Source organism: Vigna umbellata, chromosome 4, assembly GCF_029865625.1.
Source record: "Vigna umbellata cultivar VRB3 chromosome 4, Vumbellata_1.0, whole genome shotgun sequence".
Classification (NCBI taxonomy): Eukaryota; Viridiplantae; Streptophyta; class Magnoliopsida; order Fabales; family Fabaceae; genus Vigna; species Vigna umbellata.
The window spans coordinates 40,477,553-40,549,326 of NC_142168.1; the positions used below are offsets into that span (position 1 = coordinate 40,477,553).

General features: G+C 33.6%; 5 protein-coding genes, 2 long non-coding RNA genes and 1 pseudogene across 29 annotated transcripts; 2 read left to right on the forward strand and 6 right to left on the reverse strand.

The window, feature by feature from the left end:
• Nucleotides 1-19,446: 19,446 nt before the first annotated feature.
• LOC148200178 (uncharacterized) lies at nt 19,447-21,056 on the reverse strand. The gene has a single exon (XM_088114727.1). It carries the CDS (start codon nt 20,905-20,907, stop codon nt 19,774-19,776), a length of 1,134 nt encoding a protein of 377 aa, XP_087970853.1. The 5' UTR covers nt 20,908-21,056; the 3' UTR covers nt 19,447-19,773.
• A 5,141-nt stretch (nt 21,057-26,197) lies between these two features.
• Nucleotides 26,198-30,934, reverse strand: LOC124823585 (WPP domain-interacting tail-anchored protein 1-like). Its single transcript, XM_088111842.1, has 4 exons — nt 30,080-30,934; nt 28,270-29,348; nt 27,322-27,429; nt 26,198-26,522 (listed from the first exon to the last, which is right to left on the reverse strand). The coding sequence occupies exons 1-3, from the start codon at nt 30,603-30,605 to the stop codon at nt 27,370-27,372; spliced, it is 1,665 nt and encodes a 554-aa protein (XP_087967968.1). The 5' UTR covers nt 30,606-30,934; the 3' UTR covers nt 26,198-26,522; nt 27,322-27,369.
• Nucleotides 30,935-31,646: 712 nt separating this feature from the next.
• On the reverse strand, nt 31,647-34,567 carry LOC148200179 (uncharacterized protein At3g27210-like). The gene is made up of 3 exons (XM_088111875.1): nt 34,213-34,567; nt 32,571-32,651; nt 31,647-32,178 (listed from the first exon to the last, which is right to left on the reverse strand). The coding sequence occupies exons 1-3, from the start codon at nt 34,373-34,375 to the stop codon at nt 31,763-31,765; spliced, it is 660 nt and encodes a 219-aa protein (XP_087968001.1). The 5' UTR covers nt 34,376-34,567; the 3' UTR covers nt 31,647-31,762.
• A 2,430-nt stretch (nt 34,568-36,997) lies between these two features.
• LOC148200180 (mitochondrial import inner membrane translocase subunit TIM23-2-like) lies at nt 36,998-43,342 on the forward strand (annotated as a pseudogene). The gene is made up of 5 exons (XR_015785916.1): nt 36,998-37,043; nt 39,089-39,645; nt 39,797-39,804; nt 41,716-41,806; nt 43,241-43,342. The product of XR_015785916.1 is annotated as a mitochondrial import inner membrane translocase subunit TIM23-2-like (transcript).
• Nucleotides 43,343-44,633: 1,291 nt separating this feature from the next.
• On the reverse strand, nt 44,634-49,319 carry LOC148200181 (alpha,alpha-trehalose-phosphate synthase [UDP-forming] 1-like). Of its 7 annotated transcripts, none has more exons than XM_088111784.1 (8): nt 48,896-49,316; nt 48,718-48,790; nt 48,333-48,393; nt 47,407-47,507; nt 46,731-46,918; nt 46,185-46,302; nt 45,067-45,234; nt 44,634-44,997 (listed from the first exon to the last, which is right to left on the reverse strand). In XM_088111784.1, the coding sequence occupies exons 2-8, from the start codon at nt 48,742-48,744 to the stop codon at nt 44,863-44,865; spliced, it is 798 nt and encodes a 265-aa protein (XP_087967910.1). In that variant the 5' UTR covers nt 48,745-48,790; nt 48,896-49,316; the 3' UTR covers nt 44,634-44,862. The 7 variants fall into 7 exon arrangements, with proteins under 7 accessions (XP_087967910.1, XP_087967911.1, XP_087967913.1 ...); XM_088111785.1 differs by having other exon boundaries at nt 48,333-48,461; nt 48,896-49,315; XM_088111787.1 differs by having other exon boundaries at nt 45,087-45,234; nt 48,718-49,319.
• Nucleotides 49,320-49,767: 448 nt separating this feature from the next.
• LOC148200182 (uncharacterized) lies at nt 49,768-52,531 on the forward strand. 2 transcript variants are annotated; one of them, XR_015785657.1, is made up of 3 exons: nt 49,768-50,568; nt 50,890-51,028; nt 52,019-52,531. It is a non-coding gene; the product is annotated as an uncharacterized LOC148200182 (long non-coding RNA). The 2 variants fall into 2 exon arrangements; XR_015785656.1 differs by having other exon boundaries at nt 49,768-50,002.
• A 2,383-nt stretch (nt 52,532-54,914) lies between these two features.
• On the reverse strand, nt 54,915-60,416 carry LOC148200183 (uncharacterized). 5 transcript variants are annotated; one of them, XR_015785526.1, is made up of 5 exons: nt 60,227-60,416; nt 60,039-60,113; nt 58,692-59,954; nt 56,268-56,414; nt 54,915-55,602 (listed from the first exon to the last, which is right to left on the reverse strand). It is a non-coding gene; the product is annotated as an uncharacterized LOC148200183 (long non-coding RNA). The 5 variants fall into 5 exon arrangements; XR_015785524.1 differs by having other exon boundaries at nt 54,915-56,128; XR_015785523.1 differs by having other exon boundaries at nt 54,915-56,414; nt 58,692-58,756.
• Nucleotides 60,417-63,543: 3,127 nt separating this feature from the next.
• On the reverse strand, nt 63,544-71,394 carry LOC148200184 (CLP protease regulatory subunit CLPX1, mitochondrial-like). 11 transcript variants are annotated; one of them, XR_015785486.1, is made up of 8 exons: nt 71,085-71,394; nt 69,265-69,359; nt 69,101-69,150; nt 68,938-69,015; nt 66,687-67,355; nt 65,761-66,585; nt 65,563-65,656; nt 63,544-63,813 (listed from the first exon to the last, which is right to left on the reverse strand). XR_015785486.1 is itself a non-coding variant. In XM_088111344.1 (6 exons), coding segments are annotated over exons 2-6 (240 nt in total). In that variant the 5' UTR covers nt 69,284-69,359; nt 71,085-71,394; the 3' UTR covers nt 63,544-63,812. The 11 variants fall into 11 exon arrangements, 1 of the variants encoding a protein (XP_087967470.1); XR_015785485.1 differs by having other exon boundaries at nt 65,563-66,585; XR_015785487.1 differs by lacking the exons at nt 63,544-63,813; nt 65,563-65,656 and having other exon boundaries at nt 66,247-66,585; nt 66,687-66,951; nt 67,264-67,355.
• Nucleotides 71,395-71,774: the final 380 nt, after the last annotated feature.

The window sequence follows — 71,774 nt, forward strand, 5'->3', positions numbered from 1 at the left end:
CAGTATGCCTCTGTTACCTCAGGTAAATATTAACCCGAGGCAGTATACTCATACATATTACCCTTCTCACTCTTCCTCTTCTTCTCTCTCGCTCACGCTCAGATCTCCTTCACTCTTCCTCTTCTTCTCTCTCGCTCACGCTCAGATCTTCTTCTCACCTTCTTCTCTCTTCTCTCTCGCTCAAATCTCAAAGCCACCACTCCGCCGCTCCGCCTCTCCGTCGCCACCACTCCGTTGCTCTGTCGCCATCACTCCGATGCTCCACCGTCGCCACATCTCCTTCAACGCCGCCGCTCCGTTATCGCTGCCGAAAGCCATGGCTGCATCCCACCCCGCAACCCCAACCCCACCACCAATCGCCACCCAACCGGACGCGATCTCACTCCACCAGCGGACGCGATCTCAGATCTAGTGTTGTTCGTGGACCGCTTGGTGCGGCCCTTGCCAGTGGTGGAGCCGCTGTCATAGCACCCGGTCCAGCCCCCTTCCGAGCCCTCAACCACCGTGGATGAAGCTGTTGTGGGACCGTCCGGCTCCGCTTCGAAGGCCGAGGATGGCAGCGTCAATGAGGATGACGGTTGGGTTCTACCAATTGAAAAAGGTGACTTCTTTGTACTGGGAAATGGGGGAGAAGGAAGGAGCTATCTTGAACTATTATGCTGGGAAATGGGGACCGAGGATGGCAGCGTCAATGAGGATTTTCTTTCATTTTTTTCCATTTGTTATGCTGGTTTTATCTGCTCTGTGATGTATCCTTACTCTGATTTTCTGATTTTTGGTTTTATCTGCTCTGTGATGTATCCTTATTCTGATTTTTGGAGTTGGTTTGTGTTTTGGAATTATAACTGAAAATGCTTGAGTTCGAATTCTACATTGAAACATGGCTGCTGTATTAAAGGATTGAGGAAAAGACCCAGAAAATGGTTCAGCAGTTTTCTGAAAAAAAAATTTATTGAATTTTCTAAGATACTGACTCGGTTCAGAAGAGAACCGAGGCGAAAACCGGTCCCTTTTTGACCCGGTTCAGAACCGAGGCATTAAACTTATCCTTTTTACCTCGCCTCTATATGCTTCGGTTGTAAAACCGGTGCGTATAAGCGAAACTAACCGATGCCATTTCCGTTCATTGCACATATAACTATATAGATTAAAACTTTAATTTTTATTTAGTCTTTATAATATTATTTTCTAAATATGATTAATATTTAGTAAAATAAGTTAACACTTAATTCATTAAGTCATAATAAATCAATCCCAACTACAAAAATTTAAAAGTAGCTAAAAAAGTAAATTAAATTATATTAAATTGATTTATTTGTACCTAAGAACAAAATTAGTTCATTTTCATAATGTTACCTCTTCAATTTTAATTAAATGGTATTAAATATTATAAGATAGAAAATGTGCTTTTGGATTATTAGAAACACGTAAGTAAGTAATGTCAAGTTTAACGGTGTGTTTGGATTGTAGAAGTGAGCCAAAAACCAGGGCAAGTTTGCATTTGTTGAAGTCTTTATATGGACTCAAGCAGGCCTCTAGACAATGGAATTACAAGTTGACAACTACTTTACTTTATTTGGGCTACATACAATCAAAATCAGATCATTCACTTTTTGTCAAAAGTGATTCTGCTCATATCACCATCTTACTTGTTTATGTAGATGATATAGTCTTGGCAGGTGATGACATCCAGGAAATCCAAACTGTGAAGGCTCTATTGAATGCAAAGTTCAAGATTAAATACCTAGGCCAACTTAAGTATTTTTTGGGCTTAGAAATTGCAAGATCTCAACACGGCATTAATTTATCACAAAGGAAGTATGCTCTAGAGTTACTAGAAGATGCAGGACTGTTGGGATGTCAACCTATTTCTACTCCCATACAGCCAGGCACAAAATTTTCCAAGACAGAGGGAAACCCTATTCAGATGTGCATGCCTATAGAAGACTTCTTGGCAGGTTATTATATCTAACTAACACGAGACCAGATTTATCTTTTGTTGTTAGTACTCTCAGTCAATTTATTTCCAATCCTTTGGAAGAACACAATGCAACAACAATAAGGATCCTGAGATATATCAAGAACAATCCAGGACAAGGGTTATTCTTTCCCTTCAACACAGAGCATGCTCTCAAGGCTTTTAGTGATTTTGATTGAGCTGCTTGTCCTGACACTAGAAGGTCTGTTACTGGTTTTAATGTGTTCTATGGTGCATCCTTAATCAGCTGGAAATCCAAGAAGCAAGGTACTATATCTAGATCATCAATCGAAGCAGAATATAGAGTCTTAGCTTCCACAACATGTGAAATTCAATGGCTTTTGTATTTGCTCCATGATTTGAAATAACCTCTACCACAACCAGTTCCTCTGTTTTGTGACAATCAATCTGCTATAAAAATTGCACATAATCCAGCCATGCATGAAAGGACAAAGCATATTGAAATTGATTGTCATCTCATAAGGGATAAAGTTCAAGATGATGTAATTAAGTTCCTGCCCATTTCTACTTCAACCCAACTTGCAGAGATTCATATTAAAGCTTTGCATCCAGCACAATTTCAATCTTTGTTGTCCAAGCTGAGCATTAAGGATATATATGCTGCAGCTTGAGGGAAGATATTGGATTTAATTTATTTTCCTTTCATATATGTGCATTTATGTTCATATATTTATATTCTGTTTTTATATTTATATTCCATTTTTATATTGTTTTAAATAACTATATATATATCAATTGTACTTTCTCCTTATCATTGAATAAGATACACATTTTTCATCCTTTTTTTTTTCTAACAATTGGTCTGTTAAAATGAATTAATTACAAGTTACCACATAAATAAAATAATTATAAAAAAAGTGATAAATAAATATTTTCCTAGTAGGATACGCTTATAGCAATGATATGGAAGTTGTGGAATATCTTGCAAGCATGGCTTCCATCCTTTGTGTGTCTCTCAGTGCAGACGGTCTAAATGACCACTTTCCGGTGACTTCAAAATTTCCTTCTTTTGTGTAGCTACAACTACACAGACTATATTTACATTTTTTATTGTTGCATCAATATTTATGAATGTGTGTAGGGATAGCGAGAGGTGGAGGATTTCAGTAAATAGGGGCTTACGTGAACTTGGGAGCCTACTATCTTGTGGGAATTCCTATGGGTTTGCTTTTGGGTTTTCATCTACAACTAAATGCTAAAGGGCTTTGGATGGGACCTGTATTAGGGTCTATTCTACCAGTAATTATTCTTGTTATCGTAGCAACGCTAACAGATTAGCAAGAAGAGGTTATTTTTAATTTTTTTTACATGTATAAATCTATGCTCTTCCATTATTAGACTTTTTGCATGGGCAATGCATGCTGCGAATGATGGTGAGAAAGTGGAAGAGAACTCAAGTAAAACTCACATTGCTTTTGTTTGAGATATTCAAGGCAAGCACTAGTACAGTAAAAAGATACGGCTTCGGTTGTTTTTACCTATAGATAGCGGTTCTGGAACCGAAGCATATACGAACGAGGTAAAAAAGTCTGCTTCTTTTGCCTCGGTTATAGACCGAAACCGAAAATAATAGGATTTTGCCTCGGTTCTCTTTTGAACCGGGGTAATATACTGGAAAATTCAATAAAAAAAAATGTTATTGTGAGTCCTTCTTTCAGTGCTTTACTGTAATCTAAAATTTGGCAGTACAAATGCTTCATCTTCACAAAGATGTCCATCAGCTTCCTTACCCACAAGCTTCATCTCCAAAGCTTCATCTCCATCAACTGTTTCTCTGCCTCAATTCCATGACCAGTACAAATGTACATACCAAGGAGTCTTTCATGAATCACTCCATATAGTGATGGGCTGCCATCCTGTATTAGCCAATTGGACAACCGCACTCCATGGACCAATAGCAAAACTCTGAAAAAAAAATTGAACAATATTTTCAATGGTGTTGGTGATGCCTACAACCACAAAACAACAATTATCAAACCCAAAACAATTGATAAAGAAAGAACCCGGCCCAGGTGGGTCTCCTCTTGGGCACGAGCCCAGGCCAGAGGTGCGGCGGAACAAACTTGTCGAGCTTGGGGGGCGGAGACGAGAGCAAGGAAGCGGCGCCAGTTCGACGATGAGAGAGATCGCGTCCGTGGCGGAGCCAGATCGCGTTCGGTGGAGGAGAGAGATCGCGTCCGTGGCGGAGCCAGATCGCGTCTGGTGGCGGAGCCAGATCGTGTCCAGATTGCGTCCGGTGGCGTTGCGAGATCGGGTCCAGATCTCGTCCGGTGGCGGAGCAAGATCGTGTCCGATGGCGGAGAAAGATCGCGTCCAGATCGCGTCCAAATCGCGTTCGGTGCCGGAGCGAAAACGCGTCCAGATCGCTTCCCGTGGCGGAGCGAGATCGCGTCCGGTGGCGGTTCTGATTGGTGGTGGGGTTAGGGTTGCGGGGGTGGGAGGCGTGACAGGTTTGGGGGTGGGACAACGACGATGCGGCCATGGGCTTTCGGAGCAGAGACGGAGGAAGAACTGCGGGGGAGAAGAGGAAGAAGAACTGTGCGCGGAGAAGAGGAAGTGGCCTTTGGGAGCAGAGATGGACTGTGGGGGAGAAGAGGAAGAATAACTGTGCGCGGAGAAGAGGAAGAGGATCTGGAGATTTTAGGGTTCTGCACTTTTGAAGATAAAAAAGTAATACTGACTCGGTTATTTTAAAAACCCAATGTCTATAGTGCGTTTACTGTCTCGGTCCAATTCAACCGATGCCGTAGATCAATTTGAAAAAGACTTTCGCCTCGTTTTAACCATTGCCCGAGGTAATTTGACATTTATGCCTCGGTTTTAAGAGAACCGAGGCCTATAAATTCACTTAAATTGCAAAAATGCCACCGCCTTTACATATACCTCGGTTCTCTGAAAACCGGGACCTATTGGCCGCCTTCTTTACCGTATTTTGTACTAGTGAAGTGATCAATATAAGAGTGGAAGAGTTGATAATACATTGTACTTGTCATTTTAGTTTTTGAGTTGATTGTAACGACCATATGTTATTATTTTATTAGTCCGTTTGAATTAAGAATTACGTGTACATTGTAAAAATATTGTAAAAAAAATGATAAAAAACATTTTTTAGTAAAGAAAGTCGTAAAGGATAAGTGTGTCAGCTTTATCAATGGTTGTGTTTTGCTTTTAAAATTTTGTTTTTGTTTTGTGTCTGTTAACACATGTGATACGCTCTCGTTGAAGCTATCAAATTAATACTACTTTTCAAGACAACTTCAGTATTGCCAAGTCAGTAGTCAATAAAGTAGACAGAGTTAAAGTAACCCTGAGTCGTCTCCCAACGAATACGGAATCGCTTTTCAATATTTTAATCTTATGAATGCAATGCTCAAGAATAAAAGTGATGTTTGGAAAATGTTTAAAGACAAATAAGAAACTTAAAAACAGTTATGATTAAATAGGCTAATTCCATTTCTTTTCCAATATAGATTCATCATCGATTATTCACAGATAATTGTTCAATTGATTATTATTTAGGTTTCAAATTAATTAAAGTACATTCTTAATTAATTTGAGGGCGATCATGCATTTAACCAAAGTAAATTCTCAATCAAATGCAAAACCTTTCTAGATTATTCACAATAAATTCAACCAAAGTACATTCTCAATCAAATTTTATTGTGTTTAATCATGTCTATTCTTAAATCTCCTAACCAAGTTAAAAGCTAATCAATCAAAGTAAATTCTCAATTGATTATAATTGAAATTATTACTACCAACCAAAGTACATTTTCAATTGATAGTAAAAACCATTTAATCATATGAAAGTTCCTAAATTAAATCAAAGTAGATTCTCAATTAAACATAGAAACCCTAGAACTCATATAATCAATATGCATGTAGATTCAAACACATTATGATGCAAAAATCTTTGCTTTTAATTTGATAGAGATGAAAGACATAGAGAGAGAACAACTTAAATCAATAATCAAAATAAAAAATTTTATTAACTCAATCTAACCTCAGAATCCATAATGGAATTACAGCAAAATAGACCTAGATGCTTAACTCTCCATGAATGGAGTTGAATACAAGATGAAATAAAAGTGAGAGGAGTATGAGAGAATGAATGAAGTCCCCTGGGTCTCTTTATATAGGCTTGATTGGGCTTGGACTTTGAATATTCAGTTGATAAAATCTTTTATCTTATATCTTCCAAATAACTAAAAGATTTAAATAATTATTTGGAAGATATTTTCTGTTGATATTCCCAAATAAAAGATTTAGATAATTATTTGGAAGATATTTTCTGTTGATATTCCCAAATTAAATTATTTCAACACTGAATTTTATCTTTTAATTTTTTTGACTTTTCAAAATTACACAAATGCCCTGAAATTTTCTCTATCTGCACTTTAGCCCCTTTAGCATTTTCCAAAATTGCAACAAAATCTTATTTTGGGCCTTGAATTGTCATTTGGACTAATAAAACTTATATTCTCAGCTGCACAAATAACGTAAGAATTTCCAAAAATAATTTATACAACTAAAAATCACCTTTTAAGTCCCTTTTTATTCTCAAACCCAACGATTTCAATCATCACAGCTTCACTTAAAATCAACCATTTAAGCACAATTATCTCATCAAAAATTGTAATTTTAAAGCATAAATATGGGCATAAATATGCACTCATCACACCCCCACACTTATCCTTTTGCACTCCTGGGCAAAATTGATTAATTCTGAGACTTTGTTTTGAGTCATTTTATTCCATATTTGCATTTGAATCAAAAGAATGAGCAGCACCAGACATAGATCAATCATTTAGGCATTACTTATGGACATGCAAATGAAATCACTTTATTCTTCACACATGAGTTGACCTTTTTGAATTTCCAAGAAAATTAAATATGAAAGATAACACTTAAGTCAACATATTTCTCCTCAACTCTCTCAAGTGTTTTTGGCTTGTGTTTACACTCAAAATACCCATGTAAGTAGACACCATTGATATTAACAAGACTCTATCATTCACATACTTCAGAAAACATGTAATTATTGATCATGAGTGCTTTTTAAAGGTTGTATTGAGGCCAAGGCAAAGGTAGGAAATTTTCTTGGAATTTCTGAGCTTTTAATATAGAAAGAGTAATGACACTTGATTTCAAAAACAACTTTATTTCTTGCTATTTTAAGGAAGATTTTGTTTTTCTTTTTTTAAAACTTCAACTTTTCATCTTCCTTTTTACCCTTTTTATTGTTTTATGGGTGAGGTACTCACTCACACACTTATTCATCACTTTACTTCTAACAGAATCCATTACTCCTTCTTTTTTCCTAAGGTAAGGAATATATGATTTTTCTTCTTTTCTCATTTGACAATGACTGAAAACAAGAAAAATAGGCTTAAGGCTCAAAGGGGGTTCCAATGGATTAATGTTAGGACAAGTTTATTTGTCCAAGTAACTAAAATAAGAAATGCCTCAATCATATCAAATCATTCATATTTACCTCAGTTGCACAACACAGAATCAAGCTAACTATTAGAGTATCAACAAAACATGGGCAATTCACACAAGAAAAATAGGTATGGCGCATGGTGGTTCATCCTTAACATTGAGCTCAAAACTCACATGATTCAAATTTCTTTCACAAAAGATTTAATCAGGAAATTCTTTAGTCAACTCAATCAGCAAATCATAGAAGCAATCCACTCATATCAACATGACTCATTTTTTTTTTCTTGAATTCATGATCATTCCAGTTACTGATTCAAACTTTCAAATCCAATGCAAACATTTATTTAAAAACAAACAAAATAGGAAACAAATTTAATTGTTTCCCACACCCCCACACTTAAACTATGCATATTGCACAATGTATACCTTATATATGGAATGCACAGAAAAAGTATGAGGGAACTTACCTCCTTCATGGTGGAAGTAATGCTAGTAGGACTTCGTTGGAAAAGTCATCCTCGATAGGAATGTTATCTTTTCCCTTTTCAATCCTACTAAGATGGTCAACTACTAAATTATGTGACCCACTTCTATCTTGAATAGGAGTCAATTTGTCCTTCTCGTTCTTGACCATTGTGATTCCATATTTCTCGGGAACCACATGTATATTATTCTGTTTATTCGAATGGTTGGGGTCTGGGACTACTGCCAAGTTTATTCGAATGGCAAATAGGTGCGCTCTAGACTGTTTAGGGAGTCTGAGCCATTGCTTGGGGCTCTCACATAACGATTTGGGGCGTTATGCGAGGGGTTTGGGGTCTGATACAATTAGGAGTTTATTCGCATATCGAGTTTAACCGTTGTGCGAATGGCTTTGGGGATGGGTCTCTGTCTGAGGATTCGCATAGCGACCCAACTCGCTGTGTGAGAAACGTATGGATTCGCCTGCGAATGTGTGCGCTATGTGAATGGTCCAGATTGAGCTCACTCTTTTCTTTTAGTCCTAAGTTGTTTTAAATGAACTATTGAGTGCCTTATGAAGTATGTTTGAGTTTGTATTATATTACATCATTGATTATTGTTATGAGTTATGTTCTAAAGTGAAAGTTGGTGCATTCAAAGTATGTGGTTTTTCAAGTATGATTGATGGATGTAATTCCATGAACCTCACGGAGAGGTTACATGGTGGTGCCCTATGTTGTGATCCAAAGTTAATTCTCTTGTTAAGATTCAAGTATGTTTAGAATGAATGCAGGAGCTCAGTCTTGGGGGTTATCCTGAAACTCCAACGGTCTTTCATTCTCAAGTAGAGAGGATTAATCCATGTCGTGAGGAATAGTAGGAGGTCTTAGTCTTGGGGGCTTCCAATATGCTCCAAGGCGTGGTACAGACTAACCTCGTGAGTGTGGTAGGGTGAAACCCATTGACAATGGCTTTGCAAAGCAGTAGAAGCCACCATGAGTGCACGACCCGCCATAGCTCGACAATCATTCTAAGTTCGGATAGTCAAAGTCAATGTGGTGTCATGTATGAAGAGTTTATGTGATGTGAATGAATAAGTATGATTGTATGAAACTTAGTAAATGAATATATGATTAATCTTTGTTTAAACTAGCTTATCCTGTTGTGTGCTTGTGTTTTGTATGTATTGGTGTTCTTTCTTCTGCAATGATCATCCTTTGGGTGGGAGCAGAGAGAGATGAGGTGTCTCTAGAGCAGGCATTGGATGGAGGTGATGCTGCGGAGTAGTTAGTTTAGTTTAATCTTGTAGATAGTTTTGAGTATCCTACTGTATATATATAAAGTTTTAAATTTATAGTTGTTTTTGGATGACTGTAAAGAGAATACTTTATATTAGCTGGATAATTCTTCTACCTTATCATGTATGTGATGACTTTTTTCTATAGTTTATACTATATTTTGGGATGTTACATTTTAACCCTAAAAACTAATTAATCTAATTAACTCTTTGGTGTGGGTAAAAATATTATTATTTCAACTCATTTCACTATATATTTATAGGTCAAATTGGTAAAATGGTCAACTTATTTCATCCTTGATAATGTATGAAAGTTTTAAATTAAAATTTAATATTAATTAAACCATCTTTATAGTGAACTTTAACCTTTTACGTTGATAATTTGTTTATAGTTATCACCATGTTATTAATAATCTTGTGTAAGAGTGACATTAAATTATTTAGTAAATATTTTAACTTAGAATAATAGAGTAAAATGTAAATTGAAAGTAATAGATGTGGCTTTTAAAACAAATCCCAAATCTAATGTATCTTATTGCACCAATATTTTCCAATATTCTAAATATGGCACTTGTTTAATGCACTTTCATATTTTTTTTAATATGTGTGGATTTAATTTCTACATTAATTAGAAACGAGAAAATTAAACTGTTTTATAAAATAGAAGATTGATAAATTTATTATCTTAAGATTTTGAGTTGAAAACATTATAAGATTTTGAGTTGAAAACATTATATTTTACTTACTGGGGATACTAGAAATTTTCAATGCAAATATTGTAAAAAGGAAATAACAAGGAGAGCTTATCAGTTGAAGCGTCACTTGTACTCAAAAGGGTGTTGAAGCTTGCAAGAGTGTTACCAATGAAGTGAAAAAGGAAATGTATGAAATTGTTGTTAGTTTGCAGCAAAATTTATATAAGAAATCAAGCCTTAATATAAAGGTGAAAATTAAAGCTAATCAGAAAAGAAAATGCAATGAAGCATCAGGCAATAGTCCTAAAAACATATGTAAGAGGATGATTAGTACACAAGCTACCATCAACATGTTTAACAAAGATGTGAGAAAGGAAGCACCTCAAACAATTGCTAAGTTCTTCTATAACAACATTATACCTTTTCAAAGAGTGAAGAATTCATTTTTATGTTTGATTTGATTTAAAGACATGACTTTCTGTTTAAACCCTTATCCTATCATGAGATTAAAGTCAAATATTTGAAGGAGAAAGTTAAAAATACATCATTTGCTTTACAAGAACATAAGGATGAATGAAAGAAAATAAGATGTGTGATTATGACTAATGGTTGGAATGATAAGAAAAAAATGACAATAATAAACTTCTTGTTGAACAGCATAAAGGAATTGTATTTCTAAAGTTAATGGATGCATCTGTTATATATAAAACAATTGAGAAAGTTTTTAAATGATGGATAACATTATTGAAGTGGTGGAAAAAGACAATGTTGTTTAAATTGACACAAATAATTAACAAACTACAAAGTTATTGATCCAGGAAAAGGATATGAACCTTGTGTTACACATTGCGTTAACTTATTGTTGGAGTATTATGAGAAGAAGATCACAATTCATGAGAAGACAATTCCAAAAGGTAAAAAAAGAAATAAAAAAAATCTATAATTTCTTTACTACAACATTTCACAAAAGGAAGAAACTGTCAGGTAGAGTATTATTCGCTTTATTACATCTTATTTGACATAGGGTGCCTTCATGAAAACAAGAAAAACTTAATTAGAATGTTTACTAATAATGAATGAAAGTTTAGTTTGTTTGCTAAAACAAATGATGAAAAAATAATTGAATATGTGGTTTTAAATAAAGATTTTTGAAAGAATATCATCATTCGTTTGAAGGGTACATTTTCGCTTCTAATTGAAGAATACAAAAATCCCCAACTAAAATCAACTTGATGATTGTTCATTCGTTAAATAGCGGATTATGGAAGATAAGCATGGGAACAATGAAGCATTGAATTTGAATGAAAACTTGGTTCCAATTTGTTGTGAAACAGCGGTACTTGTTCCCTCCTCTGTGAACCCCAAAATGGGCACTATGCGGAAGCGTAAAAAATGAAAGCGTAAGAAAAGAGAAAATTAACACTGGAAATTTTAACGTGGAAAATCCTCTCGGAAAAAACCACGGGACCTAGTCCAGAAAAATATCTCCACTATGAAAGTAGGATTACAGTGTTTCTCTCACTCTCTGAGGATCTCTCAATTAATCTCACCCTCTCGGATGGTATACAAAACTCTCACTTTCACACTCACAGTATCTTCTATTGTACTGTGTCTACACCTCTCAGTATTTCTCTCACACACACAAAACTCTATTTCTCTCCTTCACCGTGGCTCTCTTCTCTTCACGGTGGTATTCTGCTTCTCTGTTTTGGTGTGTGGCTTCACTTCACCTTCTCTGTTTCTTGGGGGGTGTGTTGCACGCTGCTTTGCTTCTCAATTTATGAAGAAAAGAAGTGCAAGAGTCCAAATAGAAGGTTGGTGGCTTGGAGTATTTTACGGGAGTGAGTGGTGCTTTTGGGTGAAGGTGGCAGACAAAAGCAAATGCTTTCCATCATATTTTGTTTTATTCCAACAAAACTCCCCCATAAAACAAAATATGGATCTTCCATCCTGAGTTTCACAAGACCGTGACTTTTTCGAACCGGTAGCTCTGATACCACTGTTGTGAAACAGCGGTACTTGTTCCCTCCTCTGTGAACCCCAAAATGGGCACTATGCGGAAGCGTAAAAAATGAAAGCGTAAGAAAAGAGAAAATTAACACTGGAAATTTTAACGTGGAAAATCCTCTCGGAAAAAACCACGGGACCTAGTCCAGAAAAATATCTCCACTATGAAAGTAGGATTACAGTGTTTCTCTCACTCTCTGAGGATCTCTCAATTAATCTCACCCTCTCGGATGGTATACAAAACTCTCACTTTCACACTCACAGTATCTTCTATTGTACTGTGTCTACACCTCTCAGTATTTCTCTCACACACACAAAACTCTATTTCTCTCCTTCACCGTGGCTCTCTTCTCTTCACGGTGGTATTTGTTGGGAAACAGCAGTACTTGTTCCCTCCTCTGTGAACCCCAAAATGGGCACTATGCGGAAGCGTAAAAATGAAAGCGTAGGAAAAGAGAAAATTAACACTGGAAATTTTAACATGGAAAATCCTCTCGGAAAAAACCACGGGACCTAGTCCAGAAAAATATCTCCACTATAAAAGTAGGATTACAGTGTTTCTCTCACTCTCTGAGGATCTCACAGTAAATCTCACCCTCTCGGATGGTATACAAAACTCTCACTTTCACACTCACAGTATCTTCTATTGTACTGTGTCTACACCTCTCGGTATTTCTCTCACACACAAAAAACTCTATTTCTCTCCTTCGCCGTGGCTCTCTTCTCTTCACGGTGGTATTCTGCTTCTCTGTTTTGGTGTGTGGCTTCACTTCACCTTCTATGTTTCTTGGGGGGTGTATCTTCACGCTGCTTTGCTTCTCAATTTATGAAGAAAAGAAGTGCAAGAGTCCAAATAGAAGGTTGGTGGCTTGGAGTATTTTACGGGAGTGAGTGGTGCTTTTGGGTGAAGGTGGCAGACAAAAGCAAATGCTTTCCATCATATTTTGTTTTATTCCAACAAAACTCCCCCATAAAACAAAATATGGATCTTCCATCCTGAGTTTCACAGGACCGTGACTTTTTCGAACCGGTAGCTCTGATACCACTGTTGGGAAACAGCGGTACTTGTTCCCTCCTCTGTGAACCCCAAAATGGGCACTATGCGGAAGCGTAAAAATGAAAGCGTAGGAAAAGAGAAAATTAACACTGGAAATTTTAACGTGGAAAATCCTCTCGGAAAAAACCACGGGACCTAGTCCAGAAAAATATCTCCACTATAAAAGTAGGATTACAGTGTTTCTCTCACTCTCTGAGGATCTCACAGTAAATCTCACCCTCTCGGATGGTATACAAAACTCTCACTTTCACACTCACAGTATCTTCTATTGTACTGTGTCTACACCTCTCGGTATTTCTCTCACACACAAAAAACTCTATTTCTCTCCTTCGCCGTGGCTCTCTTCTCTTCACGGTGGTATTCTGCTTCTCTGTTTTGGTGTGTGGCTTCACTTCACCTTCTCTGTTTCTTGGGGGGTGTATCTTCACGCTGCTTTGCTTCTCAATTTATGAAGAAAAGAAGTGCAAGAGTCCAAATAGAAGGTTGGTGGCTTGGAGTATTTTACGGGAGTGAGTGGTGCTTTTGGGTGAAGGTGGCAGACAAAAGCAAATGCTTTCCATCATATTTTGTTTTATTCCAACAGTATTCTGCTTCTCTGTTTTGGTGTGTGGCTTCACTTCACCTTCTCTGTTTCTTGGGGGGTGTGTTGCACGCTGCTTTGCTTCTCAATTTATGAAGAAAAGAAGTGCAAGAGTCCAAATAGAAGGTTGGTGGCTTGGAGTATTTTACGGGAGTGAGTGGTGCTTTTGGGTGAAGGTGGCAGACAAAAGCAAATGCTTTCCATCATATTTTGTTTTATTCCAACACAATTCAAGTTGAGGAGGATGACACTTTACATCAACATGATTTAGGCATCATTGATTTGAATGGTGAAGGAGCGGGAAATGGAGTTAAAGGATGTTATAGGTTATTAATTTAACTTACAATATTATTTTGCTTAGATGGAGTATTATTTTGTTATTATTTTCTATTTTGTAACTAGGAAGGAGTTACTCTTATTTAACTAGGATGTAGTGTCTAAGGAAGTATTATTTTATATATGATGAAATTCAATAATGAATTTTAAGTGTGCTATACTGAATTTGTGTGTATAAATCTTATAAAATTTGTAGTGTCTTATGACTCAAGTCACGATATTCATATTTATGATTTATATATCCCTTTTTAATTGAGTAAGATCTCAATTTGACTACGATGCTCTTGACATTAATGGGTCGATTACTGTTTAGGTTGGGTACAAGATTAGGATATGGAGGAAGACTAGTAGTTTTAAGGTTTGGGTAGTGTAGGGTGGTTGATATTTCAGAAATAACTCAAATTAGAGAATTTGGTAGTGGCCATGTATTTTTCTTCATACAATTTAGCTAGAGATGCTAATAAAATTACAGTTGTAGGAGCTTGAGTGATCTTATCCCTTTGGATATTGAAGGGATTTGGGGGAGAGTAATTGAAGGGATTTGAGAGGATTTGAAGATAAATTTTGTTGTTGTTTATTTGAATGAATTTGGAGGTAAATTAGAGTGTATTTGGAAGTAAAATTTGTGAGAATTAGTGTAGGATTTTATTGACGTGACAGATTAAAAAAATTTACTTCCAAATACACTCTAATTTACCTCCAAATTCACTCAAATAAACAACAACAAAATTTATCTTCAAATCCTCTCAAATCCCTTCAATTACTCTTCTCCAAATCCCTCCAAGTGAACAGGGCCTAAAGAATTCCTCTGCTTTGAATATCCATTCTAGAACATTAGTGCAAGATAAGGGAAATCCAACTTAATGTTCCGGACAAAAAAGGTTGCCCAAAACTAGGAAAACACATAATAGTATTGTGCTTAATCAATGTTCCATAGAAAATTCGATCGCCACAAACCCAATAGAGTATTCGATTGTCTTAAACAGCATAGAGTATACTCATTTTCTCACCTCTTACCTCGAGAATTTGCAGCCATGACCAATGAAAACACCAATGAGTTATGTGTAAAAGACAACAAAATATAAAATGGAAAGATCTCTATAATGTATTATGAACTAGTAAGGGATTTCTTACAAGGAAAAGAAATCTATCGGAGATGTAGGGTTACAGAGAACAAACTTGTAATAAGTAATATAATCAAGCCAAAGTAAGGAAGAAAAAAGAAAGATAATAGATCCATCCACAGCTCCCCATAACCGTAAAAGATTATATAGACAAATATGAAAGCACAAAGGACTAATTGTACCTTCCTCTTCTAAAGGATCAATCTCAAACATTTCCAACCCAATAAGGTGAAAACACTAAAGAAAGTCAGAAGAAAACTTGAGAGAAATTGAATTGAAAAATAAAAGGTTTCAAAAGAATAAAGGCAAAGTCCTCTTGAATAGAATGTTCACAATCTGATACACATGAATCAATATATCACCAAATAATGAGCATTACCTCAACGCTAAGATCTATCCCGGGTGATATTATGCATGAAATCAGACAGTTTAAGGAAGTACAGAAACAACAGAGGATTTTCTCTGCTGCGGAGCACTGAGAAAATCAGACAGTTTAAGGAAGTACAGAAACAACAGAGGATTTTCTCTGCTGCGGAGCACTGAGAAAACATTGGATAAAAATACTTGACCACACAACAAATCTACGGCTATAATCGAACATCCTGTCAACCAGCGTCCATGCCTTCCATGCCTCCTTGACACTTATGTTAGGCCTCCATTACACACTAATCAATATAGCATTAAACTTCCTAGGAAGTAAACATCAAAAAATTTTAAAATTTGCCAGCTCTTAGGTTGCGAAACTGGACCTCCAAAAACATATGTCCAACACAAAATGTGGTTCAAAATATCATACTATATAAAAACAAGACTTAAATGCTTATTTCGTCATGTGAATTTCTGTTTAGTACTCGGTTTTAAAAATGAAGAGATTGAGTCCCTATGTTATGAAAAGTGTATGAATAAGGTCATTCCCATTAAGTTGACAGTAACAGAGTTAAGTCCAAGCTGATGTGATTGTACTTTTTCTCTTTTCTCTTCTGTTGTCCAGCTTTTTCTCTCTCTTGTTCAACTTTTTCTTTGATGATTTGTTGAACTTGTTCTTTCTTTGTAGATCTTATTCATATACATTTCATAACATAGGGACCCAATGTCTTCATTTTTAAAACTGGGTATTAACCAGAAATTCACCTCTTAACATGGGGACGAAGTAAGCATTTAAGCCTAAAAACAAAGTAAGAAGCATAACGACAAGTTGAGTAGGCAACTCAACTATGTACATGTTTGCTTCAGTTTATTTTCAAAAAAAAAATATTGTTCAGCTCCTTGAGAGATCGTTCAAAAAATACATGATTTTTCACTAAGGTTAAGCTAAATCGAACATGCTATACAAGATCAAGGTTAAATAAAAAAATTATTTTAGATGTTAACTGTTAATGACCTCACTAAAATGTCCAACGTACAAAAGATGCAGCATGATAAAGATATCATGATGCAAATTCAAATAATAGTAATAAAAGGAAAGGAAAATCAATTATCCATATGTCCATTACTCAATGCAAAAATGAATAGTATACAAGAATATCAAATAATCTGCCCATACCAAAAACATATAAAATATGTGAAATAAAAATAGATATAAAAAGGGTGAGATAACAGCAAAATAACTTGACTACAGGAAGAAAAAGAATGATTCAAAAGCCACATTCAAATATTCTATCTCCATCACACGAGATAGCACTGCTGTAAGCAGTGTAGCATTAAAGAATCTAGCAATTCCAGAGAAGCTGTTGTATCCTGTCTTTGTGGAGTGTTTGCTTCGGTGCCCAAATTGTGCTAATTTGCAGCTATTGCAACTAAAATTGATAATGGACTTAAAAGAACATCTTTGCTCTAGACTGTTATCTATCCACTTTTGGGGAGGTAGTCTTTTCATTCCCAACCTTTTCAATAGATAGGGTTCAAAACTTTTTCAAACATTGATTCATGCCGAATTGCATTAATTGAATAAATGCTGCTCTCCCATTCTTCCCCCTACTAGATGCAAACTGTCTCGTCCACAGTTCTCCAGCACGATGTCAGTGAAGTGAGTGAACATAGCACCCCGGCAGCATTTCCAGTCAATTGCCAGACCACTCTTTCTCTTGTCTCCTGTCTGTTCACATCTTTTGGACTTGGTTTTGTTCTTCTTACAGTCACTCAGAGGTTTCTATTCTATTTTCCTTTTTCACCATTTTCTTTTTCTCTATTCTTTGTTTTTTTCCTGTGTCGTGTGCTAAGGTATGTCGCCTTATCTCCTTTCTTGCTATATTTCATTTTTATTTATGTTCCTCAACTTTTGCTGCTTATTGACTTAAAGCATAACACTACAACGTCTGACTATTGGTAATGAAAGTCTTCAATTTTTTATTTTTTTTGAAAAAAAAAAAAAAACAGCACTTATTATGAGTGCATGAATATAAAAGAAGAAAATGAGCAAGAATATATAAGAATAACTCCAAGGAGAGTGACAAGGAGTATAACAAGAGACAACATTCTTGCTCACAAAAACATTTCTTTATTTTCTATTTCCTGGGCTCATAATTTGCAAATTTTAATTTGGACTTTAATTAGATTTGTAGAAGAGATATATTGGACTTAAATTGATGCCTTGTTCAACAATAGAAGTGGGACAACAACAATAGAAGTTTGACTCAAACATGGAAGGTGTGAGACAAACATAGAAAGTATGAGATTAATCTTGGTCATTGATCTAGATCTAGGATATTTAAATTTGAATTTCCCTTTAATTTTGGCCATTGATAAAATCGGCCAAATAGGCTATAATTAGTCACCACCACCCATTGCAAATCTCTTTGATCATATATGAAATGAGAGTTTTGAGAAACTTATGAGAGTGATCCACTTCCTTTGAGTTTTATCTTGATTTCCTAGGAGTCAAGTGATGATTGTCCATGGCATTATCTTGATGAAGATTCAACCTCAAGTGACATGTTTTTCCATCTCCTAAGTCTTCTCCAACTTTGCCTTGTTTTGTTCTTATTCTTATGTTCTTGTCCTATTTTCTTGTTTTTATGTTCTTAATTTCTTATATCACACTTATTTTATATCATATTTGGTCCATATCATGTTTAGTACAATTCTTATACTCTTATCTTGTTCTTAGTTCATCAATGTTGTTATTGTGTTTATTGAATCGTTAATTAAAGCCTTTCATGAATACATTTCATGGCTTTAGGCAAGCCTTTCGTGTATTTTGATCTAGTTTTCTTGCTATTGTATACTTCTACATTATATACTATTTAAGCTTCTAATGGCTACTTGAACTCTATCAATTTATATGCATAACATATAAATTATTTAATTTGCATCTATTTAGTGGTGTCATCTTGCTATTCGTCATCTCCCTAAGCCAGTTCTGGATTTGCCTGATCCACATTACAATTCAGCGTCGATAAATATGATGATAGTAGTCAATTCTAAATAGTGGCAGTGGCCAACACCAAATACTGCTATAGTAGGATAGCAGTTAGGTATGGTCGGTATGCCTATTCTGACCAATCAGAATACCAAAATAAACTAAAACTTAGAAGTGCAAAAATCAATGAGATGGAAGACCCGTTTTAAAGAGTAAAAATATAACCTAGCAGAGACCAAACAGAAGATGTATGGGTCACAAACTCAGATCGTTGAAATGAGTGACAGGTTCACCAGAAATGGCCAGAGGTAAGGGATGGCCGAAAAATGTCACCATTAGCCAGAAAATGAGAACACTTGAAATGCTGGCAAACATGCCAGAGGGTGGCTATGTCAGACGAAAAACAGAGGTTGCTCGAAAAACAGAGGTTGCTCTCATCTCAATGTGCACAAGTGACTGAGAATAGGGTTTTGGTTTTGGTTCTTATTCCAAGGAGGAAGTAAAAATCTAAAATTTTCCTCTCTAAAGCAGCACTGAATCATGCTATTTTACAGTTCAAAAATGTATTTGTTGACCCACTCCAAGAGCATCTTCCCCAGCTACAGTTTTCCATTGTTTAGCCATAACGCTGTTCAATTTCTGTAGGGTACTCTGGCTGCTCGAAGACAACTCTGAGATAGCACCTCTATTTGGCACTATTATTTACAACTACGACTGACTAAAGTATGACAATAATCACTAACAGCTGTCTGCTGCAGAAACCATAATAGCCAAATTCATGGCCTGGCGTGTTTTCCATGCCAGACAGAGACATCCAATTAACATGTACATCCAAGAGAACTAAGAAGGCACAATAACAAGAAGGCTAAATTCCAGAAGATCCTTCATTACACAAAATGAAAATAATAAAGGGATATATATGTGTTTGTGTGTGTATGTGCATATGTCTGTGAATACAAATCATGTTAGCTTACAAAAAATTTAGAATAACAGTCAACCTCGGAATAGAAGTACAACTTTTTATCCTTTTCCTTAGAAAAGCAAATCTTTGGAGAAAGGATCACTACAAGGCAAACTAAAGTGTAGATATCCAGAAAACCAACACTTTATATATACATCATGATGCTGAACACAGTAGCAGACATTCCAAAATTATAACATAAGTTCTTTTGAAGGAAACGCTAAACCCACAACATGATCCTTCCCATGGTACACTTTAACCTTTTTAATATAAACTGAGTATTAATAGGCACTCGTTTCAGGTATATCAAGGGCATGCAATATGGTATGAAACTTATTCCAAAATCACCACAACAGACTACTTACAAAAGATTTGTTCTCATCATCAGTTTGATGTGAGACAAAGCAAACTGCTATTTACACAAGACCGGGTGTATAACCTGAAGCAACAACATGTCAAAATTGTATCCCTGCCGTTGCAAGCTCCAACAGATCATGAGCAGCCCTGTGAACCTTCCTCTGCTCATAGTCCGGATCATCTGTGGGCAGCTCAAACCGACAAACTGGGCATGTGTTGCGAATTTCCAACCATGGCAAAATGCAATCGCCATGGTAACAGTGGGAGCAAGGCAACCTCCTGACCTTCTCCTCCAACAAAATCTCATCCTTGCAAATGGCGCACGCCAAGTTCTTCCCCTGCAACAGCTCCTCCTTCGACAACTCCACCAATGGAAGACTCTCCACAACACTCTTCGCGGCGGGAGGACTTCCCTTCAAGGCACTCTCATTCTCAAGAAACTGCCCGAATAGAACATCATACTCCGCCGCATACACATAACCATCTCGAATTGTCAGCAAATCAGCAGCACCAGCTACGCCCTCATGCTCCAAACCATCACCATTGTTAACATTCCTCTCCGAATTGTTAACCGCTAAGAGAATCTCCCACTCAAGGTACCTCAGCGCCTCTTCACCTCCATCCTCCTCCTCCTCTTCCTCTTCCTCGTCGGCATTAGTAAACCCCACCGAATCACCATCTCCATCATCTTCAACTTCAACCTCATCAGCCACCAAACCCGAATCCTCCCTATCATTCACCCTCTGCTCAACTTCCTCCCATTCAAAACCATCATTCAGTGTCCTCTGATCATCCAAACAGAGACTATCCCAACAAAACCGAACATCGAAATCGTCAAACCCACCACCCTCATCACGAACCCCACCCTCCCCGCCACTCGAATCATCCGAATCCGACCCGAACGCTACAACCCTAAGCCCTCCCGAACCATCCCCCAACGCGAAATTGAAAACTCTATCGCCATTATTATCATCGTTATCCCGCGTTTGGGAATCAATGTCAACGCCAAACCCTAACCCTAACCCTAGCACGTGTTCAGTGCGATGGACGTCGCAGACGGCGCCGGAGAAAGGGTTAATATCAGTGTCGTCGCAGGAACAGAGGCGTGACCGAGTCTCGAAGAGATCGGTGACGAAGCAACTCACTGAGTCGGAATCGGAATCGGAGTGAGTGGAGAGGTGCGCGGAGGGATTGGAAGAAAGATGTTGGTGATGGTGATCATGACTAGACATGTTATGATATGTTACAAAAACGAATTCAATTCGATTCTATGAATCTCTTTCGTTTTGTTCTGTGTAGTGTTGTGTTGTGTTTGAAATACACGACAAAGATTTTGAGGTTTGTAAAAAATTGTGCTTCTTGTTTGTGGTATGTTGCGTGTGATTTTTAACGTTGTTGTTGTTCTTTTGTGACGGAAACTTTCTAGAGTTATAACAGAGCAACGACTGAGTACGAAGATGAGAAAACGTAGAATTCTTTTTTACTCTGGATGTAGAATATTTTTTTTAAGATAAAATTAATGAATATTGTTAGATATGAATTAAAGTTCATTTAATTGTAAATTTGCATTAACGAGGACCAATTTTTTTTAATACAAAGATAAATAACTTATTAGAACAGTTATTCATTGTTTAAGAATAAGAGGTAATGATCACGAGAAAATTATTACTGAAAAAGAAAAAATAAAATAAAATATATATATATATATATATATATATATATATATGATAAATTAACTCAATTAAGATGAGTGTTGTAGAAAAATTCAACCTCTATGATTTTGGTTACTGACATAAAAATAAAATATAAATTATGTTGTGTTTGGTTGTAAGATATAAGTGTTTGTTTAATAATAGATTAAGATAATCTCAAATAATATAATATTAGGTTTAATATCGGATTATATTATTAGTTATTTTTGTTTAAAATAGTCTTTTTATTTATTTTTGAGTTGTTTAAAATATTTTTTTTTTGTAGAAATATTATAATTTGGTTTGTTTCTAATAAAGTTTAAAACGTTAACTGTATAATAATCTCAATTAGTATTGAATGAGTTATAAATTTTTAAAATACATGACATTAGAGGTTGGAGTTACTTTTAACTAGTGTTAAAATGTTAATTTTTAATTATTTATAAATCTTAATTGGGTGCATTATAATTAAGTTCTAATTAATTTTTCTTAAATATATGGTTTTCTTTCAAGAATTTTGATCATTTTTTTTCCACCTTTGGATTCTTTTCTAGTACATTTCAAACTAGCCAAAATAAACAAAAATCCAATTGGCAAACAAAAAACCCCAAAGGGGAAGACAAAAACCTGAAACACCCCTCCCCTTATAAAGTGTTGTGGAGTCCAATGAAACCTTAGCTCAACCTATGCCTATTTAGGTAATATTCACATGTTATAACTAAATTTCAATTGTTTGGTAAGTTAGTTATTATTTGTCATTTTGTTACTATTTATTATATTGTTATTATAATTTGAAGGTAAGTATTATTCTAATAGGAACATAGGTCCACAATCCATGTTGATCTTATAAATACAATTAGTATTTTTCAAGGTATACTCATTTCATAATTACTTTCATATATAGATCATAATTCTTTTACCAACTTAAGAGTCAAAGTTTTTGTTGGTGAATTTTGCCCCTCTCAATAACAAGGAAGCTCTTTCCACACAAAATGAACAATTAAGCCACGGTTTGGATCTCGTCACATGTCTCACAATCCACACTCATGGTGATTCCTTGTAAAACATCAAATAAAAAAATTTTAGAGATAATTCACTTTTAAAAAAAAAGTGTTTTTATAATAAAATATGTTTTTTGATTATAGAACTTTATTTAGAAAAATTGAAATCATAAAAATTTAGAAAAGTAAATTTATTAATTAAAATCATATAATTTCAAATTTCTCATAAAAAAAATAAGAATGTGATATTTTTCATACGATTGCATATTCTCTTTGGTTTAACCTACTTGATATATCATCATTTTGACTTTGGTTGAGATGTAATTGATTTGATAATGATTAATGAATGTTTCTTTTGGATTTAAATTTTCATGAGTATTTATCAATCGTTAACTACAAAATTAGTGTTATTTTTCAACCCACAATAGTTAGGATTTGTTTTACAACATCAATAATGTTTTTCATATGTTAAACAATTGTTTCAATTTAAATCAATGCATATTATTTTCAGTTAATTTCAATGGAGGTTGTTTCTTTTTTATTACTAACGTGAATCAAAATATAGGTTATGATGATTTTTTGACTAATATGGACAAGACTATTTTTCATTTAATATCATTTCAGATTATTTATCAATGTCAATAAAACTATTTTTCATATTTTTAAGTCAACGTTTTTTCATTTGACATAAACTATTTTCTATTTGACATTATTACAATTATTTATCCTTCAATATTAAGTCAAATCTATTTCTCATTTGATTTGATGTAGGCCAAAGTGTTTTCAACTAATGTTAGGGTATACTATTTTTTGATTGATGTCAATCAACATTTTTCAATTAAAATCTATTATGATTAATTTTTATTGTTGATATCTAAAGGGTGAAGTAATAATTGAAATATTTTATTTAAATAAAAAAGTTAAAATTAAAATTAAAAATATTGAGGTACTTTATTCAAACAATTTTAAAAAAAAATTAAAATGAAAATAATTCAAATTCAATATATTTAATTTTTTTTTTTAAATTACAAAAAGATTTCTACTTAAACATTATGTTGAATTTTATGTGATTGTGCAATTTTGGAAAGTTCTAATTATAATATTAGAATTATGTTGATAGGATGAGTTTGTACATTGATAAGGGTATATGATTTATATGATCCTTGGATGTGATGGGTATTTTTGTCTAAATGTAAATTGTGTAATATATTATGATAATATGTTTGAGTATTCAATGATTGGCCAAAGATTAAATTTTTTTAATTAAATTGATATGAAATCTTTCAATTATGTTTAAAAAAAGTATTTCTAGTTAAAAAGAAATTTATGTTAATTTAATTAGAAATCACATTGAATTATGTTTGCTAAAGTGATGAAAAGATTACTTGAGCAAGTTTGAAGTGATGATATTTAATTTTATAACAAGATATTATTGTTTAAGTTTCTATTTAGTTACTTAAGGAATAGAGTTTCACACACTGAAGCCATAATTTATAGTTTAGATCTAAACCAAGAAGAAGTAGAATCAATTCTTCCTTCTTAAAGAATAATGCTCAAGTAAATATATATCACTGAAGTGTTGTTTCACAACTTGAGTGAGAGACTTAGTATGAATATCTAATGCAATGATGGGTCATCCAACAGGAAAATAAAACATCTAATAACAGTAGAAAGTCTAACGTGAAGTCCAAAATCGTATATTGCATAATAATCATCATAAATTAAGTATAAAATAGGGTTAGTTAACAATCCATAAAGGTTTAGTCTTCCATGAAAAACAAGAAAAAGAACTATAAAAAGAGAAAATAGAAAAGTGTAATTTGTGTGTATGGTTGAGTTGTCAATGGTGGTATCAATGTTGTGTAGGGAGGTGTATCCTTTCTCTTAAACTCTTTTTATGTAGCCTTTAGAGAATTATCTTTGCAGCTCTAAATCACTTGATTATGCAAAATCTTCATTATCATGCATGTGTCTTCATCTTTTTGGCATAAGACGTTTTATAAGGAAGATTTTGACATAATATTCAAAACACATTTTCTTATTTGGTTTAATACCCAATTTTGTCCCCAGTTTGGTTCGGAAATCTCAATTTAGTCCTTTTATATAAAAGTAATTGTAATGGATCCTTACTTGTAATTATGTGAGTCAAATTAGTCCCTTCTGTTAAATATAGGCAAACGGAGTTAATGGACTGATGATGTGGCAGTAGTCACTGATTAGGTGTCAACACGTAATTGAGATTGTGCTTACGTGGTGTTAGGGCACCTGATTTTAAAATTGGATTTTAATTAGAAATTGGGGATAAAATAATTTGGGAGTGATTTGTTGCAGATCAGGGCATTTTATTTGAGATTGTGCTCACACACATTGTTTGTATTTTGGTTGCTTCAGTTCAGCAGCTTCACCATGCGGCGTCCTTGGGCGCCAGTGCGAGGAGTCAAAATGCCGGTAGCGAGAAGAAGCACGGTCACGGTCACGGTCACAGACACAATCTGAGTGAGTGCGCTTCGGATCTGAGCGAAGCTTGTTCGACACCGCGAGGTAACAATAGCAACAACACGCACGTGATATCGTTCACGTGATATTGTTCTACATCCTCGGCGAGGGAGGGTTCGACACCGTTTACAAAGGCTACATTGATGAGAACGTCAGAGTGGGACTCAAATCGCTTCCTGTGGCGGTTAAGGTTCTGAACAAGGAAGGATTACAAGGACATCGAGAGTGGCTTATGCGTTTTGCTTTTGCATCTTCTTTTTTACTTACTTGATTAATTTGTTTATTTAATTTTGTGATTTGTGTGTGTGCAGACGGAGGTGAATTTTCTAGGGCAGCTAAGGCATCCTAATCTGGTGAAGTTGATTGAGTACTGTTGTGAAGATGATCATAGGCTGCTTGTGTACGAGTTCATGTTCCGAGGGAGTTTGGAAAATTTGGGTTATGTTTGGATGGATTTCTTAACTAGCATTTCAAAAGAAATAAAATAGAAAGTAAAATGCCCTAATCTCCAACAAATCACCCCAAATCATTTTATCCCCAATTTCTAATTAAAACCCAATTTTAAAATCAGGTGCCCTAATACCACGTAAGCACAATCTCAATTACGTGTTGACACCTAATCAGTGACTACTGCCACATCATCAGTCCATTAACTCCGTTTGCCTATATTTAACGGAAGGGACTAATTTGACTCACATAATTACAAGTAAGGATCTATTACAATTACTTTTATATAGAGGGACTAAATTGAGATTTCCGAACCAAACTGGAGACAAAATTGGGTATTAAACCTTCTTATTTTATGCTTAAGTCAATAAATCAAACAATATTGCATATCACAATTTGAGAATAATCACTTCTTTCCATTATTAGATTACAGTTCCTTTCTTGATCTTTTGATGAAATAATAAATGAGTGTGATGATGAACTCAGTATAACTAAGGGCCAAATGTTCTGGTACTCAGTAGTGTGATGATGCATCTTTTTCTCATGTAGCATTCATTTATGAGCAATAATGTCTGCGAATACGATAGTTATAATGCCTTGAAAAAACACCTTAATTAGTAATTACCCTATAAATTGCTCGTGATCATTTAAATAAATAGTGATGAGATCCAACTTAATTAATCTTGTTACGTCTATCTATCTTAAGAAAACATTATAAATTTCTTCCTAAACACTTACAAACAAAAATTAAACTATCTCTTGTAAGTTAAATTAATAATTTAAATAATTTAAAGAAAGTATGAGCTTTGTACCAATTAATTTATATGTAAGTTAAATGAATAATTTATATGTAAGTTAAATGTTGTTTTATCTTAAAAAAGTAAAAGTTCTTTCAAAATTATTCTTCATTGAATTCAACACTTGCAACAAAGTTTGACTACTCCAATGTGCTTTTGTACTAAGTTACCTCCTATGAATTAATACAACAACAAAAAGGTAAATAAACAGAAACTAAAAAAATTCATGTTAACTATTGATACATAGACACGACAACTTCATGAAGAGGAACCAGTAAAACAAGAATTAACATGAAAAATCAAGAATTCCTGCATCAGTTCTCCTCACACTCCTAACTTTTGGCACTGAATCAGTGGATTTGACTCCATTATAGCAGCTATAGATTTGTTTCTGAAGTCCTGTGACTCCTGCACTCTGGTAAAAGAAGAATTAAAAAGTAGGTAAATAATACGATTTTCTTTTGGTATTTTGGGATATTAATAAGAATTTTCATCAATGCATCCTTTTACTTCTCTGTTTCCTTAAGATTATTATTGTCTTGATTCTAGCATTAAATCTTTTAGTCATCTATACTAAGTAGATAAAGAGGATACCAATTCTGATAACTGCATTTGATATACACATTTTGTTGTACAATCTTATCTTTATTGTTTTGGAAATTAGGTTTACATAACTTATTTCTATTTCTATACTAAATATAACTAATTCCAATAACTGTTTTTTGGTGTACACATTTTACCTTTAATATTTTGACAACTACTTATATGTTATGATGATAATTATTTTCTATTATCTTACATAATCATGAACACAAAGGTGTTGTTGTGTATGGGTTTCCACTAGTATAAGATAGTGTTATTGCTCGAGAAATCAATCTAGTATACTAATAGTGATAAGGCTGAGAAGATCTTCCCAGTATGTCATGTAAGACTAATGCATTGGTGGCACAATTTAATACACTTTGTGTTTGTAAGTATATATTAATAAATTATTTGCTTTTGCTTCTTCAAAAAAATATACATGATAATGTTGTATTCAGTCTTTCATTAGACATAATATTAGTAGTTTAATGGTTATACACGGTATAAAAGCTTTTACATAATCAGTTTTGTATGACGTTAACAAACTTATTATACACGTTTGTGATTTATCATAAATTTGCATGTCTAACAAATCAATAAATAGGAAAATGAAGAAAATTCAAAGTACCAACCTCAGCCAGTGGCTGAAGTCTCACTGGCTTGCTTCTTAAGAAGGATCCTCAACTTTTCTGCTTTAACTTCACTACCAAAATTTTGTTCTCACTTACTAGGGATGATATCTGTAGATAAAACACAATATTTCAGCAGGAAGATGTCTTATGTTTCAGCATATCAAAATCTTATTGTCTGTTGATCTTTTTCTACCTCATCTATCAAGATCATTGATATTTTTACGTGTTCACTGCATCAACTTGGTGTGTTAACATTACAGCTCATTATTCTTAGTGTGAATTTTCAATCCAAATGGCTTACGTCTAAATTAAACATAAATTGGAAGAACCCAGATGCATGTTGCATCACAGTTTATACAAAAAACTCTTAAACAGCAAATGAAAATTTTAAAGGAAAAAAATGCTTAGATAATGATTTTACATAATCTTACAAAATTAACTTGTAAAAATAAGGTTTATAATTAATAATATACTATAATTTGACTATATTTCTAACTAAAGATCTCCAACATAACTACACTTACAAATAGATTTTATGCCTAATTCTACCTTACTAAACAAATTTATAGCATGAAATTTGCTAATATATATATATATATATATATATATATATATATATATATATATTATAATTTGGTCATATATTCGGTTAGTGTATAATTTTCAACACAAACCATGCTTACACACACGTGAACACTTGAATATGGAAGAAGTCAAGTTCATACCAAAGGAAAGGTAAAACATGCATGTTCCCCGCAACATTGATGTAACCATCCTATACCTAGGCATCAATCTGTTTATAGTATTCATTTATATATGTGTCTGTGTACATATACATATAAATGAGATTTTGTGAAATCTTACAGAAATAGGTTGAGTAAAGGTAAAGGGCATGGTATGTAAGATTAATGATTCATTTAAAAATAAAATTTCTCCATTTTTAGATACCTGCAGCTTAAGACGCTCTCTCTCAACAGCCAGTTGTGTAATCAATTTTTTGAATACTTTGGCCTGCTTTCCAATGCCCTTTGCAGTTTCCATTTTCATTTCTTCCTCCCGGTGAAGGGATTCCTCCACGCTTTCCAATCTATTCCGCAGAAAGCTGAGTTCCTCATTCAACTCAGCATTGGATTCGGACAATATGATACAGTTTTCCTCTGCACTGTCAGCCCTAGCCTCAGCTTTCAAAACCTTTGACTTAAGATCCTTTATCACGTTTTCCTTATCTCTAATTGTGGAATGCAACTTACTTTGTTTCTCCTGACTAGCTTTAGCAGATGCTACCGTATTCTGCAATCGTACAGTAGATTCTTTCAATTGCCTCTCTAGCAAATCTGCTCTCACAGATGTACCTCTCAAAAGATCCAACTCCTCGTTAAGTTTTAAATTTGTGTCTGTCAGTATGTTATACTTTGTTTCTGCACTATTAGCCCTACTTTCTGCATTAGATACAGCTTCTTTCAGCTCAACAATGATACTCCTCATGTCTCTTGCTTCAGAACACACAAGATTGTACTGCTTCTGATATTCATCACTAACGGCCTTTGCATCCAGTAACATAACATCAGATTCTTTTAGCTGCTTTTCAAGTGAAGACACCTTGTCACTTAAAGAGAAGACCTTAGAATTGGCAAGGGTTAGTTTATCTTCAGCATCTTTCAGATTAGCTCGAAGCTCAGATTCACGATGACTAAGACGTTTCAAACTGAACTGAGAAATGTGGAGTCTACCTAAAAGGCCTTTTGAAATTCCCAACAGAACCTCACTTGCATTGTCTGCCTCAAGCCATCTTTCCCAAATATCACTTGCTTCTTCTTCCATGTTAACAAGCTTTTGTTCTGTAAAGAACATCCTTTGTTTTAGAGTTTCTTCAACTTCTCTTGAATCAAGTAAATCCTTCTCAAGATCCAGTTCTTTTGCCCATGACTTCTCTAGCATTCTAAGAATACTTCTTTGTTGCTCAACTGTTTGCAGTTTTATCTCTGTTTTTCCATTCAAAGATTTATCATCCTCTCTTATGATTTCGCCTGCATCACAATTATCTTTTGTCATAAAAAATTCTCCGTTACATCAATAAAGAAGCAGAAAGTTTGAGCCTGTCAGTTCAATGTTATCCATAGTTATTTATTTCTCCCTTCCTCTTTTATTTTGTATCATTTTGTGATATAAGTAACCAAAAAGAGAAGTATTGTCTGCTCTCACTCAATCATAAAAAACCCAGCATGGTGGAAGAGAAAGCCCAGGAAACAGGACAAGCATAAAAAAATTACCTTTTTCCAACAATTCAATCAAAACATTATAAATATGTTTTTGGTTCAGATAATAACAAAGTTTAAGTTTTATAGAAAAATCATAAATAATACGCTACTCACAGTGTAAAAATATTTTGACTTGTCATCAAACCACACCATCATGTATGGTAAATTTATGAACTTCCTTAACAATTACCTTAACAGTCATACCAAGAATAATTTTTCATTGGTTGATGGTGTAAAATCTTTTAGTGCATGTTAGTTAAGCTCAAATTTTACAAGTATATATCCTAACATTAAACAAAATCAAGTGATTTAGTCCACACTACACGTATTTATTACCAAGTGAAGAATTAAAACCACATCATTTTGTTAAACACAGGAACTGAACATAAAAAAAGTTTTGTAATAACTAAAAAAAATGTGATACTTTCATGATCAAAATCACATATTGTCCAAGCAAAAAAATATGTAAGAAAATGAACAATATGAGATCTCCTACATACCAATTTCTGCCTTCTTAAAAGTGGCCAAAGTCCTCTGGAAATCAGCTGACTTTATCTCGATGTCATTCAACTCCTCTTCAGACTGATTCAATCGTTGTTCATAATCAACCAACTTATCTTGCATTACAACAAAAGCCTCGCCGAAATGAGTGTCAGAAAGCAGCCACTCGCTAGCCTCACCAACCCACTCTTGAAGGGTGTTGAAGACTTCCCTCAACTCTGTCGCCTCTGAATTCAACAGCACGGACAACAGATCAAACTGCAAACCCTTCTCCAAGCAACCAATGTGATCCTTCTCCTTTTCCAAAACCGAGGCGTCAAATTTACACTCCATGATTTCCACATACATAACAAAATAGGTCAAGTTGGAAACTTTTTCAGCGAAACCAGCCACGCCCAAATCAAGCCTTGTCAGCATTCTGCTGCAAACATCACCCAGATCTCCCATCACACTCCCACTGGTTAGTGAAACAACAACATCTTCAAGAACAACACTGGCATCATTTTTAGCACTTTCAGTGCTCATTGTAGCACCCAACTTGCTCTAAAAATGTGGGAAGGAAGTTAAGTACTTAAAAGGAAAAAGAAAAGTTTAAAATTGCTGCCAGAAAGTTGACTTCACTGAATTTGGGGAAAGGAAATGAAAAATGGAAATTGCAGAATTGAAACAAAGAATTCACGATTTAAAACAATTGTGTGTGAAGGAAGAATCAGAATTTCAGGAATTACAAAATTCCAGAGAGAATAAGAAATTAAATGATACAGTTGATCGGATCGCTAATTTGCAAGTTACACTGGCAGTTACACTTGCTCCGCGCCCCAACTGCAACGCAGCGTTTTTGCGTTAACTGTTACCACTTTCTTTTTCTGGTTACAGCTATTTTTTTTCGACAGTAGGGTTATTTAATTAGTTTAATTTTTATTTACATTGAGTTAGCATAAAGTTTTGGTTTAAACCTGGCTTGATCTCGTTTTTGTATAATAATCTTTGTTGAGTCTTCATTTTTACAACTTTTTTAATTTGGTCATATTAAGTAGAAATTTTATTTAAATTAAAGAATTATGATATAGACAAAATTGAAAGCGTCAAATAAGCTTCCAAAACCCTTCACACGAACACCAATCTTTCCTCTACCTTGAAGCCAAGTCCCACGTCCTCCTTCGACCCTAACCTCTGCAACCTCTCTCGCATTCTCTCCTCCTTCCCATCCCTAATCGATAAACTCTACAACTAGTTTTGTCACAATATAGTTTAATTTTAGTGATGATGTGCTTTTGTCATTATTATAAAAAATTATTAGTGACAATTACATAATATAGTTTAATTTTAGGGATATTAAAAGATATTTTCACAAATATAAATAACGACAAAACTAGTAGTGACAATTTAGTTATTGCCATATTAATAGTAACATATTTATAGATTTTAATGACACATATTTGTTACTCAACCTAATTTTTCTCATAGTGACTTCTGGGATATCAAAGAAGAGCTCAACTTCCAAGCACTTTCAGTACAAACATACAGTAAAAATTTATCATATATCATACATTAAGGAACAAAAAATGAAGATAAGATGACAAAATTTTATTGAATATTGGTGTACAATTGTTTTACATCAACATAGTGAGTATAAATTAAACACATAAGAGAAAGTTTGGTTCATCAGATTGCAGGGAAACTCAATGTTTTGCATTTACTTCTATTGCAGGACTTGTCTTCCTACTTCTCTCCCTAAAGCTTCTGCATGAGGATAAGCTCGGAATGCACCATGGCGAAGACTTAACTGGTTTCTCTCTAATGGAAGCACGATCCTCACTCGTGGTTCTTTCACTACTACAAGTAGAGTTAGCCCCTGAGATAAAAGGAGTGCAATTTGCAGATTTTGCCATAACATGTTGTGTGGTTGGTTTCACTGCTTTGTGTCCATGGCAATCATCAACTTTCTCATCTTTCACACTTTCACGAAACAGTTCCAACAGTTTCTTTTTCTTCTCTGGGGATGTTTCAGCAACAGAAATAGAACCAGGAATTCTACTCCTAGAAGGGGTCCCAAAAGTGTGGTGAACTGGTGTTGTCCCTCTAGATGGTGTGAAGTCTGCATAAAATGAAATAGACTATAGAGCTGAAGGTGGTTGGAGAGAGTAATGAAAATCAAGTGAAAAGAAAAGTTACAAAAAAAAATGGTAAAACAACATATCCAAAATTTGTCATGACCAATGAGTTCTTCCTCCATAAACTGTCCATGACAAGCTAAATGTCATGCTATAAATCATGACAGTGTGCTGTTCACCAGCATATATTATGATGACATTAATTTTGATTCAGTTTTATCAACCATGTATGACTTTTAAAGGAGTTATTGAACACATTACATATAACAGTTAGATATGAAATTGTTTTCACAAGTGTATACACAGAAAATGACCAAGTAAACTAATTCAGCCAGAAAAGGACACCAAAAGAAAGAGAGTTACAGGATATCCTTACCACCATTGACACTATAGAAATCATCTTCACAGTCTGAGTCTAACCAGGGCTTGGAATCAAAAAATGCTTCCTCTTTGCTGCCTGTTCAGGAAAATAATGGCTTGTGAATTGCAAACATAGATATGAAACCTATGAGAAAGTATTTTAACAAATGAAACAAACTCATACTCCCAAACACCTCATTGATTCCTGTACAAGCAAGCACTTGAACCAATCATTTTAGAGCAACATGTCAAGAACAATCACGCACATAGATCCAGATCAACACAAGCAGCAGAGTGTAAAGTTTATCAGAAAAGACAGATTAACAATTCTTGGACACCCAATACTTTTAGTCTTCATCTCTTTTTTACTGTAAGAAAATTAGAGTTACTGTTACCAAAAGTCTGGAAGATTCAAAGACAGTGACCACTCTCACTTGTAATAAGCATCACCATGAAACAATAGCCGGTACAGTTAAAAGTATCAATGTATGAAATTAAATCAACAAGAAGCATCAAATAAAATATCAAGATGTGATAAATTCAACCAGCAGTTTCCCTGGAATAAGCATGGTGCATGAAATTCTAAAACCTGTTTACAAATATACTGTTCTTGTTTTCAAATGATGTTTGTAATGTAAGCTTAATCCTAAGCCCAGATTGAATCTGGCAAGATAAAGTATTGTTTAGCAAAAGGAGAAATCATGTTCAATAGGTAAACTATCACAAAATTCATGTACAGCAAAAATATTGATCACATTTCTCGTGCAGTATAGACATTGAAGGAGAAGAATGAATACTATCCAAGGATGTCTCAATCAAAACAAACAAGAAAACAATGATGATTTATCCCAATTAGATTATGGTGTAAGAACGGCTCATCAAATAAATCAGCATTTTTCTATATTCATTGTAAGACATAAACAATAACGTATACACATTGAATATACAGTATTTCTGGAACATGAAAAAAAAAATCTTCATACTTTTTTAATTGGAACTCTCCAGTCATATTCATATATGCACAATACAAATCATGAAACCAGTGAGAGACATGACAGATGGATGGGGCCATTTATAACACGTGTCTTCCTCCAATTGGAGAATGCAACCGACTAAAGAGGATCCAATAATTTTCCACTTGGGTATCATGACCAAATCATAACTAAGTACAACAGATATTAAATTAAATTTATAAATCAATTGGACCAAAATCACAAACAAAGATGCAAAACAGATCACCAGAAACGAAAGGGCAGAAGAATAAAAGAGAACCGTGCTTCAATAAAATCAAGCATCAACACTGAAAAAGATCATATAACTTTGCCAAAAAAAATTTAAAAGAAGAAAATAGAAACTTTTTTTCAAACATATACTAAGTGATTAATAATCTTAGGATCACACATTCAACGAAATAGCCAGGAACATTCACACATTAATAGCAACAGAAGTCACGAGAAAGTTAAGAAAATCTTCCTCTGCAATTTTGACCACAACATCAAGGTTTTTAAAATCACTGTAGCCACAATTGTGTCACCTTTACGAGCAATCCCCCCACAACATCAAGAATAACGGATTTAAAATTTTGGACACAAAAACAGAGAAAAACAACCAATGAACACAACATCTGCAGAAAAAAAAAAAAAAAAAAAAGAGCTTACCATGGTCCGTGAAGTTGGTCGTTGACCACTTAAAATCCCCATTTTGGGGCTGTCCCTTAATGGGTGATGGAGGAATGACAAGCCTCTGAGATTTGGAACCCAACGAGAGTTTGAGCTTCATGTCTGCGTTAGCCTTTCTGGGGACCGAAGAACACGAACCCATCACTGAAAAGACAAAAACTTTATGATCATCACGGTCACTGGGTGACAGAAAACCAGAGTTAATGCTCTGCACTTGCTTGAGAGATAGAAAGGGAAGAAGTATGTGTAAAGCGTGTGAATATGTGTGGGTTTTTGGTGTTATACTTAAAGGGCAGGGAAAAGTTGTGTTTGTGAGAAAAATGGAAGTTAAAGAGGATTGGCCTTGAAAGTGAAGTTATGTGAACAACATTTTGTTGTATTATGTGATCCTACCAAGAGTGTTATGTTATGGTAAGGGATGTGCATAATGTAACGAGGATGTGGATTTTGAGAGATGGGTCCCATGGGAAAATCAATGGTTTGTTGGAGTTGCAGAAAGATGACTCTCTTATTACAACAATTGATTTTATCTCTCTGACTGACAACCTTTTAGGTTTTTACCTTATTAAGATTAGCAGTTTCTTTTCCTTTTACTAAATAGTTTTAATATTTTTTCCACATTCATCGTATCAGGAGTTATGAATACGATAAACCGTTAAGAGTATAAAAACAAAATTAAGAGTAACTAGTGGAAATGCCTCTGGTATATTTTCTTATGATGACAAAACAAAGTACAAATTTTTAAATAGAAAGAAATATTATTAAATTTATAGAAATGTGTTTATAAAGATTAATTATAAAATAAATAATTGTATTTCAAGTTAAGTCATGTAATTAATTAGGATGATGTTAGCATACTTTATGCAACTAACTAGAATAAGAGATTCAATAAAAATAATAATGAATCAAATTGTCTTAGTAAATATTAGTTGGTAAATATTTCCTATTTAAATATAATTTTATTGGATAGAGTGATTAAAATACAAATTTGTCAAATAGAGGCAGCTATAGGTTTGAATGAACAAACCTTTCTTGGGGCATCCATAGAAACACGTTGACCAAATGACCCAGAATTTCAGCGTTAAAAACGAGTATTTGTTACATTATTTTTTTCACACGCGTTGATCATGCAGAATTAGTGTCCATAACTTATCATAAAAATTTCCCATTCTCTCTCTTCTATAGAAAGTTCATCATTTCGGTTGAATCACATTATATATACGTAATGCCAGCATAATATATTCCCGTCTGAGTTACGCGTAATTTTGTTTTATGCGAACTTTGAAGGATTAAAGATTAATTAACGCTCTAATTTTGTTTAATGAGAATGGGAAAATAATATTTTTTTCTTTATTCTATAGAAATTGGTTTATAGTAACTGAGGGAATGCACATTTAATCCACAACTCATAAATGTTGGCATGTCATCTGTTTGTCACACAGCAATAATACCAATAGGTGGACCACAAAATATCAATATTGCCTTTTTGTGATTAATTTTTGTAAAAAAATAAAATTAAAACACTAAAGAAAAAAAAGCATGTCAAATTGAAGAATTAAACAAATATTTAAGGCCTTTACCTAAGAAAACTTTCTATTATGAAAGGTGGAGGGATAATAGAAAAATTTTGTCAGATAATTATTCATACAAAATATTTGTCGAAAACTTATTTGAAGATTATGTTCTGGATTCTGATTCATAAACTATTTTTCTAATTTTATTGGTTAAGTAACTATTTTTTAAATTAAAAAATTACTTATACTAAAGAATTATTTAAACAATAAATAATTATTTATAATAAAAATGCTTATTTTTATAGTGTGAGTTTCAAAGTAAAAAAATATCTTGATTTTTACACCTGACAAACGATGATAACATCATTTCAACGTAATCATTTACATTAAATTATTTTACAAAACTAAGGACTCTAAATCAACGTTATATCTTTAAGTTGTTAGTAGAGGAATTGAATCCTCGCATCTTCTTTTCACTTTTACCATTAAGTCATTCTTATATGTTTTTTAAATATTCTCTGTGAAGTCACTTGATAAAAATAGTTCATTTTATCATATAATAAATGTTTAGAAATTGTTTTAAATATAAATGTAACGCCGCGATTATTATAAAAATTATTATTATTTGATATAATTTTTTTATAATAAAATTTTCCTTGAGAAAACATTAATAATAACATAACTTTATATCTATATATTTGTCAATATTTTACATATTTGTAATTGTTTATAAAATATTACAAAAGCATATATTTTGCATAATATTAAAAATTATACATGAGAGAAGATTATCTATATATTTTGAATTTTTGTTTTATTTAGAAGATTATCTATATATTTTGAATTATTGTTTTATTTAAGTATTAAGTATTGACTCCTTAGTTATAATAGATATCTCATTGTTTCACTAATGGTCCAAGTCATATAGACTAGATATCAAGTGGTAAGAAGTTGATGGCATACCCTTTAACCATGGCCAAATCACATTCAAGAAAAGTTAGAGTCATCTATGTAAGGTGAAGCAAAATTCTTTCTCTTAGGCTATCATGGAATACATGTAGTAGATTAGGAATATTTAGACCTTGTATTAAAGGTCAAGTAGTGTAGGATTTCTTTTTAGGCCTTGTATTAAGAGTCAAGTAGTGTAGGGTTTATGAATAATCTTGCTTAAGTTGTAAGGAAAACTTAAGATAATCTTGGGTGATTAGTTTTGTAGTCCTAGTTTGAGTGGAGGGTGTCCCACATGAGACATGGTGACCACATGGCAAACTCTTAATCAAGAGTTTTCTTACAAAGGTAGTGGTCATGTGTCATTTTCCTAGTAAGGAACTTTTTCTAAAGTGGTTTTCTATATGAAAAGATCTTAGTGGAAAGTTTTTTTACAAAGAAAGTGGTCGTGTGTCATTTTCCAAGTGGAGAAACTTTTACTAAAATGGTTTTCTACATGATACATTGAGAATGGGGAGTTTTTTATAAAAGTTAGATTGCCACATGTCAAGATCTCCTTCACCAAGATAGGATTTTTGGGTTTGGTGCAAGATAACATTTTAGGGTTTTGGTATACTTTGGAGATACCTTCATCTATAAATAGAGGTGTCTCCCCCCTTGTAAATCGACTTTTGAGATAGTAATGAAATGTTGCCAAAATTGAGTCATTCTTAACTTGTCTCTAAGTCATGACTAGAGCATCCCATAAGATTCCTCTAGCCACTCTTCTCTAGAGTTGGTTCAACCTTTCTAAGAGCACCTTAAGCAATTTCCATTCCACAACTTAAACCTTCAAAAATCGAGAGAAACCACCACCATTTCTATAGCTTCCGTGTCTTTTCTACCACCATAACTTCATCTCCGTGCTTTGGCCGTTTCTATCTTAAGGAGAAGTCTATCATAATATGAGAGAACAGGTAGTTCTTACACATAGTGACATGTGTAGATGTGCAACTTAAGTTGTAATGAACTTATCCTAATCCTTTCTCTTATATTCATTTGTAATTATAATTCTTAGGTATTGAAACAATGTTAGCCTTTAGTAAAACATACGTAAGACATGTCTTCCAGAAATCGTCAGTTAATATTTCGCTTTTTGAATATCATTGATGCATATGTGGCCTATAAGGCTATTGTATGTTGGATTTTGAATGAAACTAAATTTTTGAGACTTATTAATTAAAATTTATGTTTATAACTATTTTCTCTTAAGTTACAAATTTTTTTCAATAGTTTACCCTTGCATGTGATGTTTAATCTACTTACTTTGGCATTGTCAACCCCCACCTCAACGGGGCCAAAGCAAACATGGCAAAACTAAATCTGGTCAACCTCATTGTTAGCACATTACCATCATTCACCTCCTCAGCAATGGTGCAACTACTAGTAATGACGTCTAAGAGCCTTTCTGCTTCTCAAATCGATGTCTCTAAGCCTCCATTCGACATAAAGGCTACATCTTTTTCCTTCACCACCACTCATCCTCTGTCTTGATTAGTCCCTTCAATAATGACACACTCATTATTTAAAATCAAAGAGAGAAAAGAAAGCGAAAAGAATAATCCAAGTATAAACCCTAAATCTTAAGAATGTGTAATGGATGGGAAAAAAATTTGTGAAACCCTAAAAAGAATCCAATTGAGAATTTAAGTGTACCATGATCTCCTAAATACAATGTTGATGAAATCCCAACAACTACACTTTTCCATTTAACTCAACATCATAGGGAATGAGAGCAAATCATGAAGAAATGTAGATGTTAGAATGCTAAAAGGGTTAGATCGCTACTTGATCGATTCCTTTGTAGACTCCAATCTACATCAACAACCATCAAAATCTCAACAAACAATGGATCCTGCAATCGTTGATAATGTTTTCATTGAAGCAATCAAATTAATATTATTAAATTATAGCAATTTTAGTACTGTTAAGATAGTAGTCAAAAGATTAGTAAGGATTAAGTGACCCCAAAGTCATCTCCCAATGAAGGCGAAATTGATTTTTAACAAATTAATTCTTATAGAATCTACATAAAAAAGGTTAGTTAAGTAAAATAAAAATAATAAAATAAGACAAAGATAAATCAAATAAATACATATTAAATAAAAAATAGTAATGAAAGAAAGAAATAAAATTTTCAAAAAAATAAAAAGAGATAAAAACATTAAGAGTAGTAATACGGTGACACGCCTACGTGGCAGTTACACTCATATGACACGGCCGACTTAATATATTTTAATAAAAAATTACATTCTGATTGAGGGTAAAAAGGGGAGAAGGTTTCGTTCTTGTTTCGGCTGTGAATGAAAAAAGTATTACTTTTTATGGTTTGAGAACGTATTTGTAAAACCTAGCTTCTGCAAAACCCTCTCTCCCCACCCGAGCTTACGATCCCTATAAGGATCTCGATGCTCCAATTTGAAACCTTTACCTCCTCCCAACCTCGTCGGAGTTCCTCTTCGTTGAAGAGGCCCGCCGCAAGCGCCGCTCATGGGGCGAGAACCTCACCTTCTACACCGGATGCGGCTACCTGGCCGGAGCCGTTGGCGGTGCGGGCTCAGGACTCGTTGAGGGCGTCAAGGCCTTCGAGTCCGGGGACACAATGAAGCTCCAAATCAACTGCGTCCTGAACGCGGCGGGACACTCGGGTCGGGTCTGGGGAAACCGGGTCGGGATACTAGGGTTACTCTACGCCGAAATCGAGAGCAGAATCGAGGCGGCAAGAGACGCGGACGACGTATGAAATAGCGTTCCAGCGGGGCTCTGCACCAGCGCACTGTACCGGGCGGCGATAGGGGTGAGATCAGCGGCGGTAGCTGGAGTGGTGGGCGGCGCTGTGGTGGGAGTGGCCGTGACGGGGAAGCAAGCGTTGAAACAATAGGTGCCTATATTAAAGAAAGATCACCACCCGGTTAGAGTGCGAAACAGAACCTCTAATATCTTTTAATTATATCAAACTTTGAGGGATAAAGAAATAACATAGATTACAGTGTTAGAAAATGATTGTAATAGTTATGTCAAATACGGTAGTGTTGATGGTAGTGACTGAGCATCTTTTGCAGGTTGCAGAGTATTGCTATCATGCCATGTTTTTTCACTTTTACTATCACTGCGGATTCTAGTGTGTAATTTATTGAGTCACCTTGTGATGAATATAGTTTCTGATGCCACTAAAAAAATTGTGATTCTTTTGCCTCTTTTTATGTGATGGGCTTTGCTGGATATGATTTTGAGTGAATACCAAACCTCATCTTGTGTTTCATTGGTTTGCTGGAAACATTTTGGACCGAAAAATCTCATTTTGAATGTGGTTTTTTGTGTGACTAAGATATCATATCAGAGTTCATTATAGTAAATTTTGTTAAACTTATGTACTGCATAAATATATAGTTTCATCTGTGAGGGATGCGATGGAATTCTTACATAGATTAAAAGTATATTTTATTTTTCAAACCAATTTTATGAGATAAGTTAGACTTTAATTTACTATTATTACCTTATTCGGAAAAGGTTGTTTGTGCCTCATCAGATTTTTGATGAATTTTGGTATCTTTGATGATATATTTTGCATGTTTCATTGTTTCTTACCTTCCTCATCTCTCATTGCAGCCTTGTACTTTGAAGGTATATTAGTAAAGTTGATTATGGCTTGTAATTAGTGATGATGTTTACTCTTTTATGTTTGAATATATGTGCACAAAAGGAGCAGTTTTGAGAGTCAAGAAAGTATTGTGGTTATAATTTATAAATGTGTTTTTGTTGAGAAAATCAATGGTGTTGCTTGGGTTTTTGATAAAATGGATTCCTAAATAAACCTACGGTAGGAGGGGAATTTTATGAAAAGCTTGTGGCAAAGCTATCTATGTTCAGACTTTTTAGATGAAAGTAAAGCAAAGGCATCATGGAGATGGCCTAAGAGGAAAAGCATAATCTTGGATGTGGCAAAGGGGTTGGCCTATTTGCAGTATGGAGTTCAACCTATAATTTTGCATAGGGATATCAAAGCCACCAATTTTGCAGAGGGATATCAAACCTGCAATCAGTACTTGGGGATTTAAGGTTTGAAAAAAAAATTTAACAAATTAATCTATGTAAAACACTGTGTTGTTTGCTATATTAAAATAAAATTCTGCAGAAAAATGGTTTTTGTTTTAGAATAAAATTCTGCAGAAAATGGTGTTGTTTTGACGTAAAAATGCTGCAGAAAATTGTTGTTGTTTTATACTACAATTTTGCAGAAACCTTTGCTGTAAAACCTCCATAAAAACTTTGTTATTTGCTGCCAAAAAGTCTGTCTATTAACTATTATAAATGCTGTAAATTCCTTGCTGTTTTTACACCATAAAAGTCTTTCTATTGGGTTAAAAATCCTGTATAAAACATTGTTGTTTGTTGTTGTTTTGGTTGTTGTTACTATCGTAAAATCCTTGCTTTTTTAGTATAAAAGTGCTATAGAAAAAAAATTTCTTCCTGTTTTGGTTAAGAAACGTGCATAAAAAACTCATTGTAATTGCTGTAAAATCACATGTACATAAGTTTAGCATTGACCATGGTTGTTGGATTAACGTGCATGAAATGTGATGTTAATAGATGTGGTGGTTTAAATAGGTGATTTATATATATGAGATTGGCTGTTCGAAAACTGAGTTCATTTGAGCAAATAAACAATTCTTGTTGTTAATCTTAGATGATGGATTGCTAGAAATTAAAGGTTATCATGTGAGAATGGATCATGATGATATTATACGCTATGCTAGTATGGTTTTACAAAGTTATATGGTATAATTGTGATGTTTTATGTTGATTAGTGTATAATAGAATTAGTGACAAACTTTAAATGTTATGCTAAAATAGTCAAAGTGATATTATTGTTTAAAATATTAATTGATTTACTAATTTTATAGATGCAATTTTTATATGTTTAAAATATTATTGGGTTGTGTGATATAAGTGATGTTTCTAATATTTCTTTAATGTGTAGGTATGATTGTGGTATGTTGGTGATTAAATATATGGAGTTATGGGACGACATACCTAAATTTGATGGGAATGAAATGTCTGATTACACAACGGTTTGTATTATTTATGTATATCTTTATTTAATATAATTTATGATAAGAGATTTATAATTGGAATATTTGACAAGAGTAATGTTACTGCAGAAAAATTATTTGCTGTTTGGGTTAAAAATGTTGCAGGAATTCTCTATTGTTTGAATTAAAATGCTGCAGACATATTTTATTGTATTAATTTGATAAATCTTCTTTAATATATAATTGTATGGTGTGGGTGCAGAGCATGTATATATATGTATGAACCTGTTTTGGTTTTCGGTTTGAGTGAATCAATATTTTATTGGGTTATGGACGGTTGTTTTGTAGTTATAGTTAATTGGGTATGCATTTAAGAATTGAATTAAAATGTATTTGAAATGTTGCTGGTTGGGTATGTTGGATGGATGACTGACAAATTTTAATGTTACATGTTTTAGCTTGATAAAACTATGATCATTGTCCTGTAAAACTTAAAATGCATACTCCATATCTGTCCACAACCACTGAAGTTCTATTAAATAGGTGAGTGATTACAAGTTTTATTTGCAAAAGAATATATTTTTGTGTTGCCCAGGAGGTTGTTGAAGTTATTTAATGTTTGGATTTATATTTGTCATCTTACTTGAATTTGACTTCTTCTTCCGATTGAATTATTTAACTTTATACCCATTTTAATTTCATGAGATAGCATAATGGTTTGTAATGTTAACTGTGAAGTAATTGTTTCCAGAATGGTCATTTAAAATAAAAATTCAAAATTAACGGTGCAGTAAGTGGTTATTTGGTCATTCGTATGTGGTTAGTTCTTATACTGGTTATGAGCATCTAAAAAAAATGATTAAGTTGATTATCGAGCATGATATTAATTAGCCCAATAAGTAGTAATTATTCTTCTATTGAATTGTTTTAGGAGAAGTACAGACAGTGACCATATAAATACATATTTGGATAATATTGAATTTCATGAATAACTTTTACAGGTGCAGTAAGTGGTTATTTGGTCATTTGTATGTGGTTAGTTCTTATACTGGTTATGAGCATCTAAAAAAAATGATTAAGTTGATTATCGAGCATGATATTAATTAGGCCAATAAGTAGTAATTATTCTTCTATTGAATTGTTTTAGGAGAAGTACGGACAATGACCATATAAATACATATTTGGATAATATTGTACAATAAGTAGTAATTATAATTCAATATTGCTGCTGTATTGGTTAAGACCGTGTTAGTGTGTAATAACTTTCATTTTTGTGGTGGGTACTATTGGTTGTAAACATAATATAATGTGAATGCAATCTCTAAAGTCACACCTTGCACTTTTATTTTCACTTTTCAATCAACTCTCTTCTCAGTCTCTCTGAGTAAAAGGTATATGTATATGTTTATTTCAATATAATTTATGATAAAAGGTTTTTAAGTGTAATATTTAACAAGAGTATTGTTATTGCAGGAACAATTACAAGTTGTGCAACAACAGATGGTTTGTCAGTGGGTATTACACGAAGATAATGCTTATCGCAGTATGGTATTGAAGAAATGTGGGATGCTTTAGACATTGATTAATTCATGAAGTGGGACAACATGACCAAGTTGAATACATTGAAGTATGGGAACAGATATTGAACATAATGTACATATTTTAGGTTGTTTAGTTTCTGTAATGAAGAATATGTTGTAATGTTTAATGTTTATGAATTTTACGATTGATTATAAAATGCTTTATGGATGAAAATTTAAGTTTGGTTATTCATAAAAGTTTGGATGACAATCATATTGATGAAATCTGTCCTAAGAAATGTGATGATTGATATTAAATTAAACCACTTTTATTGTTGTACATAACCTCTTTCAAAAATAACCACATAGAACTTAGTAGATAACCATTTACTGCACCAAAGAAATGTGGTCATTCAGATTTAATAAACCCCTTTTATTCTTGTACAAAACACTTTTCAGAAATAGCCACATAAAACATAGTAGATAACCACTTACAACACTAAAGAAATGTGGTCATTGAGATTGAATTAAACCACTTTTATGACTGCACAAAACACCTTTGAGAAATAACCACATAGGACTTATAGATAACCTCTTACTGCACCAAAAAAATGTGGTCATTGAGATTGAATTAAACCACTTTTGTCGTTGTACAAAACACCTTTGAGAAATAACCACATAGGACTTAGTAGATAACCTCTTACTGCACCAAAAAAATGTGGTCATTAAGATGTAATAAACCACTTTTATTCTTGTACAAAAACACATTTTAGAAATAACAACATAGAACTTAGTAGATAACCACTTACTGCACCAAAAAAATGTGGTTATTGAGATTGAATTAAACCACTTTTATGATTGTACAAAACACCTTTGAGAAATAACCACATTAGACCTAGTAGATAACCACTTACTGCACCAAAGAAATGTGGTCATTGAGATTGAATTAAACCACTTTTTCTAGTTCTAAAGTGATTATTTTGCTTCTTTATATTATATTTAGCTTTAAAAAAGTTTAATGTTGACATGTTTTTATAGTTTAAGATTGTTTATAACTTTTAACGAATTAAAATAAGTTTACAGAAACTTGACGGGACAATAAAAATAATATAACGTGGTTATAATAAAGGACTAGATACAGAATTTATCCACAAATTAAGAAATTTAAAATATTTGAAATTTGGATTTAAAGAGTATACAAAAATTTAAATAAAAAGGTACCATTAAGAATTAGAATTTGTAAACGTAACTTTCTCTGTTTACTTTGAACTTGTTTTAAATAAAATAAGAGAACATACATTGCTTTTCATACCATCTATCTATTTTTCCTTCAACCCAATAAAATATTGCTCCAAAATAAATATTAACTGTTTCATTTGTTTATTACAAATCAATCCCAAATATAATATGCTTTAACTACCTAAATCGAGGTTGTTACTATTTTCAATTCTAAACATTTAAAAACAGAACGCATCATACCATAACCTTGACCACAAATTTCATACATTTCTCGAGGAAAAGTTAGAACACAATTGTTCATCATTAAAATTATCCCGTTTCAAAATGATTGAAACTTCAAATAAGCACCTTCACACTGTCAACCCATTCCATATTTAGTTGCTCTGGCATTGTTGTCATCCATTCTCCCTTAGAAGGGTTTAAAAACATTCCATTCTCTGCTGCTAGCCAGATGTCATACTCTTTGAAGTTCTGTATTATCGATAAGTTAAAATTGGATCAAGTATTTCATAAAGAAGAAAGTAATGTACCAAGAATTACTTGATCTAGAACTGGTCTACCACTTCCACTAAGCACAACAACTGTGGTCTTTGGGTCACTGCAAAGTTCTGCCAAGGGTTGTTTCAGTTCTGGATGCACTGTAAGTTCCGTTTCTTGATACTGATCACCTTTTCTCTCAACTGGTACAGTTAGAGTTCCATTGAAACCCTACAGTTTGTATTACCAACGCGAAGGGAAAGTGTTAAAAATTATGACGAAGTGTTAAAAATTATGACAAAGTATTCATGGTTTAATATTAGTGAAGCACAAAAAGATATGGGAGTATTAGAATGGATAAGTTTTATTCAGGGGTTTCACACAATAAAGGAAACACAACTTTGGAATTAGATTCATTACCGAAAGTATCTACATAAACACACACATAGTTCCCTGGGTTAACCAGGCCTTCGCAAATACAGTTAAAACGACATCAGCGCTTGACTTCTCTTGATTCCTTGACTACTTTACAGCCAATAATGATGTATTTGTTCACAAATTATTTAATTGAAATACTACAACGACTATCTTCCCTAATTAAGGTTTAGGAATTTTGTTCATCTTTTCACAAACAACCACATCGTGCCAAGTCTATTATGATCTTTCAGATAATAGCAACGTGCCATAAATTCTGCCAGGTTCTAGAAAATTTCCCCGTTAGACTTTCCAAAAGTGATAAAACTGTTGGATGTCTAATAAATTTTGTTATCTTCAAGCTAAATACGTCCACATTTTACAATGGAGTTATTTTTAATATTTGCTCATCTTATCCCAGACTGAGTTTGCTTTGGTTCAAAAGACTGAAAAAGAACATACAGTTTGTAATGTCGTGAGAAAAATAGTAATTACTTGTAATTTTTCCCCTTTCCAACAGATGACTCATTCCAGTAAACACTTTAGATCTGGCGTCCATTACAGTCTTCCTTGTTTTCCTCTATGAACTAAGTCTATTTCACTTTCACCAAATCTGAACCATCATCTAAAAAACTACCAAGTGTTTTTGTTTTTCCAAAGTAGCTAAAACGGAACATTATAATATTTGGACATAACATAAAGGTTTGTAAGGGACCATAAAGATCAGTATTCAAAAAAGTCATAAGATTCATGATAAGACAGCGTACCAAAATAATCAACCGATTATTTGACTGCAAATAACGCTCAACTGCAGTCTCCGTTGGGAGCCTTGGTGGAACTTGTTTGGTCCTTAATTGTGCCTCATCAATAGTGTCATTTAGTTCACTGCAAAATTCAAAATGTCAGGATTACTGCGGTATTGGGAATCTAGTTCTAAACAATTAGGTATCTTTACATCTTTCTCCTACTCCTAAAATTACAGCATTAATAGTAAATAACCTAGAAGTATAATTAATTAGGAAAATCAAGAAAATAAAATCAATGTTTTATTTATTTCTTTAAGAAAAGCAGTACAGGATGTTTAAGAGATAGAAGTGCAGACTAAAGAAAAAGAGGCAGAGCACAATCATCCAAAATAAAGGAAGATTATTAAATCCATTTGTTTGTACAGCGTTCCTTATCCTTTGTATGGTTATAGTAATTGACAATCTTTCTTTATTTTGGTTGATTGTGCTCTCCACCACCCTCATTGGAAATCACAAAGTTCTGATTTATAAGACCAGATATCGTGAATACTCTATCTACATTTATACCTCACAAAAGTTTCTGCCCATTCCTGAGCAGTGTGGGTTGTTACATGTTTAAAGTTATGCTTATGTCTCTTCTCTCGTTCGTTTGATTTCATATTCAGAGCCTTGGCAATTGCAGCAGCAACTTCCGTGATGTTCCAAGGGTTGACCAGAATTGCCCCAGCGCCAAGTGACTGTGCAGCACCAGCAAACTACACAGAGAATACCAAATGTTAGATCAAGAGAATACTTTAACATCCAGCTTAACATAGATATCAAGTTAAAAGAAACAAATATACGCAAAAGCTACGTTTAAAAACAATAAATGAGAGGCATTGAGAGCCCTCTATAAATAGAGACCTATAATCTTTACAGGAATAAGAGATGAAACTTTGTATCTAATTTGTCCAAACTATAAATTGTAAAAGTTTAAGAGCAGAGAGCACTAGTACGAATTTAAGACCAGATTTTTAAAATACTAATAGGTTTATAAGGGAGAGGAGTTGTTCAATTGCTATGGATTTAACTTACTTCGACTCATTTTCTAACAGGTACAATTACCTAAAGACATAGACTGTACGAGAAAGTTCCAACTACTAATTTTTTAATCAATTCTTTATTAATTATTCAACATTAACATAGAGTACGCATTGATAAATTTAAAGAAATGACAAATACACGATAAAGTTCTAGTAGTTACTTCGCTGAGAATGAGAACCCCTTTCTTTTTATCTTGGCAAGCCACAAATTCGTAACTTACAAGATTCATTCCATCCCTTAAAGAGGTGACAAGTGCTACATCTGGGTAAGAGACAGGCAGTATAAACACAATATTAGCAGAAAATTTAAATAAAAAAAGTGAATATCATCAGCAAATAACCCTTGGTCCTTCAATGACAACTAAGAATTTAGGTAAATATATAATAATCAATTTCCTATAAGCAACATAAGAAGATTTTGATATAATGACAATACAGATTTCTGCAGAATTTCTTTTAATACAACATCTCTCGATTTTAGACACAACCTGTAACAAAGATTGAAAGGCCACGCATCATCCATTCATTCACATCTTACGGACCAATAAGGTGTTGATTAAAACAACAACTCAACATTGGGCAGCTGTCACAATGTAGAATAAGACATGATTTGATTAATCTCTATAGTCCTACACCTTCTCACTAGTGCAAAAACAAATGAACAAATACTAACATACAATAAGAAATTCTTACTATACATTACTTGTGCAAGAAGAGAAATATTTATCATATTTATTTTGGGGTCTTATAGAATACAACTTATATACAGAAATAACATCAAACACGACCAGTCCTAGGAAAGAAAATATACATTCGGTGGAGATATTTAACAGGAAAGAAAATGATTATGTAGCATTTTTACTCTAAATAAAAATTATGCTATGTGCACTTGTGAACTTATAAACTACACGGCTTTGCAGCCCTTCAATTACCACAACACACAACTCTCCAACCAATTACAGGTTCATAAATTCATCACATCAGATTGCATTGCAGAAAGCGATATTAGATTTCCGTGATTGTGAAAATTAGAGAAAATGACAAAAGCCAAAAATAAAAGAGAAAAATGGAAATGAGGAACACATACCAAAACAGAGACAAGAGAGATTCGTAAAGGTGGATGCAATGGAGATGGACGCAAAGTTCATCTGAGAGTGCAAGGGTAGAGATATACACAATATGAAGAAGGATATAGCAATGGAGTCCACCAAATCAACTAAAAAAATGAAAACATCTAATTCAAGAATCCATCATTGAACAAAATAGGAAGAAAACAAAATAGAACTGATGAAGAAGTAGTAAGCAAGCAACAAATCAATAATTACATCAGATCTAAATTTTATATGCAATTTGTTTTAGAAGAATTAGAATTGACATAGGTACAGTGAGGTATTAAGTTGTTCTATAAGACACAGTAAAATATCTATAATCTCCATCATCCAAAGTTACAAATAGTTAGTTTATGAGTGCACCTTCTCCAGGAACTTCTCACGGTTCATTGATGCTTCAAAATAGTCTCCAAAATCTATGCGTAAAATCTTCCCACTGCAAAACATCACAAATATTTGACGCCCGAAAAACATAACTAGTGACAATATACCAAAATTTCTTTATCAAATGCTACCCAAACCCTAGGGATTTTTAACATACAAGACAAATCAGTTGAGGCGCAAGCATAAAATAGTGGTCACTGGGCGCATTGAACTTGACCACAGTAAGTTCCTTGTTGAGGCGCAAGCATCAGTTGCAGCGACCACGGACGAAATTGACGACGGCAAGGCAGTTGTCACGGGCAACGGTGATGGTGCGTTGATTGGACGAATGTAGGGCGAGGTCGTTGATAGCAGCATTGCGGTGGACGGAGAGCATGGTAAAAGCCTTCCGCGCTCCACACCGATCATCTACTTTGACTTTGCTGGTTCGAACTTTTCCGATCAGGTCGAGCCTGTGGCAGTCATGAAGTTCTCCCATTTTTTTTTCTTTCTCGCATTCTCTCCCAACCCTAACCCTAGCACGCACACGAAGAGTTCCTCTTTCAAAATCAAATGGGCGACCTGACAAATTCAAATCTGAGAGAGGACCTAATACAGCAACTCTCTTCATTGAAACGCACAGTTTCATTTATTCTTCTACTAAACCAATGCATGCAAATGACAAATTTACCCTTTCTGACATTGACACTGAATGGGCCCCACTGCGTGTCAAATGAATGTCATTTACTTAAACCGTGTCAAAGAATCATTTTTGAAACATTAATAAAGAAATAGGTTAATTCCACTGCTTTTTCAAAATATGACTGATCATTTATTAACTAAAGATTATTGTTCAATTAATTTTTGTCTCCGATTTTCAAATCAATTAAGAAAAATGATTCTTTGACACGGTTAAAGTTTTTGACACTCATATGACACGCGGTGGGGCCCAATTTTTGTGATTGTACAGAAGGGTGATATTGTCATTTACCCCCTAAATTAAACGCTGCGTTTTATTTAGCGTGCTCTCTGTATTCAGTTTCCAGTTTGTATGATTTCACATTTTGGAAGAGCTCTTCGTGCTTTGCTAGGGTTGGGGGTGATAGAGAAGTGGAAGAGCGTGCTGTGGTAGGGTTCGGTTGATAGAGAAGGCGAGAACTCCATCTCTTTGTGCTTTGCTAGGGTTGGGGGTGATAGAGAAGCAGAGAAGTGGAAGAGCGTGCTGTGGTAGGGTTCGGTTGATAGAGAAGGCGAGAACTCCATGGGTGCCACTTAATCGGAGGGTGTATGGTTCTTCTTTGTTTCTTCTTTTGTCATGATTTTTGTATTTTTCCATTTCTATTTGCTTCATTTTGGTGAACCCTAGACTAAAGGGGGCAAGGTGTTATGAGGGAGAGTTGCGGTAGGGAGAACACTAAATTCTCAATCCGTGACGAGCACTGAGAGAAGACGGTTTGGGGAGTTATCTCTGTCTAATTTGAAACTGTGGTTGAATGTCTAATTTGGCATATTATTTTGGTTAGTTTCCCTGTTTGACAAATTTGATTGTCCTGTATTGTAACTAATATTGATTTATGACAAATCTGGTTTGCTTGATTTGTAACTTGTGTCGTGCCTGATGCGTGTTTGATTGTCCTGTATTGTAAACTAATATTGATTTATGACAAATCTGGTTTGCTTGATTTGTAACTTGTGTCGTGCCTGCGTGCAAAATGCAATGCTGGTTTTCGGAGGGATGCATTTTATTAGAGGTGGTTGTCAATGTCTGAAAAAGGATACCTATTACGGATTGTAACCAACGAGGGAGTTGATTGAAGTGGAATATTTACATTTGGTTTCTCCCCTGAATAGGTAGCTGTTGAGAGTGAATTTCCGTAGTGCTTGTGTATTTCTCACATTGAATCATCCAATATTTAGAAGCTTTTTAGTAAAATTACTTTGACTTTTTGGATTTTATCATCTGAAAACCCTTATTTGTAGACCTGTTTAGTTTGGTTTTCAGATGGTAACAATGAAAGCAATTTTAGTGTTCCTCTTTGAACATTGTATGCATTTCTCCCTTTTGTTTTGTTTTTTCTTCTGTATGGTTTATACAATGTCATCAACATCTTCTTGAATTAGTTTAAATGCACGTCCACTGGCAACTAACTTTTTGCATTCTCTTCATGATAGGTGGTTGCACTTGTTCCTAAAGGTGATGTTGATGGTGAAATGGGTGATGCTCACATGAATTGATGAGTCAGGCACTTAGAAAATTGAGGCACGCCTCATCACAGACATAGCATATCTCTTTTCCATCCTTTTTTTCAAGGTAGTAACTATCATAATGATTGAGCCTCGTTAGATAGAATGTGCAGACTTGGATTTTTTGCTATGTAGAAAAAGAATATGGGAATTATTTCCATTTATTGAAATTTGTAATTATGCATTGGACATGCGTTTGTAATTATTTGTATAAAATTTGTTGTAATCAAGTTTATCTCATTTAATATAAACAAACGAAATTTATTGTTTGATAATGCTTTAAAATATGTATATTTGTAATATACAAAAATGCTTTGTAATATTGTGAAATTTATTTAATTAATTTTAATAATGTTGGATGTATTTTCTATGCACAACCACCATGGTTCTTATAAGTTGGATGTCTTTTTGGTATATGAGTGGCAGATGAAATTGAGTAGGTTGAAAATATAATTATTATATAAGGTTATGAATGTGATTTTGTTGTGAGAGATGTGTCGATATATGTCTTCCAGTTAAATATTTTATGGCTTGAAGATTGGATATTGTCTTTTCAGGTACAATATCTGTCACTTTAATTTTCTTGTATGTGCCAAAATGAGTTCATACTTGATGGCTATTTCGGATTTAGGTGAGCAAGAGTGAGGCTTAACAGTGGGAGGAAAACAGGGAGGGGGGAGGTGTCATTCCATTTCTTATGTCTGGGTTTTGTTTTCTCAAACTCAAATCATTCTTCCAGTGGACCTGCTTTTGAATTTGGAATATTGTTCCAGTATGATGTCAAGTTTATTCGTTATATGGACAAGATGCCTCAGTTAAAATCACTTAAAAATGTATTAATCTGTGAAAGGAAATACTGCCATGCATTTGACCTGTTGATTGATTCTAGGTGTTGGCGTACATGTTTGACGTGAACATGTCTCCTCTGTTGATTTGTTGTTGCTTGTTTCATAAGCCATTCATATTGACTTTTATTTTCTTTGATACTTTGCTATCAGTGGATTTAAACATTTTGATTTTCTTTTTGCTATGAGTTCTCACTTTAGCTGATATACAGGTATGCCTTAGGATGGAGGGGTGGAAGCTGGTATGCAACTAAGAAGTTCAGAAAGGAGCAAATGAAAATGCTAGGACAGATTACACCTAGAAGATGGCAATTGCTTGGGAAGATAAAACCTAAAGGGTTGCAATTCCAATTCCTTAGAAGGAACCTTACAAAACTCAAATTATCTGATAGTGCCATGAAAACATCTGAGTCAAGTATAAAGGATGCAGCTACTACACATGTTACTGGAAAATCCAATTAGTATACTACTATAAAATGGTTCTTTAAGCAACAATATTTATTCATATGGCTGTAGATACCAGATTAGGCATTCAATTAGATAAAAATATTAGCAACTTGGTATAACCAATTATCATCAAATTTTGCACTGATAATTTATTTTGGCCTGCAACTGCTCACCCTTAGCTTCATAAATTATTCATCCTTCATGATAAGTTCTTTAGAAACTTGTGTTGTATTTGATTGTTAAATTTATAATCGAGTAAATACACATACTTTGATTTTGGTGGGTGGCAAATAGAACTCTCTTTATTGGAGGAAATACACATTATATTTGTGTTATGTAGGGAATGAACAAGTTCTCAATGGTCTAATTTTACTAACAAAATTTTCGACCAAGATAATATAATTCAAGAGTGACAGACTAAGAAAAATGGAACAGAAAAGAGAGAATAACGATGAATGAATCTGTGTATAGCAGCTCTCAAATACTTTAATACCCATATAGACATCAAATCAAATAACTAAACATATTACTATTATCACAATTGAATACATTTATTTTGAATTAACTTAAGATACAGGCACGTACTCTATAACCATTTGTAATTCAAAATACTTAAATGTTTATAAAGATATAGAAAAGGTGAACTTATCTTATTTTTAATTCTGATCAAGTATATATATGTAAAATTATTTATTATATCACTATTAGCTGTTTTTCATTATAAGACAAATGGAATTAAAAACTTCTAGAGAAGGAAATTGTAATGGGGTTTTCCCAAGTATTAGACATTAAAACAGTGTTACTGTGATCTATACTTATGAGTTACTATTATGTAATCCAAAGCTTGTACTTAAAATAACTCGTTTCAGTCATTCTAATTTTAATTATATTACCTTAGCATTTATTATACAAGGTAAAAATTTATTTGATTGCATGTAATTTGACTTATAAATGAAAAGTGAATAATTAAAAGTTAGAGGAAAAATTGAACATTCATTTTAAAAGTTAATATTAAATTATGGGTTTATATTAACCTTGTGCTTCATAGAGAAAAATAAAAACTAAAATTGCTGCTTCATCAGAGATAAATAAAAAATAAAATTGATTTCAATCAATCCTGTGAAACCCTTGATTTTTTTCAACAGTAAGTGGTTATTTCATAAAACATATATGGTTGGTTGTGAATGACATTTCGTATAACAATAAATTGATAAACCTTATTTTAATTACTTTGATATCAAAAGTTCACTGAGGCATCAAATGACGTGTTTAAATGGAGTGGTGTTATGCAGAATAATAATTTGGTCATTTAAACTACTCTGGTTTTTTGCTGCATTATGTGGTTATTGAATTCAAAATTTGTGGTTGGTTGTCACTGACAATTTGTACAAAAACAAAAGACTTGAAATGGATATAACTGGCAAAGTATAAATATAAGATATTTCTACAATCTGCATAAATATGTGCAGTAAGTGGATATGTACTATGTTATATGTGCTTATTTGTGAAAGAGGTTTTGAACAAGAATAGAAGTGGTCTATTTCAATATGAATAATCCCCTTTTTTAGGTACAGTAGGTGGTTATTTAATAAGTTGTATGTGGTTATTTTTTAAAGATGTTCTGAACACGAATACAATTGATTTAATTGGATATCAATCATTCATTTCTTAGGTGCAGTAAGTGGTTATATGCTGAGTTTTATGTGGTTATTTATGAAAGAGCTTCTGAACAAGAATATAATTGGTTTAATTGAATATCAATCATTCATTTCTTAGGTGCAGTAAGTGGTTATGTACTATGTTATATGTGGATATTTGTGAAAGAGGTTCTGAACAAGAAAATAAGTGGTTTAATTGGATATCAATCATTCATTTCTTAGTTGCAGTAAGTGGTTATCTACTAAGTTGTGTGTAGTTATTTATGAAAGAGGTTACGAACCAGAATATAATTGGTTTAATTGAATATCAATCATTGATTTCTTAGGTCCAGTAAGTGCTTATGTACTATGTTATATGTGGATATTTCTAAGAGAGGTTCTGAAGAAGAATACAAGTACTTTAATTGGATATCAATCATTCATTTCTTAGGTGCAGTAAATGGTTACATGCTAAGTTGTATGTGGTTATTTATGAAAGAGCTTCTGAACAAGAATATAATTGGTTTAATTGAATATCAATCATTCATTTCTTAGGTGCAGTAAGTGGTTATGTCCTATGTTATATGTGGTTATTTGTGAAAGAGGTTCTGAACAAGAATAGAAGTGGTTTAATTGGATATCAATAATTCATTTCTTAGGTGCAGTAAGTGGTTATCTACTAAGTTGTATGGGGTTATTTATGAAAGAGGTTACGAACTAAAATATAATTGGTTTAATTGAATATCAATAATTGATTTCTTAGGTCCAGTAAGTACTTATGTACTATGTTGTATATGGTTATTTTTTAAAGAGTTTCTCAACACCAATAAAAGTGGTTTATTTTAATATCAATCATCACATTTCTTAGGACAAATTTCATTAATATGGTTGGTAGCCAAACTTGTATGAATAAACAAACTTAAATTTTCATCAAAATACCATTTTATAAGCAATAATAAAATTCATCAACATTAAATAGTACGACATTTTCTTCATTACATAAACTAAACAACTTTAAAACCAGTAACGTTAATCTCTTACTTTGTCATCTGTCGAAGGCCCTTCCATACCATCATTAAAAGATGACATCTCATTCAAAACATTGCATAATATGTTTGTAGTCTTTTACATAAGATATTTGTTGCCACAACACTACAAGTTTTCACATCTCAGTACATAGGAAAAACATTTAAATTCTAAGAGCAAATATAAACGAGAACTAATAATAAAGACTATAAAGACTATCCAAGTTCAAGCGGCATGATGAAGCAGACTTTGATCAAGGTGCCACACACTTGCAAACCATAAAATATAAATGTAAGTAGAAGTCATAGGTCCTGGGAGAAAATTACCATATTGCTGGAAATGTACATCAAAAGTATATTTTTTCAACCAATATGAGAAGTAACGGTATAAATATTAGCAATATATCTATAATATGATATTATATAAAAAGTTATTAAGTCGAGAAATACAGAATTGTAAAAAAAAATGTTTAATTTTTTAAAGACAATATAATTTTAAAACACTATAATTTAAACATGATGGGAGATTTATAAAAGTTATTGATGAAAGTGAAACTAAAGTCTGCAATGCAACAAATGCAAGAATCATGCATACCAATAATGATGAGGATAGAGACCATTGAAAAGAGAAAGATGCCACCATCAAAGTATATTTAGGACAGTCAAACTTATCAAAATCAATTGATTCTGAGAAATAAAAAATAGTTTCTTTGGTCAGAAAATCATCGATTATTCAAATTGAAAATGACAGACAGAATATAAAGAATGTTATAAATGTTAAGGCAAAGCGTATGAAAATATAAAGGGATATGATAAAAGAGCCAAATGCAAAACAAAGATAGAACAGCGGAAATATGACATCAAATGCATATGGATCTTGATATAGTGCAATTATTTAAGCACAGTTGAGTAATGACAAGCAGATAGCAACCTCTGTCACTTGCTCGTTAGGCATTGAAAGCGGCCAGAATGGAAACAAAATAGTGTAACTTTGAATTCAAGGAGATTGGCAATCAACAAGCGATCACTTTCTTTTACCCAAGTAAACTAATATTGTAATATTACATTAACCATGTGGGCAAAAAAAAGAAACAGATGTAATTCCTCAGTAAGCTTTTAAAGTTAGTTAGACGTTCATGGTTTCTATAGAGCATCGAAAAACAAATGTTTGACTTGCTTATTGGCAAAAGGTCCTAATGAGCGAAATACCATCCTGCTGACGCTCACAACACAACAAACCAAAACCAAATGGCTAAATATATAATTAACTAAATTTTGCAAATATAAATTATAAGCTAAATTCAGAATATTAAATTCCAAAAGATAAAGCTAGAGCACAGCTCAGCAATTACCTGTTGAGTGAACAACTCCTTCCCTTTTAGAATTGAATTCATTGCTGCAGATTGGTCATCAGCTGCAGATTCAGAACTTGATTTGAACACTGCACCTGGAAAATGCTTCTAATTTGGTGGTTTTAAACCCAATATTGATTGGAAGTGCTTCAACAGCTCAATTGATGCATCAAACAAATTTTTATCATCATTTTAAAGATATTTAAACACTGAAACAGTTTGAAAACAGATTACAATGTGAATTCTCTGGTTCACTTCCATTTTAAAGCAAATTTTGATGGTTTAAGACATGATTCTACATATAGGCATAAAAATGATCATTTCAACAGTGCACACAACTTTAAAATGGCAAAATAAACTTGCTCAGACGTTGTATATGCATAAACACAGCAAGATTCAACAAATCATACTTACTATAGCCAAATATGTATGAAAATGTCACCAAAACTACATTAGAATTTTGTTGTATGCAGGTGTGATTTGAAGCATCTGGTTGTTTCTGTGCATTGTGAATGTTTGAACAAGTTTATTTTATCATTTCAAACCTGTGTGCACTGTTCATTTCGTCAAATTTGAGCCTACATGCAAAATCACTTCTTAAACCATCAATTTTGCTTAAATTTGAAAGTGAATTAGTGATTTTTGAGTGTAGTGTGATTCCTTGTTGTTTCAATGTTTAAACACCTTTAAATTGATTATATAAAGTTGCTTGAATCGTTCCTTGAGCTTTAGAAACACTGCCACTCATTTTTGGGTTTGAAAGCACACTTTTAAAACCATTTTTCTAGTGCAGTTTTCATTTTTAGTGCTGTTTGATTTTGTACATTCTTTAAATTTCAATTCTGGGTTGGCAAGAGCTGGTTACATGTTTGCAAATGGAATTATATGATCAAAAAAGTATAATCCAATCATAAAAATCATTTGAAAACCAAGCAATCCTGTTTTGAACCCCAAAAACCGAAAATCACAAAATCTGCACTTCTTTGGAGACTTTCATCAAATAGTTGCATTTTTATCAAACACCTTACTGCACTACTTTTGGCTCTTCGTTTTTTATTTTTCTTGCGTGTTTAATCTGATATAGTGCCTCTCCTAGGTTCCTTTTGTGTCCCTCTATTGATTCAAGGCTTAAAATCATTTGAAATCCACTTGTTTGGCCTCCAAATTGTGCCACAAAGTTTGTTACCTGAAATTAAAATCTGGTCCAGTGCAGATTTTTTGCTGTGACTGGTTTAGTGTGTGGTAGGGTGTTGTGACATTTTGGTGAGGCTTCTAAGGTCCAGAATTCTTGCTCCAAGGGGGTAGCATACTAGGTAATGGAAGGGTTGCTGAATTAGACAAAGAAGTAGGCTCTAAAAGTAGCAATTTGGCTTGATTTTCAGCAGCATTTCACCAACTTGGAACCACTTTTTTAGGTTCTAACAACTCAAACTTTGAGTTTTACCTAATTCTTTGCTTTTGACTAGTTTCCTAGGTTCATTTCACTACTTTAGACTTGTTAGGATGTTGACATTACTTTAAATGAGTCTATATTAGGTGAATTGACAATTTCTCACCTTATAAGTACACTTTTTATAATCTAAATACTCAAACTTTGAGTTTTATGTTATTCTTTTCTTTTCACCACTTCAACAACTTTGTTTGGTGAATTGAAACTTGTTAAAACTCAAATTTAACTCAAAACCAAACTGCTACTCTAAATCACCTTTCTACTTCCCAAAATTGACTCAAAATTGGTGATTTTGTAAGTGATTTTGTGCCTAAGCCATTCTGACACTTTACTAATCATTTTAACAATTTTAACTCATCAAAATACACTTGTTTGAACTCTAATTAGGCATAAAACAGAACTGCAACTCAGATTCACTTTGCAAGTTCCAAAAATGGCTCAAATATGATGGTTTGACATACTAAATTGCATATAGGTCATTCTAACTTCATATCAATGGTTCTAACAGCTTTAATACATCAATTTAGACTTGTTTAAACTTCCAAACATCACAGAATCAAAGCAGAAAAAATGACATGCAAAACCATTGTCCAGAACCAATTTAGGCTTTTATTCAGATTTTCAAGTCCATTGTCAGCCTTGGACTTGTAAAACTAGATTATACCATGTCCTAGAATTGTGAGGTAAAGTAGGTTGTGTGTTATGGGACATTGTTGAGTTCAAGTGTGGGGGTATCATTGAAAAAGAGGCATATGTGACAGAGTTTATGGTTAAAATAGTTTGTGAATCATTGACAAAATTCTGGTGAAGAAGAAAAATAAGATCAGTATAGTGTTTCAAAAGCATCCCTAGGTCAAACAGACACAACATCTATAGACAGGCAACCAAAAAAGGTTGGCCTTAAAATGGTCAGGAAAGATGAGGAGAGCATTCAAGATCTGTCTTGATCTTTTAAAAGTGTTAAAATTAAGTACCTCAGAAAAAGAGAAGGAAATATCCAAATCATATGAAGCAGTGGTCAAATCCTCTTCCAATCTATCTATTAAAAGGAAAAATGCACATTTTGTTTCCATATCAGAAAGACCATATGATGAGGAAAACAATAATTCCACAAGGAAATCAATGCAATGTGAAAGGGAGACAAGTAGAGTTATTGTTAATGGTGGTGCTTCAACTTCCAATTTTGATCGTGACAATGTTAAAGAGAAATTCTAGGTAGAAAAAGTGGGTGGGTTGTGTGAGACTAAACTCAAATCTTCCCTTAAATCTGCTGTGAAAAGAACCTAGCTGCACCAGTACTTGGGAAGATCGAAAAGAGTTTATACGAGAGAGGTTTTTAAATAAACTATGATTATATGAAGAACTAAATCTATTCAATCAAGTTGAATCACCTCCAATGCCATGTCTTCTTATACTACACACTAATTACAAACTATAGTTCCAATTATTTGCTAAATTGGACTCAAGCTAAAGGGTTTAACGTCATTCTCATATCCTGCACATCCAACCATTACTCAATCTCAATTCTTTTCCTACCACAACAACATTCAGCTACCAATGTTCACATATATATCATGAGCATTCAAACAACACCATTTATAAACAAATCTCATGTGATATATATACATGCTCTGCACCCACACCATACAATTATATATTAAAGAAGATTTATCAAATTAATACAACCAAATATGTTTGCAGCATTTTAATTCAAACAGCACAGAATTCCTGCAACAATTTTAACCCAAACAGCAAATAATTTTCTGCAGCATTGGAATCAAAACAGCAAACAATTTTTTGTAGCATTCTAATCAAAACAGCAAACAATAATGCACTAATTTAATGTTACAGCAAACAATACTGCACTAATTTAATGTTGCAGCATTGTAATCAAAACAGCAAACATTTTTTTGTAGCATTCTAATCAAAACAGCAAACAATAATGCACTAATTTAATGTTACAGCAAACAGTACTGCACTAATTTAATGTTACAGCAAACAATACTGCACTAATTTAATGTTGCAGCATTGGAATCAAAACAGCAAACAATTTTTTGTAGCATTCTAATCAAAACAGCAAACAATAATGCACTAATTTAATGTTGCAGCATTGGAATCAAAACAGCAAACAATACTGCACTAATTATTTGTAGCATTCTAATCAACAGTAAACTTTCTGGTGCAGTAACAGCAAAATTAACAAGCAGTTTATACAACCTTTTTCATCCAAACAGCAACTGCAAACAAAAAAAAAACAACATCATCACTGGTAGTGCTCAAAAGGGTAAAACTACCACAAAAAAAAATTGAGAAAAACCTACCTCAAAGTCACACACCAAAGAAGCGACACAAGTCGAAACAGAAACCGGAGACCACAACCCTCAACTCCACAACCACTGAAAATAATCTTGCACAAATGAGTTTACACCACAATGTACTTCAAAAAAGAAATGCGAAATCAAAATAAAAAAACCCTCACTTAGGAGAGATCGAAAAAAAAAACCCGTACCTCAAATCAAACCAGAGACGAGATTGGGAGCGGAGCGGCACCAACGATGGAAGCAGTGATTCAAGCACCGATTGAAGCAATGACTGAAGCACTGATTGAAGCACCGAAGAAGAAATCAAATTAGAGGCACTACCGATGGAGAAACCTAAATGGATTTTCTAAACACGAGCGCGAAAGAAGAATGTTTTCCAAATTCATTTTTTTCCAATTTTACCCTCATTTCACTGTAGACTCCTTTTTCCAAAACGCAGACGTGGCCGTGTCATATGAATGTAACTGACACGTAGGCGTGTCATTGTATTACTACTCTTTCTCTTATATCCCCAATTACTAAAAAAGGTTTATTTTTTAAAATTATAATTATTTTACAACATTTATAATATAAATATTTTAATAAATATATATACATGTTATAATTTATATATCAAATTACTATATTTAAAGTTTTTAATTAATTTGATCAATCACTACAAGAATGATTGAGATTATCGACGGTCATAATTCGTCGGTAATGTATAAAATCCGTTGGTAATTAGCATTTACCGACGGCTTACCGATGACCAACATATCGTCGGTAAAAACGGTGTCGGTAAACTTTACCGATGGATCTTTCGTCCGTCGGTAATTACCGAAGGCTTTTGGTCGTCGGTAAAGCCTTCGGTATTTACTGAAGGATCTAGGCCTTCGGTAAATTCGTCGGTAAATGTCGCGACCTGGTTCATCTTCTTCCTCTTCCTTCGTTGCTGTGTCAATTTTTTTTTCTTTTCCACGAACTCCGCCACCAAAACGACATCACGCGAATAACCATAGGGAATCATGGAGAGTTGAGCTCGCCGGAAAAGTTTAGGACCGGTGATGTTGTGTCATTTTATCATAGAGAGTTGAGCTCGCTGGAAAAATTTAGGACCAGTTTAGGACCGGTGATGTTGTGTCATTTTATCATGCAGAGTTGAGCTTGCCGGAAAAGTTTAGCACCGGTGATGTTCCTAATCGCACAAATAAACTCTACAACAGCCCACCAAAAAACTTGAGCTTGCCGAAAAAGTGGAGCTCGCCGGAAAAGTTGAGAGCATCCCGTGATGGTGGAGACTACCTGCGATGGTGGAGAGCAACCCGCAATGGTAGAGAGCTGAAGCCACAAGACGGTAAGGAGAAATGAGTAGTGGTGGTGTGAAACTGAGTTGGTAAAGAAAATAAGGAGAAATGAGCGTCTTTGCCACATATATTGACACTGGAAGCAGAATTTGGGCAGGAAAATTCCCGCTCTTTTTACCGACGGACATGGACCTTCGATAAATCCGTCGGTAATATCGGTAAGTGAAATAATGGGCGGAAAAATTCCCGCTATTTTTACCGACGGCCAAAAGTCTTCGGTAAAACCGTCGGTAAGTGACATTGAAATTACCGACGGATTTATCGATAAAACATGTCCATCAGTAATGTGTATGTCAGTTACCGACGGATTTACCGAAAGTTTTTGATCGCCGATAAATAAAATTCAAAATCCGTCGGTAATACCGTCAGTAATGAAAATTTACCGACGAAAATGTATCCGTCGATAAAAATCCGTCGGTAATATTAATAATTTTTGTAGTGAATATGGCTAAACTTTAAAAGTAAATATTTTAATTTTAAACTTTTGATTCAACTTTTGAAAACGAATAAAACACGGTGAATAAATTGGATATAAATTTAAAATTACAATCAATTTTAGAATATGAACCAGCTTCTGTGGACTACTTAACCTATTCATAGAATAAAGTTGATATCTATGGCTTGAATGCGAAATAGTTTTTTAAATTAGTATATCAATTTTAACTTATCATATCTCCGATTTTATAAACATCTTCTAACTTTATTATTTTTAATATTTAATTATTTACATGTATGGACGGAATATGTCCATAACAACTTATATTAAAGAAATTAATCAATTCTTAACCTTTGGAATTAAAAATTAAATAAGATTAGTTGTAAATAGTAATTACACTAGAAAGATAATAAGATTATCATATTACAGTTCTAAAGCCTAATTACGAACATGATTACTTTACAAGTTCATACACGTTAAAGCTTATTAACTATTAATGATATAAATAAATGCCATTTAAAAGTATTAATAGCTTATTGTTATTGTATTAATTTGAAAAGTAACTTTAGTGTCGAAATTTTTGTAAGAAATTGGACAGTTTGGAATATTATGGAATTCATGTAGATGTTTTGGTAAAAATATTTGTCAATAAAACTTCAATCGAAAAGATAATTTCTTTAATTAGGTGTTCCGTACAACGCCAGTGATATTTTATTTTGGTATAATATAAGTGTTTCAATAATAGAGCACAAATACATCAAAATTTTTATTTTCTTTTATTCACGAAAACGATGATTTGATTGAAAGAGAGTCTATAGACTAAGTTGGGTGTTTAAGAGTTCACGAAATTTCGCCAAAATTACTTTTACTTTCAAAATAGAATATGAACGAGACTTTAATTTTTAAAGCATCCAACTTTGAATGAACAATGTTGAATTAAATTTCAACTTTCTTATAAATTTGTCGATAAAAAAAATTAATAAAAATTTAAATAAATATACTTTTTTTAAAGTTTAAAAAAAAAATATATATATATATATATATATATATTTGTGACATAAGTACGTCTGCTTTTGAGTTGGTATATTTTAACAATATGTACTGAATTTCAATAGATAAAAATATCTTTATATGTATATATATATAATGAATTTTAAGTTTTAAGAATTAACGATATTCACTACAAAAAACTATAATTTTAGCGGTTTCCGACGATTTTAACCCCCGCAAAGTAAGTTACCCGCGGTTAGGAAAAAAACCGTTGGGAAAAGCTGCGTCGCTAAATAATTACCGACGATTTTTAACCGCCGGTATTAGCTGGGGTTTTGAAAAACCGTCAGTATTAGCGGGGGTTTTGTGAAAATCGCCGGTATTAGCGGGATTTTGCGAAAACCGACGGTATTAGCATGAGTTTTCTGAAACCGTCGAAAATTTGTCTAGATTTCTTTTTTAGTTTTTGATTGTAATAAAATGAAATTATAATAAAATTTGTTTTATTAACCAAACAAACAATGAAATAATATGAATTAAAACTAAATATTATATGTAAAATAAATAACATTGTTCTACATGTTAATATGTTTATACAATTAATGGTTCATATATTAGAAAAGAAAGATGTTCAATATTAAATTAAAATACTAAAAATATGACTAAAGATGGTGCATCCTTAGAAAGTGTAACATCCCAAAATATAGTAATTACCATAATTGAGAATTAATTACAATTAACAGTAAAATGAACAGTCTTTGCATTAATAAAACAGAGTTCAACAGCCGAACGGCTTAGATACATAAACAGCGTACGCTCAAACAGAATTCAGGGCTAATCAGGACGAACGGTTTTACAAAACATTTAACCGAACGTCCCACTAAACTAACATTTACACTTCTATTCTAACGAGCGCTCTAAGGCTCGGCCTTTACTTCCACTTCCACCAGATTTGCATCTTCCAAATTTTCTTCTTCCAGCATTTCTTCAAGAGATGCACCACCATCTGCTCACATCCACACGGATGATCATTGCATTTTGACAAGACGAACGTACATAGACAGGAGACAACACAATGGAAATGCAAGGGTAAGCTTATATTATTTAATTCATACAACACACATACATTTAACGTTTCAGTTCACACATACAGCAAGTGACTTAACATGTAATTTAACATAGAAATATATATATATATATATATATATAAAGACAGACCGTCCGGACTGTATGAACCATGTAGTTACAAGCGTCCTTGCACCCGAGTGGTGTAATAGCCGAGATATACCTAATCAGCTGCCACTCGAGGTTAATCCTTTGCCCATACTAAGCGATGAACGAAGGACCTCCTGCCATTCCCACACATGACTACCCCCTTCTACGTGAAGATGAGTATCACGGAATATCAGGATGGACCGCGAGTCCTAACTTATCCATGTTCATACTTTACCAAAGTTAATATTTAACATAGCTGAGACGTTCCTCCTTGGAACGCTCGTTCAAAATCCATCATCATAAAATCATTCAATATAGGGTTCGTACTGTAATTTATCATAATTTATAATTAACCTCATCTTTAACTTTAAGAGTACAAAAGGACGAACGTTCAGTCCTTTGAAGAAATAGGACGAACGTCCAAATAAATTACTGGATGGACGGACGTGACTCTCTGTTTGATCAGTTAAATGAACTGACTATATTGAAGGTATAATGATATTTAGAAAATTTCATAATGTAGATCTTGGACTAGATTCAATGTATCAAGGATGGTCAATAACACTTAGAATTTTCTTTGTAAAATTTTGTATATACAGAACTGATGTCAGTATTTGAACGAACGTAAGAGAATGAATATTGTAATATTTGGACGAACGATATTTACGTTCGTTAAAGAATTAAGGATAAGGACGAGCGTTCGGTTTAAGACCGAACACTTCATTAAAGCGAACGCTAAGTAGATGACCGAAAGTAAATTGTGACGAACGTTCGATACAAGACCGAGCGCTCTTTAGGACGAACGCTTCGGTATGAGACCGAGCGCTATTTAGGACGAACGCTTCGGTATAAGACCGAGCGCTATTTAGGACGAACGCTTCGGTATAAGACCGAGCGCTATTTAGAACGAACGTTCGGTATAAGACCGAGCGCCATTTAGAACGAACGTTCGGTATAAGACCGAGTGCCATTTAGAACGAACGTTCGGTATAAGACCGAGCGTTACGTATTCATAAAGTTTTAAATATTTAATTACCGCTGAGCAAAACCAAACACTCAGACTTCCAAATTGGGGACGCTCGTTCTCGAGCAGAATTCTTTCCAAATGAAAGATTTCCATTCTAAGTAATTTTAAGGAAAACCGAACGATCTAAGACCGTACAGTGACGAGCGTCATTTATCAGAGGGAATGATTTAATTTTCAGATTTCTCAACCTTACAGATTTCCAGATTTCAACATTCAAACTTTATACTTTATAATTCATAGGATTCTAAAATGTATGAACTTTATACTTTCACTTCCAGATTAATTCACATTCAACATCATCATACATATTTCATCATTTTAATAAATCCAACTATACAATAATCATACAACGTTCCCACGTATCAAAATCAACATGCATTTCAACCCATAGAGAACATATACACTCCATACAAGCAGTACTCTTTCATGACAGCTCAAACAGCATACGTTTTATATATCCAAATCAGATCATACAACATGCAAGTATAAATTAAACATATAAGCTCCCCTTACTTGGTCTAGCAGTGAACTCCCTAAGCGAACGCTTGTTAACTTGCCCAAATACAATTTCCTATCCGCAACGAGCTTCTCAAATGTTTCACTCACTCTAACCAAAAGAAATGTAGGAGAACTTAGTGTATAATCTAACATGCACCTGTATCAGGGTCCGCATGCAACTCAGAAAAGGGTTTTTAGGGTTTGAGAGCTTACCGGTTCAGATCTCAATTCTGTTCGGTTCAGAATGATGTTCACGTCTCAGGGAACGTTGCCACGGTATCTGAAACGTGATCGGAGGAAATGATGGTGAGTGATCTTAGAGAGAAGATGAAGGGTTTTAGAGAGAAGTTGGAGAAGATGGAAGGTTTGGGTTCTGAGGAAGAAGATGAGTGATGCAAGTGAGTGGAAGGGTTTTCGAAAAATCACTTTTGTTCCTTCCAATTCCAGACGAACGAGCGTCTCACTTTCGGTCACCTGCACCCCCACTCTGACTTCAGAAACTTCCAACGTGACAAGTGGCATGCGTGCATGCAGCGCTTGGTGCGTTTTTTAATGCACTGAGTGTGTGACGTGGTGCGTTTTTCAGTGCACAGCAGAGATGAAATCAGAGTCGTGGTTGGGTTTTAATGGAATTAACATTGATTGTGGTGCGTGCTAAGTGGTGAGGTGTCAGAATTATCTTGGCTTAATTATCCAGGGTTTCACAGAAAGAATTTCATGATGATCTTCATTCCAAACATTCTTCAAATATGGCAGATTGGGTAAAGTCAAATTCTTCAAAGGAAAAAGGGTTGATCCTCTAGATATAACATCTTTGCTTTCTGTTGTACATTTGACATCAAAAATGGCTTTGACAGAATCTCAGTTTTCAACTTTCAACGTTACTAAATTAGTTAAGAAAGGAAGCAATCGTAGCAGAACATCTTCCACTACTGGATCTTCAAGTTCCACAAGACTTTTTGGTGTTGGTGGGGACACACTTGTAAGGCGTTCACAATTCTTAACATGTACTCAAACAGATAGGTGAGTTGTCAAGTCCTGTTATGAAAAGATAAAGATATATAAATTAGGAAAAGGAAAAGCAATGTAACATCACATTTCAATATATATAACATTTCCTTCAGTCTTTTCTTCTATACCTTTTAAATTTCAAGTCTTTCATCAACCATTCTTCTGCGTCAAAATCTCGATCATTCCATTTGGGGGTATTGCTCCTGTCTTTAAGCTTTTCTATCTCATGTTTTCACCACAGGTACTGTAGTAATGATTTGTTGAGATTTTGTATCTTCATATCAGAAAGGTTTAAGGTTGTTTTATGGTGATGGCATCAAGGCAAAGCTCCAAGTTGGACAGATCAATGGGGTGCTGGTGGTATTGGTGCCATGGAAGATGATGTGACAAGATCTCAAAAGGAAATAGACAAGAACAAGAATTCAGGTTCTAAGGGTGGTTTCGGCAAAGTCAAAGCAACTACTTCAAATTGTATCAAATGGTTGAAAAGTTTGTGCAAAAGAAAGAGTACATCCAATTAATATATAATGTGTGAGCTATTAATTCACCACTATGGCAACAGTTTTGTAGCCTTTTTCTTTCATCTCTTTTAATGAATTGAAGATGTATCAGAGAGTCAAGGTTGATTGAATGACATTAGTTAAATATGGAGGAAGATGCTCTTTAAGTTTAGCATTATTTAACACTGGATGATTGATTGCGTACCAGTTAAGACATCTTTTAGGATAGTATGTCACGAGCATTGGTGATTTGGGACAAGATGCATTGGAGAATGGCGTCAGGGAGAGAATCCATAACTGATAACAAGAATGAAGAATAAAAAAGTTTAATTATAATATGTCGACAAAAAAATTAGAAAATGTACTACAGCAATCAACAATCTTTACACAACAGAAAGGGACTTCAAACCTTGATAATTCACCAAAGCGAGAAAGAAAAAAAAAATAATAGAACAATACAAACTAAGAAAACCTTACACTAACATATAGAAATTAGAATGAAATGAAAAAAAAGAAAAAATAGAAAAATTAACAAATACGTAGAGAATGATATTCAGTATCTGTATTCTTCCTTAGAATTCCTTAGAAAACAAACAATATTGGATTTTAGAAAGCACAAATATAGGCATAAAAGTACATATACTTCATTTTCTCGTTCATGTGAATTTAAAATGAATCCATAAGCAAGAAAATTATTCAAAATAAAATTGTTATATTTTTTTTCAAAATATTGTGACTTTAGAAAAAAATTGTTTATACATTTCAGAAGATAAGAAGGCAACTAAAGTATTGGGATGATGAGAAGAAAGAACTATTTGTACAAGTAAACAATCGGATTGTGATGTTTATGGTGTATGCGGGTTGTTTGCAATTTGTGATTTACAGTGAAGTTTGGATTCCAATGAATAAACTATATAAAAATTTAAATACATTAGACAAAATATAAATATAAAATAATATCTAAGATATTATTCAGAAAAAAATAAATGTTAAGGACGAACTCTGTAGTACATTCTCTCTAACATACCTTTCTGCATTTATTAAATAATTAATTAAAGGGAAGGTTGTAAAAATTTGTATTTTTACGATATAAAGTGAAAACCCCAAAACACGTCTTCCGATATCCTTATAATTAAACATGAAATAATTATTTTTAATCCTTGGGTCAAAACTTGAGCTTTTCCTACTAACTAAAACCCTTGTATTTTAGTACTACTGCACTGTCATATACTATTCCCAATTTCATAGTTTTTCAAACCTTTTGAGACTTTTTATTTTGATAAAAGAAGGTAAATTTTAGTGTAAAGTGAGTGAAAGTTTAGTTTTGTCTGCTAACAAAGTAGAAAGGTAGGAGTTTCCATATTCTTTTTTCATCATCTTTACATCACCAATTCTTTAAATATCACACCATCATCAATGTCAAACCAACCTATCACTTCCTAAACCTATACACAATCAACCAATATCATAGGTATACCACTAAACTAATCATTCAAGCAATGCTATGGAGTGAGGATTTAAATTTTGAAGTTCTTTTAGAAGTGAGAAAAGAAGAGTGGTGGAAATGAATGGCTTCCATCCTCTAACATCCCCTGAAGTTTATAAACTGAGATCTGTATAGTGAAGCTACCAATAATTTCTATTTAAATACTTTGCCCTCACACTCCTTTCTTTCCTCACAATCCTATTTTGAAATTACTTATCATTTTGAAAAACTTAGGCACAAAATATAAAAGATACTACCTTCTTATGCCCAACACTTAAGGGTTATAATTAAATAGGAGACAAATACAGACAACTCAATGAGTTCACTTAGCACTTAATTTACAAAGAAGTAAACCAATTATCAACAACTACGTTTTGGAATTATTTTACTTACAGTTCCTTCCAGCATTTTTAATAATGCCTGTTGAACACCCTCACCAGAAACATTTCGGTTAATATTCAATCTTTCAGCCTGTAATATATAATATAGCATTTAAAAATTTAAAGCTATAGTGGAAGGCCATTTATGAACTTAGCCATTAAAATTAGAAAAGAACCTTCTTAGTTATCTTGTCCACTTCATCAATGTAAACAATCCCTTGTTGAGCTGCTTGAACATTGAACAACTTTGAACATCAATATGTAGGCCTTCATAAAGATTGCATTACAGCAACTGTAATGCCAGGATCTTATAATAAACTCTCATGAAGTCTTATTTTACTTTCAATGGGTATCATCATGCCACCAATGTTGAAATACCAGCAGCACCAACACCAAATGTGCCTGCTCCTCCTCCTCCTCCGATAGATACCTTGTCTACAGAAGGTAAACGTCAACTCCTTGAAATGTTGAAACTCAAAATTTGATGATTTTAATAAATTTTAAGAAATTAGTTAGTGCATTTTACCGTTTCTCAACCTACAAAATTGAAACACTTTTTGATAAAATTATTTTCCATGAAAGTGATTAGACTTGTTGAGAACTAATTTATTATCCTCAATCCTATAAATATACTAATTATTGAAGTTTCTGTTTTGGCAGGAAAGAGCAACACTTCTCTAACTGTAATAGCAATAACCTTTGTCACACTAGTAATTATTATGTGCATCTGTTTAAGAATGAGGAAGTCACGGTAACAGATTGAAGGTAAGCTAACATCACATTCTCTTTTATTATGATATTTGTTGATTTAATCCTTTGCTATCTGCAATGGAGTTAATAGGGTAAAACTGAAGAAGTACACTATGGTTGCTACCCACAATGATAATAGAATTTGAAATTTCTTCCACTGTTGGAAAAAAGTGCATGGTTCAATCACTGTCAGGAAATAGTAAAATGAAAAAAGGACACTTGTAGTAGTAGGTGTTTATATAATAAAATGCATTTGGAGAAAGAGTAGAAACTTTTTTAAAATGTCTGAAAATCAGCTTATCCAAAATAATTAGTTGTAGAATTTCTGATTCACATAATACAAATAGTCTAAATAAACTTATGCCAAGTATCACTTAACTTTAACATGTAAGCTATAATAAATAGGAGATATCATAAATTTTATATTATAAGTTCTTCCAAGTTCCCAAAAGAAAGCTATTATTATTATCATAAATAAGCAAGTAAGTGTCTATAAGAAGAATATTTTCCTAAAATGAAACAGAATTCCATTTGGAGAACTGATTTGTTGCGACTCATTCCCAGTTCAAGCTGAAAATCATGATGAAATCACATCAATAGAGACATTGCAATTGGACTTATCCATACAAACAACTTTTCTGATGCAAATAGGCTAGGAAAAGGAGGATTTGGACCTGTTTAAAAGGTAAATATAACAGTGTCACAAAAAGATGTACATCACATCTACAAAATATAGTGGTATACCTGATAGGCCGTTACCCTGACTTACATTCATAAACTTTAAATTTTCAGGGTAAGCTCTCCAATGGTCAGGATGTTGCAGTCAAAAGGTTGTCCAAGAACTCCCTCCAAGGAGAAATTGAGTTTAAGAGTGAGGTGATGTTAGTGGCCAAACTTCAGCACCGAAATTTATTTAAGCTGATAGGATATTGCTTGGAAAGAAGAGAAAGGCTATTGGTGTATGAATTTGTTCCCAACAAAAGCCTCGATTTCTTCGTATTTGGCAAGTCAAAATTAAGGAACCGAACCATCTATTCTTCATTTATAAACATTCTAACTCGTTGAGAATATCGTATCTTGGCTTTGGTTTGTAGATGAAGTTGGGCGGGCACAATTGGATTGGGAAAAGCGACACAATAGCTAGAGGTCTTCTTTATCTTCACGAGGATTCACGTTTGACGATCATTCACCGTAATCCAAAGATATAAGATTTTGGCATGGCAAGATTAGATTGTGGAGTTCAATGTTTCAAAAGTTGTTATTAAAGTGTTAGACCAAACCAAAGACAAAATGTTTTGAGTTACCACAAAAATGTTTTGAGTTACCACAAAAAGATCGAACATCAGTAGATCGAACAAACAAAGAACGAGAGAGTCAAAACCGGAGAGCCAAGATCGAATACAGTCTTACCTTGACGGTCAATGCAGAAGCGCGCCAGAGCACCTCGAACTCGCTCAACCCACAAATGCCTCGACGCCTCCACCTCGATGCCTTATCCTCGACGTCTCCACCTCGACGCTGCACCTCGCAGAAGAAAACGAACACGAAGCCAAGCAAGAAGAGAAGACTAACATGAAGCCAAGCCAAAGAAGAAGCCAAACCAAAGAAGAAGCCAAGCAGAAGAAGATTGTGGTAGGGTAGGGTTTGGGGGAAATTTTGATGAAGACGGGGAGAAGGTTTTAGGGTTCGAAAGTATATCTGAAACTAGAACAGATGTTACTAGAAGGAATGAGGGAAGGGGATATGGGTTCGTAAGTATTATAAAATTTAAAAAACAATTAGGGGCGGTTTGTACATAAACCGTAGGGAATTATTCGAGGTTTCCAAAACCGCCGAAAAATAACCCTTTCTAAAATTAATTATTTTTGTAGTGATTACACGTCCCGAATAATATTGAATAAAATTTATCTGGAATTTAATAGAAATAACAAATGCTTGGTAATATCATCATTATTTATTATTTTTATATGTAAAATACACTTTTTCCTCCGACATTGTTAACTTTCTATTCAATAAAAACTTCATCTAGTATTTTATTCATTTAAACAATAATCACTATTCTCTTTGTTAAAATCTAAATACTTATTTTATATAATTTTA

Coding starts and splice junctions, on each gene's coding strand:
- LOC148200178 (XM_088114727.1), bottom strand. CDS start 20,907: ATGTCTAGTCATGATCACCATCACCAACATCTTTCTTCCAATCCCTCC.
- LOC124823585 (XM_088111842.1), bottom strand. CDS start 30,605: ATGAGCACTGAAAGTGCTAAAAATGATGCCAGTGTTGTTCTTGAAGAT. Junction 29,349..30,079: donor TTTTAAGAAGGCAGAAATTG/GTATGTAGGAGA, acceptor ATTGTGATGCAG/GCGAAATCATAAGAGAGGAT. Junction 27,430..28,269: donor GAGAGCGTCTTAAGCTGCAG/GTATCTAAAAAT, acceptor TTTTATCTACAG/ATATCATCCCTAGTAAGTGA.
- LOC148200179 (XM_088111875.1), bottom strand. CDS start 34,375: ATGGGTTCGTGTTCTTCGGTCCCCAGAAAGGCTAACGCAGACATGAAG. Junction 32,652..34,212: donor GACCAACTTCACGGACCATG/GTAAGCTCTTTT, acceptor TTTCCTGAACAG/GCAGCAAAGAGGAAGCATTT. Junction 32,179..32,570: donor TTTCTATAGTGTCAATGGTG/GTAAGGATATCC, acceptor CATTTTATGCAG/ACTTCACACCATCTAGAGGG.
- LOC148200181 (XM_088111783.1), bottom strand. CDS start 48,828: ATGTTTTTCGGGCGTCAAATATTTGTGATGTTTTGCAGTGGGAAGATT. Junction 46,303..46,730: donor TGGGCAGAAACTTTTGTGAG/GTATAAATGTAG, acceptor TGAATTTTGCAG/TGAACTAAATGACACTATTG. Junction 44,998..45,066: donor GTAGACCAGTTCTAGATCAA/GTAATTCTTGGT, acceptor TCGATAATACAG/AACTTCAAAGAGTATGACAT.
- LOC148200184 (XM_088111344.1), bottom strand. Junction 69,016..69,100: donor TGGACAAGATAACTAAGAAG/GTTCTTTTCTAA, acceptor TATATATTACAG/GCTGAAAGATTGAATATTAA. Junction 67,356..68,937: donor TAAAAATGCTGGAAGGAACT/GTAAGTAAAATA, acceptor TCTTGTTATCAG/TTATGGATTCTCTCCCTGAC.